The 60,948-nt window shown below is 44.0% G+C and overlaps 1 protein-coding gene across 6 annotated transcripts; it reads right to left on the bottom strand.

The window, feature by feature from the left end:
- Positions 1–3,126: 3,126 nt before the first annotated feature.
- Positions 3,127–47,440, bottom strand: ZBTB40 (zinc finger and BTB domain containing 40). Of its 6 annotated transcripts, none has more exons than XM_033922560.1 (18): positions 47,373–47,440; positions 43,574–44,686; positions 37,559–37,689; positions 36,028–36,220; positions 33,104–33,246; positions 31,267–31,459; positions 28,387–28,523; positions 26,066–26,264; positions 25,433–25,566; positions 23,944–24,112; positions 21,645–22,115; positions 19,610–19,816; positions 17,768–17,932; positions 16,958–17,172; positions 15,030–15,189; positions 9,982–10,068; positions 6,625–6,851; positions 3,127–4,690 (listed from the first exon to the last, which is right to left on the bottom strand). In XM_033922560.1, exons 2-18 carry the CDS (start codon positions 44,634–44,636, stop codon positions 4,496–4,498), a joined length of 4,089 nt encoding a protein of 1,362 aa, XP_033778451.1. In that variant the 5' UTR covers positions 44,637–44,686; positions 47,373–47,440; the 3' UTR covers positions 3,127–4,495. The 6 variants fall into 6 exon arrangements, 5 of the variants coding, with proteins under 5 accessions (XP_033778451.1, XP_033778452.1, XP_033778453.1 ...); XM_033922561.1 differs by lacking the exon at positions 47,373–47,440 and adding an exon at positions 45,212–45,744; XM_033922563.1 differs by lacking the exon at positions 3,127–4,690 and adding an exon at positions 9,069–9,190 and having other exon boundaries at positions 6,728–6,851.
- Between the last annotated feature and the right edge of the window lie 13,508 nt (positions 47,441–60,948).

The raw sequence follows: 60,948 nt of genomic DNA, 5'->3' as shown, positions 1-60,948 counted from the left end.
ACCCCTTATAGAAGCTATATCCATCTGCATCAGTGGTCTCAAACTCGTGGCCCGCCAGGCACTATTTTGAGGCCCTCGGTATAATAAAGAATGATTCTTTATGGAAAACGTGTGCCTTAAGTGTCCGACGGTTGCTGTAACCTCACGCAAGCGCTTTCCTGCGTCTGTACGCGAATTGTGAGGTGGAGTGGGGAGGACAATCGCGTGCAGATGCAGGAAAGCGCTTGCATGAGGTTACAGCAGTGAGGCGGGCAACGTTCCAGAACGTAAGGTAGCCATTGGAGGCAGTGCGGCTTGTGCGCGTGTCCGGTGCTGGAGGAGGTGAGAGCTGAAGGCGGTTGTGGATGCAACCGCTGGACACTTAAGGCACAAGTTTTCCATAAAGAATCATTCTTTATAATACCGAGGGCCTCAAAATAGTAGGTCCAAAATCTTGTCTCTTGCAGTTGATACTTTGTTAGGTTTTCACTTTCTGCTGTGTATAGCTGAAATGATCAGAAGCAATTAAGGAAAGATTTATAAACTATATTACAACTATATGACAACTTTGCATGAGGTAAAACTCGTTAATAGTTACTAAAATGAGTTTTACCTCATGCAAAGTTGTCATTTCTTTAATAAGACATGAACTATTTTGTTCTGAGGCCCTCCAAGTACCGATAAATCAAAAATGTGGCCTTGCAAAGGGTTTGAGTTTGTGACCGCTGATCTACATCTATCTTTACTTAATTTGCATTTTCCTTTTCTGCTTTCCATTTTCGAGTTTCTTAGACCAGTGTTCTTCAATCTTTTTACACCTATGGACCGGTGGAAATAAAATACAGTAATTATTTTGTGGACCGGCAAACTACTAAGACTGAAATTTTTTTTAAAAAACCATCGCCGCCCCGTCCCCGCGAGCTCGGTCCCACAAACCATCTGATCCCATCCGCACAAGCCTCAAATAGTTATGATTTTATATTGAACATATTTTATTAAAGTATAAAAAGAAATAATATTCTATACAATTGTCATTTTATAAATACAAATAATACAGGGCAAAGATCAACAAAACCCCTGTCTCCCCTCCCCTTCACATATATTCCTTCTACTATCAAGAAAACTGAATAGGCCAAATTATTGCAGAATGCTACACAGAAATATCATGCTAACAAAATACTGCAGTCACACATGACAGGAATAGTGTTAGGGGAGTGGAACTAGGGAAACTGCCCCCTGGTCAGAGAGAGCCCTAAGCCAGCTGGAAGCTAAAGAAGCACTGCCTGGGCTTTGCACTCCCCAGTTATGTCTAACATCAGCTCTAGCAAGATACATATTTCAAATCTGATATATTCTAATCACAAGATAGAAATAAAATTATTTTTTTCTACCTTTTGTCGTCTCTGGTTTCTGCTTTCATTGTCTTTTCACTCTATTCCATCCTGCATCTGCCCTGTCTCTTCCATCCAGCATCTACCCCTTCCATCCACTGTCTGTCTTTCCCTGCCATCTCTCCTCCTGCCCCCCTCCCCAATTTGTTCTGGCATCCATCATTTTCCTTCTGTTCCCCTCATGGCCTGCCATCTCTCTCCTTCCCTCCCCCTGTGGTTTTTAGCATCTCTGTCTTCTCATTTCCTCCACTCCATTCTCTCCTCTCTCTTCCCTTTCCTTTTCTTCTCTGGTCTTCCTTCTCTATTTTCTGCCTCCATCTAAATTAAATTCTTTCTTACTATTTAGTCCTGTTTCCCTCTTTTCACTGTGTCTTCCCACAGCTTGTCACCCCTTTCCCTCACCCCTCCATTATCTTACTAACTCTATTTTCTTCCCCCTTTATTTATCTCCTCCTTCCATCCAGTATGTGTTCTTTCCCCACTTCCATTCAGCATCTGCTCTCCCCTTCCAACTGACATCCATCTGCCTTCTGCTTTCTCTCCCTTCCCACTTCCATCATCTGTCCCCTTCTCTCTCTCTCCTCCCCCCCCACTTCCATCATCTGCCCCCCTTCTCCTCACCTTTGCGGATCACTTTCTTTCCCCTGAGGGTGGCTCATGTCAGAGGGGAAGCTTTGGCTGAGCAGAACTGCTTGCAAGGAACAGTGGAACTTACTTGACGTTGATGCCGGGGCCCATCGCCGTTTGAAGAAAAAAAAAGTGGAAAAAAGGGGCCTGCAAAGGTGAGAGGAAGGGAGACCTCCAGGACAGCTGCTCTTTGCCCTTCTTCAGCAGTCCAAAAGTCTTTAGGCTAGCGGCAGCTCTGTGTGCTTTTAACTTCAGCACAGAGCTGCCCCTAAGTAGTAGTTTAGCCGCGGTTTCATTAGGCAGCCTCGGGGTCTTTGCTAGGCCGGCTCACATTGCAAAGGCCCAGAGGCCCAGAGGCTGCCTCATGAAACCGCGGCTAAACTACTGCTTAGGGGCAGCTCTGTGCTGAAGTTAAAAGCACACAGAGCTGCCGCTGCTGGTCTGGAGGTGCGGAGACAAAGGCAGGAAGCATAGGTGGCAGGAGTCCTGGCGAAGGCAGGAGTCCCAGCACAGCGACGGCAACAGGAAGTTGCAAGTCAGCTGACGCCGGCACCTTTCGTTGCGGCGGGGACCCAAATCCTTCACGGACCAGCAAGATTTTTTTGCGGACCGGTACCGGTTGAAGAACAGTGTCTTAGACAATATCCTTGAGTGTATTACTTTTAGCTATTTATTATTTACATTGTATTTAATATGTTATGGCTCAATAGACTCTTGACAAAGGTATTGATTCCGAAACACTGTCAGTGTCGAGTCTTCGCAATGCTACTACCAATAAAGCTTACTTTGAACTGTCTACCCATGACTTTTAAAAGAAGATGAATGGGGTGAGGGGTTATACATGGTACAATGTCACAGATCAAGACACCCCAAGAGCAGAAGAGAAACATAATTCCTTTCACAGGACTGTGTAATCAAATGAGATAAAGAAACAGAAGCTTCCAAAGTGCTAGTAAACCTACCGGGTTTCAAGAGTCCAAGGAGGCCCAAATACGAGAAAACAAACTTATGCAAAGCTGTAGGGATTGGAAGAAACAGCACAGACCGCGACCCAGGGCAGAAGATGCTTTACATCAGATTATTCAGAGACAGAAATGTTCCATATATAAAAGAAAGGTTTAAGGACTTCTTCACTCAAGAAAACCAGTTTAATGAAAAATGTCCCTACAGCGGGAAGCACTGTGCAAAATATTACACCTCTGGGATGGCTGCACATATTCTCTGAATGCCCGATTCGTTAACAGACTTAAAACCTCATCCTCATACATTCAGGGGTCTGCTTTGTGACAGACAGTGGTGAGGGTGGGTAGTACTTTCTATCCTCGGACGTAATACAAAGCTTCAAACAGAAGGTGTACTCCCAATTCCCTTTGAAACGCACTGTGGGTAGGTTTCTTTTTTTAGGGAAAAACACACTGGAAACTTGAAAATACAACCTAGACGTGCTACTTTCAGCCCTAGCCTCAATGCCCTTGGAAACACACCATTGAAACTAGAGGGGGGAAAACTGGCAGCAGTGTGTGCACTTATAAATTATTGTGGGGTGGGGGCACTTTTTTTTTTTTTTTAAATAACCTGTTTGCATGTGTGTGTAACCTTCAAATTCATCCTTTGAATAAGTACACAGTGGTAATGTATCTGGAAGGCTGCATGGAATCATTTCACTAAATGACATTGCACAGTGGGCCTTGCACTGCCTACCTGGTATCGCAGCTTTGCAGAGACTCTACACTAAGACAACCAAGCTAGCTCCGCTCTATCTGGACAGGCTGATCCAGGCTTGGTTTTGCTCCATTGCATGCTGGGGCTTGTAGTCCTGCACTTTGATAGAATGAGGCAAAGTCAAAATTAGCTTTGCTTTTTCCTCATTAAGATGAGTGGATTGCTTTATTGTCATCTCCACAGGGGCACCAGGACTTTAATTGGTTTAAGTGCATATTAGAGAGCAGAAGGCTTCACTGTCCAGCACTCGTGACATCTGAACCTCATAAGGTTTCACCAGCAATTAGCATAAGATGGTTAAAATTATTATTATTATTTTTTAAACCTTGCACTTTCTTTGGAGGAACAGGGTTAGATTAACCAGGAATCCTGCCTTATTCTTAATAAAGCACACTCAGAGTCAGTCTGGCTGCTCTGTAGAACTAGCTAGAAAGAGCAGCAACGTTGGAGCCTTTGCAACTTCAACCATGAGGTCCCCCGATAGGAAGTAATTAACAGCTGGCTGCAGTAGTATCCATTATATATCACATAGTAATATCATACCATTCAATGCATAAAGCATGGTACAGAAGCCACTGTTTCCCTGTTGCTCTGGCTTTACTCTCTCTCTCTCTCTCTCTGAAGTAGAGTGGCAGTGACTGACAGTAACAATGTTCAAGGTTACTGGAGGCTCCTGGACTCTGCCTTCACATGGGCCATGCATTCTTCTCAGGGCCCAGCAGGGGCACTCTTTCATTCCTCCGACACGAGTTGCAGATCCTTTCTGATGACTCTCTTCACTTTGTTTCTCCGCAAATGAAGGTGACCGTACCATCTAGCAAGTCCTCCACGCTGACTGCCACAAGCTCTGAGCTGGCCTGGTTAACTTGGGAGCCTGGCAGTGCCACGATCACCTGAGAACCAGCTAGATGAGTTTCTTCCAGGGCAATCACTTGCTCGGTCGTGGCTCCGTGCTCGGGCATCTGTATAGCCTACGAAAGGGACAGAAGCCCACAGTCAGCCAGGAATCACATCTACAGAGCCCCCACATAAAACACTGCATTTTACAATAAACCTGATACAAGAGGGGGGAGAAAGTCAAGGTATTTTAATCTCTCTTAATAAGAGGTGGAAAACCTCCATGACTGAACGGCAAAGTTTATCTAAGGCAGGGTTTCAGGAAATCCACAATTAATATACATGAGATACCATTATTATATGCAAATTAGAGAATGACACGGGGAAAAAAAATCTGTCCCCGTCACCGCTCCGTCCCCGGCTCACTGTCCCCTTCACCGCCATTCCCTTCACCGCCCCGTCACCGTCATTGCAAGGGAGGACAAGTCAATTGATTTATTTTATGATCTGTTTTTACTACAAGGCAGAGGCACTGAAACAGATTCTCAGTGCAGTAGTAGTAGTGGCAGGACTCTCTTCTGTCTTCATGGTGTTTCACAGTACTGAGGCTTATATGGATTCTGCGGGAACGGTGAGATTGTGATGTCATAATGCCTCATTCCACCAATGCCTAAGCTCCGTCCTCATCCGCACAAGCCTCAAACACCTTACAATCATAAGTAGCAACATTGTAGAGCTGAGATTGTGATGTCATAATGCCTCATTCCACCAATGCCTAAGCTCCGTCCTCATCCGCACAAGCCTCAAACACCTTACAATCATAAGTAGCAACATTGTAGAGCTGAGATTGTGATGTCATAATGCCTCATTCCACCAATGCCTAAGCTCCTTCCTCATCTGCACAAGGCTCAAACACTTTAAAATCATAAGTGTTCGAGGCTTGGGCTGTTAAGGCAGAGCTTACAGGAATGGGGCACTGGCAGGGACAAAACTCACGGGGACGGAGAAATTGAGTTCCTGTGGGGACGGGGACAAATTTGTCCCCATGTCATTCTCTACTCTGGGGAAAGGAACCTTAGCCACCTTTAACTTGGCCCTGATGCTCAAAAGCTCTTCAGGCAAGTATGACTGGTTAAAGCATTCTTACTAGCACGGAAATACTCCTCCCAAAGTTCAAAAGGGTTCTCCATGGCTGCTACCGATAGATAACCCTATTCAAATGGATTACGAGCAGCTTATTGTTATTCTAATGAGCTTTCCTTGTGATGCACAAATGGCGCCCCTTCCCCGCCTCCTCCTGCCGCACATAACCCCCGCTTCCCTTCCCCCGTAACTCTGTAACATTCCTGGCGCAAGAAGCAACCCCCAAACTGCTGTCGTGCCAGCATCGGCTCTTCCTCTGATGTCACTTACTAGGCGCGGGTCCAGGTCCACGCTGGAGCGACAGCAGCTTGGGGGTTGCTGCTCATGCCAGGAATGTTACAGAGGTACGGGGGAAGGAGGGTGGGGAGGAGGACGGGGGCCTGTGATGGCGCCTGGGGCGGACCACACCCCCTCAATACTCTACTGGCTCCTACCCCCATTTCCGAGGACATCTGCACATCTAAGGACAAAGAGAATGGACTCCCAAGACCTCAGTACGAGGTCCTGATCCTCGTGAATCCTGGTTTCCCACAGTCGGGACTCTTTGACCCACCTGGCAACAGCCTCTTATGATATTAAGTCAAGCCACCTTGCATAGAGCAGTGTGTCGACTTTGGGGCTGTGGCTGAGGGGCACCCAGAAATGCATGGATGCCGATGCGATGATGTCACGTGCATGCACGCGTCATCGCGCGGATGTCCTCCAGCCACAACCCTGAGCCTCATATTACCACCGGTGGATGGTGCTGGATAAGGAGAGGCACCGGCTGACTGACCTCAGGACATGCCTCGCTGTAAGCAGTCAGCCGGCGCCTCACCTCCTTGCCGGCATCTCGCGGCACACCGTTTGCAATACACTTTCCTAGGGCTTATGAAGCAAAGCTGTGGTCTTCCATTTGCCCAGCTGTTGAGTGAAGCTGGCATACCTGCTCTGGCAGTGCTGCAACACCCTGTGTTTCTGTAAAGACCACCTCCGGGTGATCGCCCTCATAGTGTTTTTCCAGCAGTGCCTGTGTCGTGAAGAGCTCCCCACAGATCTGGCAGCCGAAGGTGCTCTCTGTCTGGCTAAAGTGCTCTGTGGCCACGTGGTGCTGCAAAGCTCCTGGAAAGCGGAAGGAGTCTGTGCAGTACAGACAGCGGAACGGCTGGGAACCTGTGGACAGAGCAGAGAAGACTCAGCCAGGGCAGCTCCGGGGCAGAAGAAATACCAGGAAACCTCCATCTTTTTGTTGTTTGGTTTTGACCAAGTAGTTCTCCTGTCTGTTTTCTTTTTTTTTTTATAAATCTTTATTCATTTTAAATCTTTCAACAAGTGTACAATAAAATCCTCATTTAATATACAACATCACTTGAAGCTCTACATTTTTCTCAAGAAAAAGATTATATCCCACCCCACCCACCCAAAAATTATATTCAAATATAATATATATCATATAATAATTTAGATCATTATTCAGAACCACCGAAGGGATTCTGGTGTCATGACAAACCTTTAGAGCTCCCTCCTCCACTCAGGAATTTTGATCCTATTTTCAGAGGTCCACTCTCCCTCCCACTTTTCCTAGTCTGTGGACTGCAGCAATGTTCCTGAGGCCAGGGGCTATGTAGCAGGGTTCCTTCTAGAACTCCAAAATGAGCCCTAAATCAGGTCAGTTGGTGTTGCTCGTAATGACCACAACCCTCTCTGCCCAGGAGCTGTGAACCTCACCCTCTACAGTAGTGGTTCTTAAACCTGTCCTGGGAGACCTCCCCCAGCCAGTCGGGTTTTCAAGATATCACTAATGAATATGCATGAGGCAGATTTGCATGCCTGTCACTTCTGGCTGGGGGTCCCCCAGGACAGGTTTAAGAACCATTGCTGCAGAGGGTGGGGTTCACAGCTCCTGGGCAGAGAGGGTCACAGTCGTTAAGAGCAACACCTACATATAATAACTTTGCAAAGATATGGGGGCCATTGGAAAAATATTGTGATGAATAGGCATCAATTCTTTTCTTTTCTTTCTTAGTTCTATTTAGCACACTCAAGGGGGAGGGTGGATTTGGTGTGTAATTCAATAAGATATGTTATAATATGTTGTATAAAATAGTATATTTTATTTTGTTGAGAATGTGATGAAGGGTGGGTGGGTAGGGATCTTACACTATTAGTTTTTATGTGTTAGATATTACAGTGCTATATTGGAATTACTTTATGATATATTTTTGTGCACTTGTTGATTTGATTTAAAAATGAATAAAGATTTATTTAAAAAAAAAAAAAAAAAAGAGCAACTGACCTGATTTAGGGCTCATTTTGGAGTTCTAGAAGGAGCCCTGCTACTTAGCCCCTGGCCTCAGGAACACTGAACCAATGCGGATACTTTCAATGTAACAGTTGCATATACTGGGAGGTGAACAAGGTAATTATCCCCAATGGTGATCAGTTTTTTTTTACCTTTGTGGTTACTCAGATTGCGATACAAGTCAGGTGGTATACGGCATGTGGAAAATGGTACATTGGAGAAACTAAGAGAAAAATTAAAGATCGTATAGCGCAACATTTAAGTAGTTTACGGTTAGGAAAAACTGACCTACCATTGGACAGAAAAAACCCATGAGGTGGAAGATTTAAAGTTTGTGGTTCTAATTAGAGTGCAAATGTCTATGCGAGGTAACGTCTCAGAAGTGTTATTAAGAAATTAGCAAAAATTGATTCACCTTTGGGGCACGATCGCACCCGGTGGTCTTAATAAGATGCAAATAATCCAGAATACTGCGGTTAGGCTCATTTGTGGACTGAGATCACATATTGTTATCGTGAATTGCATTGGTTACCTGTGGAGGCACAAATTCTTTTTAAATTGGGGTTCTCTATTATAAGGTATTAATGGCTTTGGTTCCGTCCTACCTAACTTGAGTTGGTTTGTTATTCTTCTACGCATCACTTGCGTATTGCCAAAGCCTTTTTTGTTCTTCCTCCATCTAAGGGCTGTAGGTACAAAAGATATCATGATAAAACCCTCTCTTTCCAAATGGCTTTATGGGACAAGGATTTCAAGCGGTTTCAGCATCAGCCATTTCTTACCTTCATTACAGGAAACAACTTAAGACTTTCTTGTTTATTCAATTTCTTAGCTCGTAATATTAACATATTCTTCACGTTGATTTATGTAAACCGGTAATTCTTATGTTATGTTATGTAATAAGGAGGTGGAGTGGAATTTGTTATAATGAACAACAGATGAGGGATAACATTTAAAAGGATAGTGAGGGCATTATGGCTGTCTTGATCCTGTTGTGATCTTTTCTTTTTTATAATTTATATTCTGCATATCCTACAATTACAAATTATTCAGGTATTCAAGCATTTTTCCCACTCTATCTAATGTACCTGGGGCAATGGGGATTAAGTGCGGGATTCAAACCCACCACCTCAGTGTGCCGAGGCTGAAGCTCTAACTGCTGCACGAAATCTTGTATGGAGTTCCTGATTTGGTTGTAACACTCTTGAGGCTGCACAAGATTAAAATGAAAGGTTGATGATAATACGATAAGCTTGCTATACTGATAAGTGAAATGAATGTTTCAGTAGGTAATGGGAGCCTTTACCAGTCAGAGCTCCTGAAGACATTAGATAGCGAAACACAGTTCTGTGTCGGATATGATTCATGGAAATAGCTCCACACCATGTGGAGTGAAGTTTGACACGGAAAATTCCTTACAATACTGGAGAGACAAGAACTTTGAGACCAAACTAGTTTTTAGCTGGTAAGGGGTGAAGGTTGTCACAACAAACATTTATAAGGTTTTTTAAAGTTGTTGGGAAGGAAAGGGCTCTCAGTGTCATATTGTACTTAAAGTGTACATATTGATTGCACAAAATGTTATGAGAAATAAATTATTTGATAAGTGTTTCTATCAGCTGATGGCTTCTGTATAGTTGATGGATATTCATTAGGGATATCTTGAAAACCCGACTGGCTGGGGGTCTCCCAGGACAGGTTTAAGAACCATTGCTCTACAGCATTCCCTAAGCCCAGCCAACGTAGGGTGCAAAAGGCCTGATTCAGTCATCGAACTAGGATCCTTCTCCATGGCAGTGCAACTAACACTCAGCCAGCGGCCTGACCCAGAAAGACCATGCATTCAGGGCCTACCGCATACGCACCCAATGCCAGACGTTGAACACCCTAGAGTGATGAGATCACGCACAGTCAAGAGCTGGTGCTGAGGCATCCCCCAGAGCACCGATAGTCATGCCCACACCCGGCGTACTGGTATTTAGATGGATGCACAGGTCTCACCTGAGTGCTTGCATTTCACGTGCATCTGCAGAGCAGTTGGCGAGGAGAAGAACTGATTACACTTTTCACACTCGTGGAGTTTCACATCTGTCATGGAGAAGAGAGGTTAAGGAACAGCAAAACTCCGAGCAGGCATCATCAAAACGGGACCCAGAGCAGCGCGGTGGCTGGCAAATTCAATATCTTTCCTTTCCCTTCCAGTCTTCTAGATCTGCTCCTCTAGGTAAAACCATTTACTTACCTGTAGCCTGTGTTCTCCATGGACAGCAGGAAACAACTCCTCACAATATGGGTAATATCGTGGACTCCGTCTTAAGATTTCTAGAAGCTTCTAAGTAGGCTCAGCGCACTTGGGCACCAGTTCTAGCATGCCACTTGTATGCAGATCAGCTTCAGTCCATTATTAAAGCTTATAATACAGTAGAATAGAGCTCCATCAGTAGGTGGGGAAGGTATGGGAGGTCTTGTACCCTACTGTTCACAGAGAACACCTGCTTTAGGAAAGCAACTTTTTTTTTTTTTCAAAAGGACGAGTAGGGCAGCAAGTTCTCGTAAGACTCCCTGGCTACAGGCTGCCTTCAACAGAAATATGAAGAAAAGGGTAAAAATAGAACATAAGAACATAAGAATTGCCGCTGCTGGGTCAAACCAGTGGTCCATCATGCCCGGCAGTCCACTCACGCAGCGGCCCTCCGGTCAAAGACCAGCGCCCTAACTGAGTCTAGCCCTACCTGCAACAAGGAACTGCAACAAGAAGTCATCAACATCATTTTGGGGGCAACAAATTAAATGTTTGTTTTTTTTCCCCAATCAAGAATGATAATAATAATAATCAATTTATATATTGCAGGGCCATAAAGTTCTATGCGGTTTACAAAAAATTTTAAAAATTACAATTAAGAGAATAGCCAAATAATTAAAAATAATACTATAATGATCTAGATCAGGGGTATCAAACAAAGTCCCTCCTCGAGGGCCACAATCCAGTCGGGTTTTCAGGATTTCCCCAATGAATATGCATGAGGTCTATTTGCATGCACTGCTTTCATTGTATGCTAATAGATCTCATGCATATTCATTGGGGAAATCCTGAAAACCCGACTGGATTGCGGCCCTCGAGCAGGGACTTTGACACCCCTGATCTAGATGGTTCATTGCAATATCCTTGCCAGTAAGCTGCCTAAGTGTTTCATGAACAAATATGTCTTTAAATGTCTCCTAAATTCCACATAGGAATCAGAAAGCATAATCAGATGTTCCAGGTCCTGCTTGATATGACAGAAGATATTGATAATGTTTTTTAAAATTTACACTCTCTAACAGGCAGAAAACCAAAATTCAAATGCAAATTTCTCCTGTGTTTATTTGTTGCAAAAGAAAAAAGCTCAATTATATATTTGGCAGATAAACCAAACAGAGCCTTGAAACTTCACCCGCGCCTCCATTGGCAACCAATGCAGTATCCGATAAGAGAGTGTTATATGATCATATTTCGTCAACTCAAAATCAGCCTGACCGCTGCGTTTTGAACCATGCAAAGTCGCTGCATATTCCTCTGGGATATTGCCAAATAGGCTTTAATCAAGCTGACTAAGTCTAAGGGACTGCACCAGAATTCTAAATGATGAGACATCAAAATATGCCCGGATGGATTGAAGTTTCCAGTTTTCTTTCTAACCAAAGAATCCACCTATGAGGGCTGAAACTGAATTTTAATCCTCCCAGATTCTGAATGGACTGACTAGCTAAACCTACCGTCATGCCAAGAGTTCCTTTCTAAACAGTAGTGGTCTTTGAACGTGCGAACAATGTCAGTGTTGCTTAAGTGAAGGAAGCCAATTAGAAAGTGTGGGTTCACCAACGGTGGCCCCTATCCTGCTTGGATCAAAAGAAGTCAGAAGTCGAGTGGACTTCGCAAAGGCTGTTTCAAATAGGCGGCCAAAGCTCTGTTGTAATCCAGAAATTGTGCGAGAAAAAATATTGGCAGGAAAGACAGAACTCTGATACCATTTGGATGAGCACACAGGGCCATCCTGTTCTTCTAAAACTTTGCATAAGGTGGACCCAGTTACTAGAGTCTGCGGCTCACTAACTCTGTGAGGTGACGTGAGAGTCACCAAAAACAAGTCCTTCCAATAATCAGCTGGATTAATACAACACTAGGGTCTCATCACATCCCATCAGTCCACTTTGGAAAAAGATGCTTCTTTACAAACTCCTCCCAATCAGTGTCAATGACAGTTGTGGCCAAACTGGGCTGGGGAGCCCGTCTCACACGCAGTGGGCATGGTTCTCCCAGGAGAAGCTTCATCAAATAAATGGCTTTCAAAGGTCAGCTGACTAGCAAAACTGTCAGTCTGAATTATGGCAGTTTGCTTGAGGATGGGCTAGGGAAGGGTTCGATGGCTGGGATGGTTTAGATGGGCTGGAGTGAGCTTGGATGGAGACTTCACTAGATGGAACCTAAGCACAGGACAGGGCAGAGCTTTGGGTTCTGGTCTAGCCATAGCTAAGAAGAAGGAAAATTTAAATTAAGTCAGTAATTTAAAGAGAGAATAAGGTTGGGCAGACTGGATGGACCATTCGGGTCTTTATCTGCCATCATCTACTTTGTTACTATGTAAGAAGTCATGGAGGGCTTCAGTAGCAGCGGATGGCTGATACACAGCTTCCCAAAGCATCCCCAATTTGTTTGCACTTTATTGTGGCCCCCTTCAGACCCCTGAGGAAGACGGATTAATCAAAACACGGACCGTGTCGGGTTCATTGTTCCCTTATTCCAGGGGTAGGCAAGTCATCGAGAGCCGGAGCCAGGTCAGGTTTTCATGATCTCCACAATGAATATGCATGAGATAGATTTGCATCTCAAGGAGGCAGTATGTGCAAATCCATCTCGCACATATTTATGGTGGAGATCCTGAAAACCTGACCTGGCTCCGGCTCTCGAGGACCGGAATAGCCTACTCCTGCCTTATTACAAAGGTGGATCAAAATAAAGGCTTGGCATCAAGTGCATCGTTCCCGCAGCTTTTTTCCTTGGTTCTCTAATGGTCAGAGCTGCAACCTCAGCACCCTGCAACCTTCAGCACGGCTCCTTGTGACCTGGGCAAGTCACTTAACCCTCCAATGCTCCAGGTACGTTAGGTAGATTGTGATCCCGCAGGGAGAGAGAGAAAAATGACTGAGTACCTGAATGTAAAAACCAACTCCGGTCCTCGAGGGCCGGAATCCAGTCGGGTTTTCAGGATTTCCCCAATGAATATGCATGAGATCTATTTGCACGCACTGCTTTCAATGCATATTCATTGAGGAGATCCTGAAAACCCAACTGAATTCCGGCCCTCGAGGACCAGAGTTGCCCACCCCTCCATTGATAGGCAGTATATAAGTAATCCATAAACTTGGAAGAAATCTATCAACAATTCTCGATAGCCCCCCTCCTCCTTCAGGGACCCTTCATTTGATTGTAAAGCTCAACTTAGTTTGTCTGCTAGGCAATTGTCTGGATCTGAGTGTCCAGTGGCATAGCAAGGGTAGGAGATGCCCCCCTCCACCCTCCACTCCCCCTGCTCCTTCCCATCACACCCCCTCGGTACCTCTTTAAATCCTCGCCAGTGTGAGCAACTTCTCCAGTCTGGCTCCCCTCTGAAATCACTTCCTGGTCACGGAGCCAGGAAGTGATGTAAGAGGGAAAGCTGGGAGGCGGAGAGGTGCTGGCAAACCCAAGATGGCGCCTGGGGCAGTCGGCCCCCCCCATACTATGCCACTGTGTCATCCCTTAAGAGAAGGCCCGGCTCCTCATCCAGACAGTCTCCCAACACAGGAGGTAGGATCCCGTTCCTCCCTGCTTGTTGATATAGTATTTGGCTTCGCTAGCTGACATTTCAAAAGACATGCATGCGAAATAGGCTCCCCAGCCCAGTTTGGCCACATCTGTCATTGACACTGCTTGACTGGGAGGAATTTGAAATGAGACACTTTTGACCAGACTGGACTGATTCATCCATCAAGACAGTTCCCAGAGGCTTTCCAGAGTGGTCCATTGAGCCTCTCTCAAATTGAGGGGTGCCAGGAATGTTAAAGGTACCATGCAAATGTTAAGTATTCAGGAATAAGATATGTCTTTTTTTAATGCCAGAAAAAGCTATGAGCTTTCCTGGCTTTGAAGGAAATGGCAGCTGGGAAGGAAAGGAAAAAGGGACTTTAGCTGTGAAGCTTATTCCCTAATTCCTCAGTGAAATTTCTAGATTTGTGTCGTTCTTCACTCCATAATATCTTCCTCCTCAATATTGTGGTCTAAGAAAGATGTAAGCTCTTTTGCTTTATCAGTTACATTTACTGAGTTTCTTGTAAGAATGTTTTCCATCTGCTTTGCATGAACAAGGGATCTCTTGTAAAATTATATTCAAATGGCAATAAATATAAAATAAAATAATTTAAAAAAATAAGATGGCGGCAGCTGATCTCTAGAACCCACTGACCCATGCTGAGAAGACTTGCTACCCTGCTTATCCTCAGAAAGCGTGCCCCTCACTCTCCTATGCACCTGCTTCCCGTATAACGCTCTCCTGCGCAACAATTCTCCTCATGCAAAAAGCTTCACTCTCCTTTGTTTAATGCAGTGGTTCTCAACCCTGTCCACTTGGGTTTTCAAAATATCCCTAATGAATATGCATAAGACATATTTGCATGCCTGTCTCCTCCATTATATGCTAATCTCTCTCATGCATATTCAATAGAGATATCCTGAAAACCCAACTGGCTGGGGGTCCCCTAGGAAAGGGTTAAGAACCACTGGTTTAATGTTTAAAGATTTTTATATACCACCTATTACAATCTTCTGAGGTTACAAAATACACACAAGAAAAATACTTCTCACCTGCCTGATCTGTGTTAACCTCCCAGCACTTCTGCTCTCCTCTCTACCACGCAAAGGATCTCTGGCCCTTTCCCTTGCTCTGCACTCCTGTTCCAGATTTTCTAGAATTCTGCTGTGAAACTATGCCGTGGTCCTCCCCACCCTTTTTGTACCCACCTCCTGCTCCTACCTGCATGCTCCGCCTTGACGTGTTTCTGAAGGGCGGTGGTGCTGGAGAAGACCTGCTCACAAGAGCCGCACTGAAGGGAGAACTTGGAGGAGCGATGATTCTGAGCAGCAAATACGTCGGGGTGGTGCGTGCGGTTATGATACCATAAACCTGACAATTGCTGTAAAGAAGCAGATAAAATCTCAGCTGGGAGGGCAGGGGGGGGGGAAAGGAGGATGGCGATAAAAGAAAAGCAGCTCTTACACTTTGCACCATTCTCCTGGCTAGAATCAACTCTTCCTCGATTGTCCTGCCTTTCCTTATAGTTATCTAGGAAGACTGACTTCCCTCTCCCATTTTACAAAACTGCACAGGAGGTTTTGAGCGCCGGCCAGCACGATGAACGCTCCGTGCTGCTCCGACCCTCATAGGAACACCACGACTGTCGGAGCAGGGCAGAGCATTCGGCACCCCAGCGGGCATTAAAAACCTCTTGCGTGGTTTTGTAAAGGGAGTGGGGGGGTTAGTCCTAAAGCCAAGATATACAATGCATTCTGGTTAAACAATTTTTTCCTATGTAAAATCTATATAATTGGAATTAATATTTAAAAGCCATTTTGTGACTAAATTAAGCAAATTAACTTGATATATTCAGTGGTGCTGTGTGGGTTACATGCAAGAAAGGTAAATCTCAGACTATCGGCTTAAATTTAACCCCACAAAATTTATAGTCAAATTAAGCAAAACAATTTGCAGGGATGGAGAGGTTGATCCCACAGATTTAGGTGATTGTGTGCTACCTGGTTAAATTTGGAAAATATTATTCCAGGACCCCTGACTCAGTCCCTCTTTAAGTCTGGATAAATTTGAGTGGGGAGTAAGTTGACCCCCAAAGATTCAGCCAGATAGAGGGCCAATATTTTGAAAAGCCACCCCCCTCCCCCCCACCCGAGGGAGGTAGTGGAGAGGAAAACGGTAACAGAGTTCAAACAAGGATCTCTAATCAGAAAATAAGGGTATATATTAAAGGAACGAAGGCCAGTACTGGGCAGACTTGCACGGTCTGTGTCCCATATATGGCCATTCAATTGAGGACGGGCTGGGGTGGTTTAGATGGGCTGGAGTGAGCGTTGACGGAGCCTCCAGTAGACAGAACCTAAGCACACTATCGGGCAGGGCTCTGGGTTTCTGGCCTAAGAAAAAGGACCATTTAAACTAAAGAATTAATTTATGGAGCATGTGTGGTTGGGCAGACTGGATGGACCTCTCGGGTCTTTATCTGCCGCCATTTACTATGTTACTAAAAACGATGATCTCGGAGAGATCAGAGAGGCGAGAACTAGAAGGCCTTGAACATGCGCAGATGCTCAAGGCTCAGCCCAAGCACGAGGGAGGATCTTCGGGCACTGGCATGTCTTGTGCGTTGGTGCTGGTGCCAGTGCCAGCTCGGGGTAAGAGATTGTGTTTGGGTGGGTGGGTGATGCCAGATCGTTGCAGGGGGGGGCAATGTGAGCGGGGGAGATGCCGGATCGCTGGGGGGGGGGGCTTGCAAATTGAGACAACACTCAGTTTGCGAGGCACGATTTGCGGGAATGTTTTGCTCGTCTTGCAAAACACTCGCAAACTGAGGTTTGACTCTATATGTTTTTTTCATAAAGATTCCTGTCCTTGTACATTTCCATCTGCAGTTTCTTTCTTGTTTTTGGTGTTAACTTAAACTGGTGCCAGAGATCACAAAGAGCATCAGTGGAAGAAGCACGATTTGGACCCTGGTTCTCAGCTCCCTGGTTCTAATCAGTAAGTGCAGTTCAGTACGCAATGCAGCATTCAGACAGTGCAGGTCCGAGACTCACCCTCAGCCCTATCGCCTCCTGAGTTTGAACAGCTCCTCAGACTCCTCAACCGTCTACAGCTACCCACCACCCCACGTCGTATGCTCTTATGCTTACCTGATAGGCCTTGTCACAGATCTCGCAATTGTAGGGCTTGCCTCCCACGTGTGTGACCATGTGACGCTCCAGCAGCGAGGGTGCACTGAAGATCTTGGCGCAGGTAGGACAGGGGTGATATTCTCGGGAGTGCACCTCCTGAATATGCTGGCGATGTTCATCCAGGCTGGGAAAACTCATCCGGCATTTCTGACAATCATAAGGGTCTTCAATGTCTGATGATAGGCGGGGAAGGGGTGGGGGGTGGGATGGAAGAACAGGAAGGCAGGGATGCGCAGATCCACAGAGATAGAAAGCAGAGGGTAACAAAATAGACATCAGAGAAAAAGAGGAAAAAGGAGAGACACAGTCATACAATTTTATGCCCAGGAAGAATGGAGAGCATGAGAGCATCCAGTCATTCACTCCCTGTGGGAGGGTGATTGGGTGCCTGGAGTAGAGAATGACACAGGGTCAAATTTTTCCCCGTCCCTGCAGGAACTCATTTTCCCGTCCCCATGAGTTCTTTTCCTGTCACTGCCCCATTCCTGCAAGCTCCGCCCTCATCTGCACAAGCCTCAGACACTTTAACATCATAAGTAGCAACATTCTAGAGCTCAGAGTGTGATGTCATAATGCCTCATTCCACCAATGCCTAAGCTCCGTCCTCATCTGCACAAGCGTCAAACATTTTTAAATCATAAGTGTTCGAGGCTTGTGCGGTTAAGGCAGAGCTTACAGGAATGGGGCAGGGTCAGCAACAAAACTCATGGGGATGGGGGGAAATTTGTTCCTGTGTCATTTTCTAGCTTGGAGAATGAGAGAACTCACTGTGGAAAGTACGCAGATGTATGGAGAGCCCATTGGCCTGACTGAATCCTTTCCCACATTCCCGGCAGACATAGGGCTTGTCTCCTGTGTGAGTCCTCACGTGCCGTGTGAGTTCAATGGACTGGGCAAACACCGCATCGCAGTACTGGCATACATACATCTTCCCTGGAAAGAGAAATCCATGACATTTCTTCCATTAAAAGGCTGTTTCTTGTGAATCACTACAATGCTACATAGCTATTACAGAGGGTATAAGAACGGACATTTTTCACATGAGCAAGCTCAGAGAGGGTGCTGTGTTTCTTGGCAAGGAACCCAAAATACTCCTCCTCACAGAGCCCCACCACCAGCTCTTCCTTAGGAACCTCACATCGGTTCTCCGATATGCAATGCTTTACCAATCACTGAGATTCTCCAATAGTAGCTGAAAAAGCCACCTTAGTTTAATATCAGTGAAGTATGAAAAATAATAGGTGAAATGCCAACTACGGAACTGAACTTTAACAAGAGTGATAGCAACAAGAGCTGGCCGTGCCGAGGAAATGTTACTTTTCCTCCAAGGTTTAGTAGCTTAATATAAAAAAATTAATAAAAAATAATAAAAAAATTAAAAAAATTAATAAAAAAATTAATAAAAAATAATAAAAAAATTAATAAAAAAAAATTAAACACGTCCCAAAAAGGGAGATGGGGAAAGCGCACAACTTGTTCTGCTGCTAGCCATCGGAATCATAGTTATAGTCATCCATTATAGGTCAGCTAGATATATATATTTCTAGCAAACACATTTGGGAGAAGGGAAGAACACATGAACTCCGAGACTAGCTTTTGCTTGGACTATAAAGAGGGGCGGTGGGGTGGGGGTGGGAGGGAGTTCAGAAGCAGCCTGGCAAGGAATGCACTTTTGTTCTATGGGCCACAGGAAGGGCCTTAAACAACCTGGGACAATCAGAGCCTCAGGCCCCTCTCCAGTGCATCCCAGGATGCACCAGGGAGGGGAAGACCCACCATTTTGAAGAGGCAGCATTGTAAGTAAGGTAAAGGGGAGAAGTGGGGGTCGTCAGAAGCGTGAGGGGGTGTCGGGGGGTTGCGTGGTGGTAAAAGGGAGTGGGCATCTCACCTGCTGCGGGGAGGGGAGGGGGGTTTGTAGTATTGGGTGATTGTGCGATGCAGCAGGAGAGAGTGGGCATCTCTCCTGCTGATCTTCAATTTGGGGGTTTTTTCCCCATTATTATTATTTCAATTTGCGCAGCTGTCAAATCTTACTTTCCTGACAGTACATGAGCCAATCAGCACTCAGGAACTGATCAGAAAGTAAGGCAACGAAAGCTCAGACCTTTTGATAAATTTTGGCTGCAAATGTGGCAGAGCAAGGTTAGAGAATCACTCGGCGATTATAGAGAATCATTTGAAGTGATCATATGAATATTAATGACCTCATTGCACTACACTTGCAACAATGGAAATAAGGAGAACAGTGAGACATCTGGGTTTTACTTCCACTCCAAGCAATGGAAATTATGAGAACGGAGCGAATCATCTGCGTTTTACATCCACTGAAATCAATGGAAGTTAAACCCGGATGCCTCAATCCATCCTTTGCCTGGAGCCATGTAGCATTCTTATATTCTAGAGCTTTATAAGATGCAAAATAGATGCTTTTCATACGATTCCCAGTCATCTGTGCAGACTCTTCAACTGTGCTGGTCTTAAAGGCAGGAAATAGGGGCCTGACAGAGCTTACCTTAACTTTAATTAGGTAATGGGCTCTTTCAAGAGAGTTTGATAATGAGATGGGGGAGGTCAGAGGCCTCTTTCTTTGCAAGCTTGCGTCCCACGCACCTTCAGAATGTTTCTTCTTGGTGTGGTAGGCGAGCGCCGCAGCCTGCGTGAAGGTCATGTGACAGTGCTTGCATACGTAAGGCCTCTCCCCCGTGTGCAGGCGCTGGTGGTTCTTCAGGGTGGAGTTAGCGGCAAACTTGGCACCACAGTCGGAGCAGGAGAAGGGCTTCTCGTCAAAGTGCTCCGTCCGCTTGTGATACTGCATCCCTGAAAGCAGGTCACCAGCGGGTACGTCACCCCAAAACAGATAAAGAGAAAAGCAGAACACCTAAAGTTACTATTTCTTGAGTTTTAATAACCCCCAATGGATAAAGGAATCCCAATTTATACCATGCATCTCAATGAGAGAGACAGAGAAATGCACACACACTAGACCAGGGGTGGGCAACCTTGGTCCTCAACCCAGTCAGGCTTTCAGGATTTCCCCAATGAATACGCATGAGATCTATTTATTCATTCAGTTTTCTATACCATTCTCCCAAGGGAGCTCAGAACGGTTTACATTCATTTATTCAGGTACTCAAGCATTTTTCCCTGTCTGTCCCGGTGGGCTCACAATCTCTAATGTAGGGACTTGCTCAAGGTCACAAGGAGCAGCGTGGGTTTGAACCCACAACCTCAGGGTGCTGAGGCTGTCGCTCTAACCACTGTGCCACACTCTCCACTTTTATGAAAATTTATACGATGGAATTGGGTAGGTTTAATCAGAAAATATTAGAGCAGTGTTTCTCAACTCGATCTTGGAGCACCCCCTTGCCAGTCAGGTTTTCAGGATATCCACAGTTAATATGCCTGAAAGAAATTTGCATATAATGAAGACAGTATATGCAAATCCAATGTGGATATCCTGGAAACCTGTCTGGCAAGGAGGTACTCCAGGACCGAGTTGAGAAACACTGTATTATAGCATTAGAGTCCAATCTGCTCCGCAAGGCATTTTATATAGATGGTTATACAGTGGTACCTTGGATTACGAGCATAATCCGTTCCATGAGCATGCTCGTAATCCAAAATGCTCGCTTATCAAAGCGAGTTTCCCCATAGGAAATAATGGAAACTTGCTTTGATACGGCATCCGTTGAAAATCAGGGGAGGGAAACTACGAGGTGACACCAGGAAATTCTTTTTCACTGAAAGAGTGGTTGATCGCTGGAATAGTCTTCCACTACAGGTGATTGAGGCCAGCAGCGTGCCTGATTTTAAGGCCAAATGGGATCGGCACATGGGATCTATTCACAGGGCAAAGGTAGGGGAGGGACATTAGGGTGGGCAGACTAGATGGGCCTTGGGCCCTTATCTGCCGTCTATTTCTATGTTTCTATATGTTTCTATGTTTCCACCCCCCCACCCCACCCCCGAGGCCAGGGCGCCGATTCTCGGCGAGAGGGAGAATTAGAAGGGCTTGAGCATGCGCAGATGCATGCTCAAAGCCGGCAGAGACTGGGAAGAAGAAGATCTTCAAGCGGCACCGGCACTTGTGGGCTGCGTGCCGGTGCCAAAGGGGGCGGTGAGTTAAAGTTGGTCGGGCGGGGGGTTTCGGTTCTCACGGGGGGGGGGGGGCCGATTCGAGCGGGAGGGGGCTCTTTGTGAGCGGGGGGGGAGCAATGCTGGTTATCGGGGGGTGCTCGCAAATCGAGTCAACACTCGGTTTGTGAGACACGTTTTGCGAGAATGTTTTGCTCGTCTTGCAAAACACTCGCAAACCGGGTTACTCGCAAACCGAGGTTTGACTGTATATGTCTAAAAGTATAATGTCTCTCATTAAATTACAAAGAATTGACTAGTGCATCCAAATATTCATTTTGCTATTATAATGCTTTCTTGTTTTGTTAACATTAGAAGAGACTGAAAACAAAAAAGTGTGATAAGCATGTGTGCATTTTTATAGGGCTGTTCTGGTATGGATGATACTAGGATAATTATCATAGGAAGTAGGGTGCAAAGCTGAAAAGTTTGCCTGAGGTCATCTAATACCCTTGCACCGGCCCTGCACCCCCATTTCAATCTCCCCCTCTCCAAAGTGGTGCAACGTTACCTGACGGATGGGCAAACTCCTTGCCACAGATATCACAGGTGACCAGTAGCCTGCGTTTCTTCCCTCTGGCGCTGCTGCCCGAGTAGCCGTGGACTTGCTGTTGGTGTTTCTCCAGCTCCTTCTTGGACGGTTTCAGCTCGTTGCAGTCCACACACTCTAGGGAGGTCTCCCGAGCCATCCTGCAGCGCTTCACATGCACTTCCAGTCGGCAACGAAAGTGAAAGCTCTTGCCGCAGGACTTACAGATGTAGCTCTTCCTGGGGGGCACGGAGGTAGCCTTCTCTTGCTTTTGCTGAGGCATTTTCGTTTGTTTCTCATTCGATGCTTCCGCTTCCACCATCTGCTCTTCCTCCTTTGCTGGTGGCTCCGGTTTACAGCTTTCTCCTTTCTCCAGAGACTCAACCTGCAACTTGTTATTCACCTTCCATTGTCTAATACCTTTCACCTCCCCGGTTCCCTCAGTAAGAATTCCTGGCAAAGGAAAAAAAAAAATCATTGGAAATACGAGGTCAAGGTGGAACAGAAAACATGAAGACAAAGCTCTTCTAGACTTGTACACAAAATCAGATAGATACACTTACACCAATTGGGAAAGTGGAATTTGCTTCTGGAGACAAGTGTCATGAATATATCCAATCCCGCATAAAGCTGAGGCACCTCTAATTAAAAAATTGGAGAGGTGGGGGAAAATGGGAAAGAGACTTGGCCTCCTGAATGTGGCACCCCCCCATAAAATAATTGGAGAGGTGAGGGAAAATGGGGGAAGAGACTTGGCCTCCTGAATGTGGCACCCCCAATAAAAAAATTTGAGAGGTGGGAGAAAATGGGGGGAAGAGACTTGGCCTCCTGAATGTGGCACCCCCAATAAAAAATATTGGAGAGGTGGGGGAAAATGAGGGAAGAGACTTGGCCTCCTGAATGTGGCACCCCTGAAGTTGGACGGACCCCCGAAAGGGTCCCCCAAGCTCTGTCTGGCAACAAAAACAGGGACAATGAGGCCACTAATCAGATCCGACAGTTTGGCCACCGTTTGGTGCACCGATTGTGGAGATAAGTTATTAATTTCATTATCTATCTTAATCATTGCTCCACACAGAACCTGTAGATATTCCAGGGGAGGTTTTTTATGCCAAATAGATTTTGCCCCACCACCTTAAACCACTGTTGTGGAGTGGGAGGGTTTGTTTCCGAGGCTTGAGTTTATTAACTTTGGCCTGTGTTTGTCTTGTTTCTGTCCATGTGAAAGTGTTGTATATTATTACTTGTGGATTTTCACTATATCTGTGTTATTTGGACTATCTGGTCTGCCTAACCATGTCATCCATTATCCTTTAAAGATCCAACACCTCCTCTGAGAGGCCATTCCACGCATACACCACCCTTTCCGTGAAAAACTATTTTCTGAGGTTACTTCTGATTCTATCCCCTTTCACCTTCATCCTATGTCTTCTCATTCCATAGTTTCTTTTAAATTGAAAGAGACTTGCCATATTTGCAATTTATGCCATGTCTCTATCATATCTCCCCTCTCCCGCCTTTTCTTCAAAGTATACATATTGAGATCTTTAAGCCTATCCTCATATATTTTATGACGAAGACCACCGACCAATTTATTAGCCTTCTTCTGGATCAACTTACTTGTATATAAACAAATACTCTTTATAGAAGAAAATGGGGCTATGATAAACCATTAGATTTCAATAAAAGTATTAGAATATTACCATCAAATGAGAAGTTCAAGGACAAGGATCATAATATGAAGAAGAATCAAAAGGAATGTGGGAAAGGACGTTCACCGAGAGGAAGGTGGACATCTCCTGCAGAGATTACACCGCCAAAACAGTGACATAATTTAAGCTAGAGAATGACACGGGGACAAATTTTTCTCCATCCCCGCGGGAACTATTTTCCCATCCCATCCCAGCCCCATTCCTGCAAGCTCCGTCCTCATCTACACAAGCCTCAGACACTTTAAAATCACAAGTAGCAACATTCTAGAGCTCAGATTGTGATGTCATAATGCCTCATTCCACCAATGCCTAAGCTCCGTCCTCATCTGCACAAGCCTCAAACACTTTAAATCATAAGTGTTCGAGGCTTGTATGGCTAAGGCAGAGCTTACAGAAATGGGGCAAGGACAGCGACAAAACTCAAGGGGACAGGGAAATTTGTCCCCGTGTCATTCTCTAATTCAAGCGTGTGCACATTGGACAAACACAAAGATCTTAGCTGCAAGATAATGGAGTCAAGAGACCCTCATACAATACAAAAGGCATTCTTTGGATGCAACTGATCTTACCTATTTGCTCCAGCTCTTGCATTACAGGCCACAGACTAGGGAAGGAGTCATGGACATAGCACAATAGCTGACAGAATGCCACAGAAGAGACAGACCTCTCCAGGGCAGCACTCAGAACCTTCTCCGCAGATATTCCATCATCAGCCTTCTGAGTGGAAACACTTATAAGCTAAAAGAAAGGGAAAAACATCTGTAGAGGAAAGGTAGGAGGTACCACTGCAGCAGAATTCAAGCATTGCTGGGACAGACACAAAGAGACCTTAGCGGAAGGGGAAGGGTCAAATGATGAGCACAGATCAGGTAGAATCTTTGACAGCATGAGAGACAGATACATATAAGTGGGCCCGATTGGTCCATATCTGAGAATTGCTAAGTTTCTATGCAACACAGAAGAGAGAGCTGGCTGGTCCCCACTAGGAACACGATAGGGTGAACCCAGTAGATACACCCAGATTTGCAGAGGATATGATAAAGGACAGATAACTTAGAATTACATACATCCCGATAATTCAAGATGAACATAGAACACGATCCAAGGTATTATGTGAGCAAATAAGTAGGATTTAATACGAACGTAGTACACGATACTAGTAATATAGTATCTCAGAAAACGCTCACTCTGTATTGTAATACCTTTACAGAACCTAAGCATAGCCTCTGCCGAGTCAGACCATAGGTCCATCGTGCCCAGCAGTCCGTTCCCATGGCGGCCCCCCAGGTCAATGACCTGTAAGTGATCCTTTACTAAGACATTTTATCCTGTATAGTACCCCTCTAATTATATCCTTCAATCCCCTTTTCCTTCAGTAACTCGTCCAACCCCTTTTTGAAACCCAAAATTGTACTCTGCTCTACCACCTCTTCTGGAAGCGAATTCCAGGTGTCCACCACCCTCTGAGTGAAGAACTTCCTAGCATTTGTTCTGAATCTGTCTCCCTTCAATTTTTTTGAGTGCCCTCTTGTTCTTGTTGCCCCCGCCAGTCTGAAGAATCTGTCCCTCTCTACCTTCTCTATACCCTTCATGATCTTGTAAGTTTCTATCATGTCTCTCTAAGTCTCCGCTTTTCCAGAGAAAAGAGCCCCAGCTTCTCCAGCCTCTCAGCATATGAAAGGTTTTCCATGCCCTTATTTAATACCATTACAAAAGCTCATGTAAACCGCTCTGAATTGACTCCCCAGTCATTAGTGGTGGTACAGAAGCTTTCAATAAACACTAAGCCTTGGTCAATGAGAGCTCTACCATTGCTAATGATGAACAAAAATGGATTAGTTGCTGGGAATACCAGCGAACCATGTTGTATTACAGCTGTGCTAGATGAGACGTTTTCAGTGAACGATGTACATCACTTGGTAGGTAAAGTCTAAGCAAAAGACCATGCCCCAAAAACCAGTGAGCCAGGATACTCTGCAAGAAATAAACATTCAAGCATTCTTGGTCGTTTTAACTGGTTATTATCTCTCCCAGGAGATGTCTCATTTTGTACAGTACCTCTTTCACAATCTTCGTCAGTCCCTCCTCGGCCTGTAACACACATTCCAATGAAGGGCTCTCACTCACGGCCCTCGCAATCAGCTCACTGTGTCGCAGCAGTATTTCTCTGGCAACGCATTCTCTATTGGCCGCTATAAAAATGAAAGATAAAGGAATCGGTTTTGCACAGTTAAATAGCAGGCTTAGCAGTAGGAACGCCAGGGTTCAAATCTCACTGATGCTTCTCCTGATCTTGGGCAAATCACGCAAGCCTCCATCACCTTTTGTACATACCGAGAGGCCTCTGGGGATAGGGAAATACTTACTGCACCTGAATGGAACTTGACCTTATGCTAGTGCTGAAAAAAGTGTGAGCTAAGTTCAAATTGTTGGAGAGAGGAAGCTGGACTTGATGGATCTTAGTCTGACTTATCTTATTCTCTTATCACAAGCATTAGCATCTCCTAAAATTTCAGTTCACAAGTAGTCAGTATGCCTGCTGTACTGCAAAACACAAGGAATGGAGGAAGGGTCCCCTGAAATCTCAGCTGTCATTAGAAGAAAAGGAAACCCCCCAAAGCATAAAGAAGTGGCACCTGACTGATACAGGAGCCTGGCTCTGTGCACAATTTATGCAAGCAGCAGTGTTACCTGTCTGAAAGAAGAGGTCAGCGCCTGGCTCTTTACGGATTTCTTCCATGAGCAGGTTAAGGTGAAATTCCTCCTTCTGTATAGCCAGTAGCATCTGCCACACAGCCAAGGCAGGCAGAAGCAGCTCATCCAGTACTGCCGAAACCAAGAAACTGAAGGCACCTCCACTGCCATCCTTCTGCATTATGCCTTCCATCACCTGCACAGAACGTGAATCCAGGATAGTGACTGATGAGAGAGAGGGGCAAGCAGACAAGACAAAACCCAAAGCCAGATAAAGAGGAACCATTAAAGAGAGCAGGGGAGACAAGTGAGAGAGAGGCAGGGACAATCGCCAGAGAAAGAAGTCACTTGCCCAGGGTCACAAAGAGCAGCGTGGGTTTGAACCCACAACCTCTGGGTGCTGAGGCTGTAGCTTTAACCACTGCACCACTCTAGAAATCAAAATGTAGTAAAAGTGAGCCAAGTCTAGGACAATCAAGCCATTGTGACATCACTGCTGAGGTTGGCTCTTATTGGTGGAATGAGGCATTATGACATCACAATCTCAGCTCTGGTTATCAGAGGCTGAAACTTTTCACACTATTTATTGATTCAGGTACTCAAGCATTTTCTCCTGTCTGTCCTGGTGGGCTCACAATCTATCTAACGTACCTGGGGCAAGGGGGGATTAAGTGACTTGCCCAGGGTCACAAGGAGCAGCGTGGGTTTGAACCCACAACCTCAGGGTGCTGAGGCTGGAGCTTTAACCAATGCGCCACACTCTCCCCTTCCAATCCTCTAGCTTCCCAACCTTTCTGTGGCTGTGACCCCATGTTTGTGACCAAATAAAATTGTGTGACCCCCTCCTGGAAGTGCAGAATGACGATCCACCTAAGTCATGACCCCAAAGACAGGCTTTGTGACCCCATCTGGGGTCCCCAACCCACCGTTTGGGAAACTATGGTCTTGCTCAAGCTTTTAGGGTAGGGTAGTTATTAACCGCATTGTAAATTTTTTTTTCACTTTATGTGTTTTTCCTTTTTGTAATCAACTCCATATGATCTTTGGCTGAAAGTAACAGACTGTAAGACTCTGTATTCAATTAAATTCAGTCCCCGAGGGCCACAAACGGACTACATTTTCAAGATGTTTTATTTAAAAATGTAATAAACTCAAGTGAAAATTTCAAGTTTACTCAAAAAATCTCTTAAATGTCCAAACCATAAAGAACAAACTGATACAATATATTCCAATTACTCAGACCTGATACACCATCCCAGTAAGGGCATGAAAGAAATTTGGGCAATGTCCAGGGTGTATGAGGTCTGAGGAATTGGAATATACAGGGTATCCACAAAGTCTTGCTACAATTTCAAAAAATGACTAAAAAGGCAATTGATGAGATAAGTTAATCAAATTTGGTCTATGGACTCAGTCGCTATCAAAGTTTGTAATCGCATTGCATTTGGGTATTTCAGGCACTCTGTTGATGAAAGAGCGGCTGCTGAATAAACCCCTAAATAAATGGCTACGCCTCAAGAAAAGGCATAATGTGTTCCGTGGTTTATTGAAACAAAATCAGATGCGCAGACTCAGCAAAAACTACAAGACTAAGGGCTCCTTTTACTAAGCCGCGTTAGGGCTTTAACGCGCGGAATAGAGCGTGCTAGACCTTAATGCCAGCATTGAGCTGGCGTTAGTTCTAGCCGCGTAGTGCAGGTTTAGTGCGTGCTACAATCCTGCGTGCTACAATCCTGCGTGCGCTAAAAACAATCCTGCGTGCTACAATCCTGCGTGCGCTAAAAAGTAAAAGGAGCCCCAAGTGTGGAAAACATCCACTGTCACGTCTGTCAATTCGTGCATGGCACAAGAAATTTAGGGAGACAGGGACAGTATTGGATAAAGAAAGGCGTGGACGACAGAGAATATCGGAGGAAAACGTCAATCGTGAAAAACGATCCTTTGCTCATTCTCCTTCAAAATCCACCCGTATAGAGGTGCATTAAATGAGGCAAAAAAAACCCTTCAATATCTACTCTTCACTTTGTAATAATTTCCACAGATTTGTCTAGTCATTTGTTTTTTTTTTTAATAAAATCTTGAAATTGTAACGAGACTTTGTGGACATCCTGTATTGTATACGTTTGCTTTTTTTGGTTTGGTTATTTAAAAATGTGCTATACCTCTCTTCCAACTACATCATAGCAATTTCCATCATTAGGAGCCAAGATACATTTGCATGCAAATCTTTTATATGCAAAGTAATCACCGATATCCTGAAAATCTGGCCTACTTAGACAATTCTGCATGCATTCCCTCTCTGTATGAACGACTCTCACCTCTCTTTCCCTGGGAGACAAATTCTGTACTGCAGAGATCCCCTTGAGTAGCTGTTTAGGGTCTGTGAGGATCTCCGCGAGGTTTTCGTGATACTGCCTTAACAGCTCTGCTCCGTAGTCCTCCGGGTTGTGCTGGGCTGGGCATGCAGAGAGATTCCGAGAAAGAAAAAAAATACCAGCATTTATATAAGCAAATCCTCTTGCGCACACTGGATCGCGGGATTCTTGACAATGATAGCACTTCCAATCAGTAGAGGATTTGGGCAACTTCTAAAGTGGGAAAACAGGAAGTAAACATTAGAGAATGACTTAACTTAAAGCAAGCTGCTATCCAGTTACTGGGGACCAGGCAAGCGGGTCAATGTCAAACACTCTTCTGGGGTAAAGAGGGACAAATTTTCTCGTATTTTGATAGAATCAAGATACCTGAAAGCCAGGGAATTTAAGCCCAGTCATACTTTGTACGCTTTGGTAAAGCTGGCATTACAGCAAAGAAACTAATGTTTTATTTTTTTACCCCCATGACCATTTTTCTAGTTATTTAGCTCTCATAAAAGATAGTGGCTGTTATTAGAGTTCTCCATTTACCACTGTGAGGAAGGACTAAAGAGGTGAGGGCTCTTCAGCCTGGAGAACAGACAGCCGAGCGGAGCTGTGATAAAGAGATCTAGAAAATCAGGAATGCAGTAGAGTGGGATAAACAAATATTGATTGTTTACTCTTTGAAAGAAGAATATGCCATGAAGCTAATGTTTAAAAAGGAGATACAGCAACTTTCAAACTGAGATGAGAGAAAAGTCGACAGTTGCCCAGGAGCAGATGGTTCGGTGTGGAATATTTTTGAAGGATACAATTGAAACAGGATATTTAGGGAGTCCCAATAGACAGGTTTCAATAATGGTGAAAGAAAGCCAGGAGTGCTTAAGAGGAAGGCAGAGTAAAGGACTCAAATTATCCTTGTCATCTTCTCAGCAGCTTGTAGATACAAGGAAAAACCACAATTTGAAGTGTCTGTGTACAAATGCTAGAAGCCTAAAAAATAAAATATGAGAGTTACGAGTATAGAGCACTGAATGATGAGATAGATATAAGAGGCATCTCAGAGACCTGGTGGAAGGAGGACAATCAATGGGACACTGTGTTACTCGGGTGCAAATTATATCACAAGGATAAAGTAGATCAAATTGGGAGGGGGGGGAATTGAATCAAACAAAATAAGCATTCTGCATGACATAGATAGCAGCGTGGAATCCATATGGATAGAAATTCCATGTGTGAAGGGAAGGAATATATGGGTAGGGTTATACTACCGTCCCCGGGACAGAATGAGCAGACAGATGAGGAAATGTTTTCGGAGATTAGGAAAGATGGGCAGAATTGGGCAACAGTATAATAATGGGTAATTTTAATTACCAATATTATATTCAAAACATACCCTCTTCTGCTGTGGAAGGAACCCTTATTAAAGCACTTTATATTTGATTTTAATTACCACAACATTGACTGGAGATATGTTACATCAGGGAGTGCTAGGGAGGTCAAATTCCTAGACATCATAAGTGATTGCTTCTTGGAGTAACTGGTCCAGGAACTGACAAGAGGAGAAGTTATTTTAGATTTCGTCCTTAGTAGAAAGCGAGGCATAGTACGGGAGGTAACTCTGTTAGGAAACAGCGATCATAACGTGATCAAATTTGAGCTGATATCTGGAGTAACATCGCAAGAAATCAACTATAGTGGCATTTAATTTTCGAAAGGGCGACTATGATAAAATGAGGAAAATGGTTAAAAAGAAGCTAAAAGAATCCCGTGGAAAAGGTTAGGACTGTAAACCAGGCATGGATGTTATTCAAAACTACCATAGCAGATGTATTCCAGGTATTAAAGGTAGAAAGAAGAGAAAACAAGAGCCGTCGCTTTAAAGTGTGAACCACTAAAAACCACCGGTTAACAATTAAGCACAATTAAAAGCTTCCTTTCAGACCAGAACTGCCTCAGGATGTTGGGTTCTTTAACTAACAAAACAGCAGACCCAAAACTGTAGTCTTTGCCTAAAGCTGAGGCTCCTCTAATCAAAATTTGAGGTGGTGGGGGGAAATGGGAGAGACCGAGTGTGGCACCCCCGAGGTCGGACGAACCCCCGAAAGGGTTCCCCAAGCTCTGTCCGGACAAACAAAAAAGGGACAATAAAGGCCACTCATCAGATCCAACAGGCCTAACTAACCAGAGGAAAGACTGCCCAGGCTTTCCACCTCCACCTGCTGGAGACTGAGAACAGACTGATTGTAGATGGGACAGCACAGCCCACTTGTACTACTGCCAAAAGTCAATGTGCTCTCAGTCTCCACCTGCTGGCAGAGGAGCGTACACCCATCCGCTCTGTGCCGGTCTGGAGGGACGATAAAGATACTAGGCTTACTGGACATTTGGTTGGACCCAGTACGGCAGTTCTTATGCACATCACAGAAACAGCCCAGGCAACAGTTTAAGCTTTCCCTAGGCAGCAATGTGTCAAAGTTCTGTTCCACATCTGGTAGGTCCAGATGTGAGAGGGTAGCTCAGCTTCTGCCTGTTCAATCATTAGCCTGCTTGCTTATTCCAGTTTGTATCAAAGCGATGTGGAGAACCGGACTGAGGGTACAGTTCAGATTCTGCAGTGCCAAGAAGCCAAGATGAAGAGGGAACACGTCCAAAAACACACAGTCTGGATGGAGAAAGGACCTGTGCTCATACATCACACTTACAGTAGAGATTTTCAGTATAAGAGCTACATAATTTCCCTCCATTAATCCACTTCACAAATAAACCTACCAGCCCACAGCAATACAAGCTCTCTTACGGAGTGAACATGTCCCTCAAGACTGCTTTCTAGTCTCATACCTGCAAGATGGAAGCTTTTCCCCTGTGGCTCCAGGGCGTCCAGTAGCAGATGCAGGGCAGGAAAGGCCTCCCTCACAGCCCGCAGAAGTTTCAGCAAGCACTCGGCATTCAGTGACTTGTCCTGCACCACCTTGCTCAGCAGCTTCTCCATGGCCTTGTGATGGGACCTCCCTTCGCAACAATCCAGAATCACCTGGCGAGGCAACAGTGACAGAGAGGTCAGGAACAAGTGAGCACGATGCCCATCCAGAAGCACTAGGTTTTTGGAAGGAGTTGGTGTTGGGTTGGATATGGGAATTTGGGTGTGCATCTATCCAAAGTGGATGAATCAGAAATGGGCAGACCAGTGAGTCATTTAGGTCTTTATTATCAGATTTGGTAGCAGCCATCTTGGTATTAAAAAACCCAAAAAACAAGAAGAGTGTACACTCAGTGCTGTTGTCCAGATAGTCACTGGTGGTGTTGAATAGATATAGAAACAGCTCACCTCTGATAGCTGTGAGGGTAATTTTATCAAAGATTGTCCAGAGAAGGGCGACTAAGATGGTTAAGGGGCTGGAGGAGTTGCCGTATGTTGAAAGATTAGAGAAACTGGGCCTTTTCTCCCTCGAACAGAGGAGATTGAGAGGGGACATGATCGAAACATTCAAGGTACTGAAGGGAATAGACTTTGTAGATAAGGACAGGTTGTTCACCCTCTCCAAGGTAGGGAGAACGAGAGAGCACTCTCTAAAATTGAAAGGGGATAGATTCTGTACGAACGTAAGGAAGTTTTTTTTCACCCAGAGAGTGGAAGAGAACTAGAATGCTCTTCTGGAGTCTGTCATAGGGGAAAACACCCTCCAGGGATTCAAGACAAAGTTGGACAAGTTCCTGCTCAACCGGAACGTACGTAGGTGAGGCTGGACTCATTTAGAGCACAGGTCTTTGACCTAAGGGCCATCGCGTGAGCAGACTGCCGGGCACGATGGACCACTAGTCTGACCCAGCAGCGGCAATTCTTATGTTCTTATGTAAAGACCAAGTACTATATATAATCAAATAAATGAGATTTTGGGTCCCAAAAATAGGGGTTTTGGTTTATATTTGAGCCTTCTTTCAATGATGGTGCTTTTTTCCTGGATACGTCCAAAAAATAGGTTTGATATCGGCACTCGGACAACCTGTCTTTTAGGTGGTCCAAGTGCCAACTTGGGCGGGTTGTTTAGACGTGTTTAAGTTAGGCTTTTCACTCAACTCCCTGCATGAGTGGCTAGTATTTACAGCAGGCCTTTTCATGGAATTCCCTCCCTGAAGATTGCCTGTTCTTTAAAAAATGTTAAACCTGAAGCAAGCAAGGCAAAGAAAGAGCTATGCAGCCAGGTTTTATTGGACTGTAAAGCATCTTAGTTTCATGGGTTTACATTTTAGGCCCCCCCCCCTTTTATGAAGGCATTCTATGAGCGTCGGACCTTTTACCGCCGTAGCCAACAATAAAAAGGCCTAACGCGGCTTCATATAAGGGAGGGGTTAATCACGTGTTCGTATATGAAACTTTAAAATGATCATTTTGGTTGGAAATCTTTGAAGTTGCTTTTATTTACTAATATTGTTCTAAGATTTATTAGTTTAAAAATCATCATGCATTAAAAAACGTTAAAACATTTGGTATGTGTGTTTTACAATGCCTTGAGCGCTTTGGTGAGACGGCATATCAGAAATGAACTAACACATCCACCCACCCTAAAGATTTCTGACAGAGCTGGAATCTGGTCTATTGATATCCAAAGAGATTTGACAAACATTCTGCTCTCGGCCCTCCAGAGATGAGAAAAGGAAACAGAAAAATTGTGTTTACTTGCTTCTGTTGGTTGGTTAGGAAGCCCTCCTCTGCTGTGTCCAGGCATTCGATGATTGGGCTCAGCTCCGTGATACTCTGTACCAGCTCCTCCTTGTGCTCCAGTAGAAGTTGAAACAAGCTTTGTTCATCTGCTCCAGGCCCTGCAAAACAAGCCATTACTAACATCTTCAAGGCAATGCTACGGTCAAACAATACCACCATTGTCACAATGATGCAGGAAGTTGTCTGCTTAGGCTAAAGCAGCGTCATGAAAGATTAATTAAAAAAAAAAAAAAAAAATTCCCTTTGTAAGTATACTCTAGATCAGTGGTTCCCAACCCTGTCCTGATGGACCACCAGACCAATCGGGTTTTCAGGCTAGCCCTAATGACTATGCATGAGAGAGATTTGCATATAATGGAAGTGACAGGCATGCAAATCTGCTCCATGCATATTCATTAGGGCTAGCCTGAAAACCTGATTGGCCTGGTGGTCCTCCACTGGTGGGAACCACTGATCTAGATGACATGTACGTCGCGTACGCAAGAGTCTGTCAATGTTATGAGCGTCTGTGTGCGTAAGGATACAACCGCCCAGACAAGCCTCATTCTTTGACGTGATTGGTCCTTGAAAACTAAAGGCAAGTCATTATTTTTTTTTTTTGCAGTAGTTATCCTAACTTGAGCAACAAAGCAATCCAGGCTCATCTTTGTGAACTTGGATTTTCCTCTCTGACAGAAATTAAATTGAAAAAAAAAAAAGAGAATGACTGCAGATGGTGGATGATGAAATGCGTGTTTGCTTGTCAACTACCAAGCCGTGTTTTCACTGAAAAACACGCACATCCATCGCATTGATTAGAAATTCTATCTTCTTTAATAATAATAACTTTATTCTTTTATACTGCCAATTACCCCACATAGCTTAAAGAACTTTAAATAAATAACTCTCAAATTTAATTTGTTGTTGGTTTTGTAATTTTATCACTTCAATTATAATGTGCCACAAAAAAAACATTTGCTCTATTTAATGTGCTGGGGCTAAAAAATCATTTGAGTGACACTGGACTTAAAAAGCAATCTTGCCGAGATCTTAGCATTCAAAGCCGAATGGTACCAGGTGGAGGGGAAAGATTTTGACACAGGGTAGGGACGTAAAAGAGAACTGAAAGGGAGTCAAGGCAACACAGAATGAAGGACGGAATAACGTTTTGAATTTTTTCTTTTCCAAATCCTCCACTGCCCCAGGTACATTACCATAACATACCATATTGCTTCTTATACCCCGCAAATGTCAACTGGGAATCTTTGTGGCTTAGCAAGACAGACATTATGAATTATAGCAAGACTATAATGACAACAGATGCGTTTTTAGCACCTTCCTAAACTGAAGATAGGAGGTGGTCTGACGTAAGCAGGTTGGGAGTCAGTTCCAAATTTTGCAGCCTTCAAACTCGAAGGTGTATTCGAGGAGTGATTTCCTCCAATTTGACGTGGAGAGAGAAGAGGTAATTTATAGCGTTGAGTCATTCTCGGGTTATAGAAGGAGTGTGAAACTTGCATGGCCGAAGTTAGCCCAGTCGTGTTTTCTTTATATATAGTCCCTGTGAACCATATTTGCAATTTTAAATTGAATTCTATACTTGACTGGAAGCCAGTGTAGTTTTCAAATAAACACAAAAAGACTGTGGAAAGATGTTCTTAACGGTGGTCTAATGTCCACTCGCAGGATTAAACAAATCCACACAAAGAAACAATATGATAAATCCAAACTCATCCAGTGCAGTTTTATCACAGTAACTTAGTAAATGACGGCAGATAAAGACTCGAATGGTCCATCCAGTCTATCCAACCATACATGCTCCATAAATTAATTATTTAGTTTAAATGGTCCTTTTTCTTAAATATTTCTAAGCCAGTAGTGTGCTTAGGTTCCATCTACTGGAGTCTCCGTCAAAGCTCACTCCAGCCCATCTTACCTATCCCAGCCATTAGCAGCAGCGGACTGGCCCTCTCAAATCGGGCCTTACGGAAAAATCAGTCTAGCCGCTGTGTTCTGAAGTAGCTACAACCTCTGAAGCCCTTTCTTTGTGATGTTGCAATAATCTAAATATGGAAGTAGAACTCCCTCAGTAACTGTCCAAAAACTAGCCGGGCTCAGGACCGATCTTATCATCCTCAATGCCTCAATCTGAAGAACCGTGAGGTCATCTGCTCCCCTATGCTGAGACTGCAATCTAGAATTACTGCTAATACTTTTGACGTTTTATTAATCATGAGCGTCTCACCTGAGGATAGGATTAACTCTGAGTAAGGTATTGAGTTGTGATCATCTGCTTGTTTAATTTAAGGAAGTTCCACTTAGATAGATTGTGGGTAGAGAATGACACGGGGACAAATTTGTCCCCATCCACGCAGGTGCTGGTGATCTGGATTGGCCACGGTTAGAAACAGGTTACTAGGTTAGATGAAGCCTTTGGTCTGACCCAAGGGTAGGCAATTCCGGTCCTCGAGAGCCACAGGCAGGTCAGGTTTTCAGGATATCCACCATGAATATGCATGAGATGGATTTGCATGCACTGCCTCCTTGAGATGCAAATCTATCTCATGCATATTTATTGTGGATATCCTGAAAACCTGACCTGCCTGTGGCTCTCGAGGACCGGAATTACCTACCCATGGTCTGACTCATAGGACAACTCTTATATATATTTTTTTTTTGCCTAAGTGTCTCATTTGCTTCTTACAGAGAGTATTTTATACTTCCATCCAGAGGCTGATGTTCTGGGCAGCCAAAGGCACCAGTAGCTCTCTGTCCTTATTAAATAGTCAGCTGTGGAGCTCATCCAATCATCATGTGACACAGACATAAGGTCAGAAATGTCAAATGTGCTACTGGGAGATGAAGGTGAAGAAGGCCAAGAGCCTCTCCTGACTTCTTACCTGCTGGCAATGGGACTGTGCTGCTTTGGGGTTCTCGTTCTAGCAGTGTGGTTTCTATCTCCCGGTGAGTATTCTTGACCAGCTCCAGCACTGACAAAACTGTCTGAGCCTCAAGCTCCTGCCCGGCCTTCACTCGCTCCACGAGCCTTTGAAATAATGTCTGTGGCTCTCCTGAGCAACACTGGACGACCAACTGAGGAAAAGAAACAGAAGCAGAGCGTAAGAAAACACCTGTCAAACTCTTCGCATCTGCCCACTCGTCCTGGCTGTCGCTACCTGATCTGCAGTGCCGCTTGTGCTTTTCCACCACTAAGAGTCCCCTGTGCTTACCCCGAGCTTCCTTTAGAATATCAAAGAGAAACAGGAGAGAGGGTGAAACACAAACTCCAGGGTGGCAGCTGCTTTCACTCTCTCTACCCTGGTGACTTGCAAAACTAAGAAACAGAGTTGTTGCAGCCGAGACCACATGTCTGGGCTTTCAAAAGAATTAGCCAGGCCTTGTTGGCTCGATCCAGCTGCTCTGGAGCCATATTGAGGCCCCTACCCACCTCTGCTTTCCTAACTGCTGACTGTCTTCAACCAGCGATGCCTAATTTGAGGGTCATTAGATGATGCCAAGATACTACTATGGAATACCTGTACGTTAGTGGAGGGTACAAATTGCATAGGGAAAAAAATTATTAATATTTTTTTTCAATAAATCATCTGTGATCACCAGTAATAATTTACAGAGCTGCGAGAATACTGGTAATGTTTCAGCTATGACCCCTAGAACAGAACTGGCCACTGCCAATTCCAGACTTTGTTCCTTTTATCTAGCTGCCCCCTATGCCTGGAATAAATTACCTGAGTTTGTCCGTCAAGCCCCTTCCCTTGTTTAAAAGCAGACTGAAAACCCACCTTTTTGATATAGCTTTCAATCCTTAACCCTACTCCTCTGCCCTCCAACCCAGCCAGCTGATTAACTGTATCCAAGACATCCCATTTGCCTGTTAAGATTGTAAGCTCTTTGGAGCAGGGACTGTCCACTTTGTGACTCTGTACAGCGCTGCGTGTGTCTGGTAGCGCTATAGAAATAATTCATAGTAGTAGTGTGAAGAGTTTCAGTCTTTGGGAAGCAGAGCTGAGATTGTGATGTCATAAAGCCTCATTCCACCAATAAGAGCCAACCTCATCAGTGATGTCACAATGGCTCAATTGTCCTGTACTCCCGTCTGCCCTCCAACCCAGCCAGCAGATTAACCCTTCCCCTTAACTGTATCCATGACATCCTGTTTGTCTGTCTTGCCTGTTTAGATTGTAAGCTCTTTAGAGCAGGGACTGTTTTCTTTATGACTCTGTACAGCGCTGCATGCGTCTGGTAGCGCTATAGAAATAATTAGTAGTAGTAGAAAAGTCTTTGTAAGGCTGTGACAATTCCTAGGAGCCATCCCATCCCCAGGGGCATCAGGTGAAAGAAATCTGCCTGGGTTGTGTAAAGGAATGGCACTATCTACCTTTGTTGCTGCAAATGTCAAGTGATACCACTCACCTCTTTCTGTGCCTCCGGGATCTCCTTGTTGTTGGACACTTTCTCCAAGAGAGTCGGCGTCTCTGACAGAGCTTTTGAGAAGATGCCTTCATGGCGCTCTAAGAAGTCCAGCACGCTCTCGGACTCTGCGGCTGAGAAAGGAACAGAAAGAGGTGTGATGTACAATGCCACGGCCCATCAAAACCCTGCAGCAAAACAGGATTTAGAAATATGCCAAAAATATAACACTTCCTCCTCCCTTCAAGAGTTACGCAATGCCAGTGCCCGCTGCAGCCTTCGCTTCCCTCACTTAGATCTTCTGGGCTACTCAAAGTAAACCTTCAGAGTAAAGAGACTCCAAGGAAAGATTACGGACATTGAAATACTTGAAAGGTATTAACATACAAATCTTTTCCAGTAGAGCAGGAGGGTAGACTTAGGAGAAATGTCAGGAAGTACCATATTTGCGGGCGTGTAGGACGCAGCGAGGTATAAGAAAAAAATAATTCTCTACATTTTTACACGAATTTCCATAACGATTTACTCTACTAATTTTATAGTTATTTATGTCTACAAAAAATGTAACTAGGGAACACTGTAGTTAGGTACCTTTTAATCTTCATCCTCAAAACCCAGAAACATGACGCGCGTGGACAGTGCATACTTCAAACAAATCTGGCTTCAAACAAATCTGGGGACTAGTGCCTTCATACCTGCAACCACACTTCATACTACACAACCCCACACGACCAACCAGAAACAAAAACATCTTTACTTACCCAAAGATCACAGGCTGCAAATACAAATCCTTTTTAGACAAGACCTTCATGTTCCAAGCAAACAGACAACAACCCTGGCTGGGAAACTACATTAATAGAGCCGGCCAGACCTACGGCGCATTCTGAAAATCAATTAAAACCGCCCTATTTAACCAATTCATCTCCTAAACAGAAGCCCCTCTCTCACACAGATTTTTTTTCTCCCTCTGCCAATCTTAGATGAAATCCGCTGCCCTTTACCTACTTCTCATGTAACCTTTCACTTCTTGTACTCTGTAATTTGGGATTTTTTCCCTTTGCCAACTTCGATGTATTCCACTGCCCTTTACCTATTTCTTATGTAACTTTTCACTTCTTGCATTCTAATTTGCTGACTGTCCAGCCTTCTTCAATGTGAACCACCTGGAAGTCTTTCGATTATGGCGGTATAGAAAAATAAAGTTATTATTATTACTTGTGAGACCTCGCAGCATCCAAGAGAGAGCAGGAACAGCGTGACGGCATATTAATATAAACCAGAAGTTTTACACTGACTGAAATTTCAACCCATAATTTTCATTACCGGCACACAAGACGCACGCCATATTTAAACCACGGGGTGCAAGGGGATATCTACCGATGGATCAAACACTGGCTAGCGGGCAGGAAACAGAGGGTTGGAGTCAAGGGTCAATACTCAGATTGGCAATGGGTCACGAGCGGAGTTCCGCAGGGGTCGGTGCTGGGACCTCTACTATTCAATATATTTATTAACGATCTGGAGACGGGGACAAAATGTGAGGTTATCAAATTTGCTGATGACACCAAACTCTGCAGCAGGGTTAGAAACACGGAAGACTGCGAAGACCTACAAAGGGACCTAACGAGACTGGAAGACTGGGCAAAAAAGTGGCAAATGAGTTTTAACGTAGAGAAATGCAAGGTCATGCATGTAGGGAAAAAGAACCCGATGTTCAACTACAAAATGGGGGGAACACTGCTAGGGGTGAGTAACCTGGAAAGGGACCTGGGGGTGATGGTCGACTCATCACTGAAACCATCGGTGCAATGTGCGACAGCCTCAAAGAAAGCAAACAGAATGCTGGGCATCATCAAAAAGGGTATCACGACCCGGACGAAGGAAGTCATCATGCCGCTGTATCGCGCAATGGTGCGCCCGCACCTGGAGTACTGTGTTCAATACTGGTCGCCGTACCTCAAGAAGGACATGGCGGTACTCGAGGGAGTGCAGAGGAGGGCGACTAAGCTGATAAAAGGTATGGAAAATTTTCCATACGCTGACAGGTTAAAAATGCTGGGGATGTTCTCCCTGGAGAAAAGGAGACTTAGAGGGGACATGATAGAAACCTTCAAAATCTTAAGGACATAGAGAGAGTAAATAAGGACAGATTCTTCAAACTGAGAGGAGCCACAAGCACTAGGGGTCACTCGGAGAAATTGAAAGGGGACAGGTTTAGAACAAATGCTAGAAAATTCTTTTTTACACAGAGGGTGGTAGACACATGGAACGCGCTTCCGGAGGAAGTGATAGGCCAGAACTCTGTACAAGGATTCAAGAAGGGTTTGGATAGGTTCCTGGAGGATAAGGGAATAGAGGGGTACAGATAGAACTTGAGGTAGGTTATAGAAGTGGTCAGAAACCACTTCACAGGTCGCAGACCTGATGGGCCGCCGCGGGAGCGGACCGCTGGGCGAGATGGACCTCGGTCTGACCCAGTGGAGGCAACTTCTTATGTTCTTATGTTCTTATGTAAAGTGTATTATGAGGGGAACAAAATTGTCCTATACAACGGTAAATACGGTTCTTTTTCATAGAGAGGGTGGTAGATAAGTGGAATGCCCTCCCACAGGAGGTGGCTGAGTCAAAAATAGTGATGGAATTCAAAACCACGTGGGATAAACACAAAGGATCCTTATCAAAGGATACAATCAAAATTAATAGCAACGCCAGAATTGGAAAGTAAGGCCAGAGCTAGGTGGACTTTGACAGTCTGTGTCCCAAATATGGAAAAATGGATTTGGATGGGATGGAGTGGACTTTGAGGTAACTTCAGGGATTGGAAAATAAAACCAGCTCCAGGCAAGATTTCTAAGGTCCGAGGATAGATCAAGAACAAATGTGTGTTTCTTGCGTCACATTCATATTACAAGCTATGAGTATCTCTCAGAGGAGGAGGGGATTAGCCTAAAGCCTAAGCTTGGGTTTTATTCCAGTTAATTAAATAGCTGCAGTTTGATTTCCTGGTAGACGGTGTGTTTCCTGCTTGTCAGCTGATCCCGGCTTGGGCCGAACCCTGGGTCCCTGCTCGAGTCATGCGTAGTTTACTGGTAGGTGAAAGGTGTTTCAAAGATTTTGGTGAGGTTTTAGCATGAATGAAAGGGAATTTATGTGAATTATTTTGTATTGTAGGTGAAGTTGTGATGTTGGTGAGCCTTGCAAACACAGCTCCTGAAGACACCAGGTGGCAAAACAAAGTCTTGTGTTGAGCTGAATGCTTTACGAATTGAAGAACAGGATCATCGTGAGGACAGAGAGGCCTGCTGATTGTGTTTAAGAAACTGTGATTCTCATGTGCAACTCTCAGTTTGAAGCCTCTCTGACCAGATGATGATGGACTAATGAACTCATGAACTAACCAAGATCCAGTTTTGGATCAAAGTAATCACAATGATTGTAGTATGTGTGTGATGGGGATTAGGTTCACTGACTAAATTATTCTGATATTTATTAATAAATTAAATATTGGTAAGTTGTAAAAGTAGTGTAATGAAATGAACTGTGGGAGATAAGATTAAAATTGAATTGATTCAGATAATACTTGTTTGTACTAAATATTTAATAGCTGGTTTTAAGAATCTGAGTAATTCAAAGGAGGAGGGGAGAGAAAAAGTCAGCTTGCAACATTGCTGGATTGTTATTTTAATTAAATATTGATAATGAACGTGACCATGTTGCAACCCAAATTATAAAACCGCTCTTCCATGGTTGTGCCAAATTTAACGGGTTGGTATCATGGCAAATTGCTGACTGCCCTATCTGTGATGCCATTAGTTGATGGAGTGGCACTTGGGGCTCTGGCTGCTTTATTGGGCAGACTGGATGCTATCGGTAAATATTTCCTCACAAAACGGATGGTGGTATCGAGACAGGAACCGTTTGCATAATAAAACTGGTCCACGAGGACTCTCTAGAGCAGTGGTTCCAATCCTGTCCTGGGAGAGCCTTAATGAACATGCATGTGAGAGATTTGCATACAATGGAGGCGACAGGCATGAAAATCTGCCCCGTGCATATTCATTAGGGCTGTCCCCAAAACCTCCAGGACAGAGTTGGGATAAATCCAAGTCATTTTTAATCCACATATATTTCTATTTATTAAAATTTATAAACTGCCTCTTTCCAGGGCAATATACTTATGAATATACAGAACATAATTAAAACAAAGACCACAAAACAACAAAACACAATTTATATATATATATATATATATATATATATATATATATATATACTGCACTACCTTAGGAGTTCTATGCAAAGTGACAATAAAAACAAATGACCTCAAAATTACAACAATTTCTTAAATTATTGAAAACCTCTTTAATAATAATAATAATAACAGCTTATATACCGCAATACCGTGAAGTTCTATGCGGTTTACAAAGATTAAGCAAAGGTACAAATTGATTGACTTTAAGAGGGGAGGAAGAAAGAGGGTTAATAGGACAGGAAATCCATTTTTGAGGAGAGAGTGATCAATAGAACAAGTTAATTTATTTCCTGAACTGCTGGTAAGAGACAGAGCTCACTAACCCCCTTTTACAAAACTACATTTTTAACGCTGGCTGTGGCGGTAACAGTTCATAATTTCTTAATGTTATATTTTATATATAATGAAGTGTTTTATGGTGTAAATTCGCTGCATTTTTACAGTTCTTACCTTATTGTAAACCGCACTGAACTGTGAGGTATTGCGGTATATAAATACATTTATTATTATTATTATTAGGACGCCAGTGTGGAATTCTCAGACGGCTGCCAAGACCGGCGTCCTATACAGAATCTGCCCCAGAATGCCCAAAACACCAAACTGTGATAAAAGGTTCTATTTTTATTGAGAACACATGACCTGAGCCAAGTTCCTTTCTACTATATATGAACAATTTGAATAAGAACACAAACATTAACAAGGAAGGCGTAATTTCCTCCTCTCTCTTTTCTTTAACAATGTTATGTTTGTGTTGTGTGCGCAAAACACAGGGGAAACAAATCCACAGAAAACAGAATAATAAAAAGCAAGTGGAATTGTCCAATAAGGAAAGGTGCAACAAATAAAAATGTCTCTCAACTCATCTGGACAATCAGGTAATCCTTTATTCTTCCAAAAATACTCGACCCGATCTGATCGTTTTACAGCAAGCATTTAGACGACGATTTTTTACAGCAAGCTTTCAGCCGACAGCCGACAGCGTTTTGATATATAAAGCATTTTAGAGTGGTCCATACACGTGGTTATTTATACCCAAAGATCCTCAAGACTCCTGACGCAGGCCGTAGGGCCGAAACATGTACATGTCGGGTCGAGTATTTTTGGAAGAATAAAGGATTACCTGATTGTCCAGATGAGTTGAGAGACATTTTTATTTGTTGCACCTTTCCTTATTGGACAATTCCACTTGCTTTTTATTATTATGTTTGTGTTGCGTTTCATTTTGCTTGGAGTGCATGATGTCCCCTTGCTTATCTTCCCATTCTGGGACTATGGAAAAATCCTTTGGACATCAGATTCGTATTGCTTCCACAATATTCTCCAGCTCCAAATTCAGCATTTGCAGCACGTTAAGAAACAATAGATCTTTGCTCTCATGTGTTCCTCACCAAAACTTAAATAAATAAAAACAGAACAGAACATGTCTCACCTGGCAACAAACACAAGACGGAACAGTGAGTGGTCACACCATATGGCGAGAAGATTATAAACTTGCCATTTTTTATACTGTAAGACAGGGCTGCCCAAGTCCGGTCCTCGAGATCTACTGGCAGGCCAGGTTTTCTGGATATCCGCAATGAATATGCATGAGAGAGATTTGCCTGAACTGCCTTCTTGGTATGCAAATCTCTCTCATGCATGTTTATTGTGGATATCCAGAAAACCTGGCCTGCCAGTAGATCTCGAGAGCCGGACTTGGGCAGCCCTGCTGTAAGACATACTTCCCACATTACATTAAAGAAGAAAGCAGAGTGGCAGTCTCATACCTGGCTCTGTAATCCTCCTCTTCTTTTCAGGAGGCTGTGGTTCCTCGTCTTCCTGCTTAGTCGTGGAGATCTGCAATGTCTCACCACACGAATCCTCCTTAGGGGATCCAGAGGTGGATAGAACTTCCACTTTGACATCTTCCTTCTGTGCAGCTTCCTGATACGGACCCACATCCTGCTCTGCAGACACAGAAGCTGCCATCACCGATTCCACCTGGGTATCTGTTATGGTCACTGGTTCTGGCAGGATGTTTCCAGTCCTAGACTGTGCCACTAATGTTTCTGGTTCTGCCGGAGCTTCTGCCATTTCTGATCCCACTGGAGCACTCACTATCCCAGACTCAGCTATCATCACCGAGCCCCCTGGAGCATCGTTCATCCTTGGGGTAGCTGCAGTCCTGGATTCTGCCACTTTTCCAGATACAGCTGTCCCAAAACCCATCTGGGCCCCAGCTGTTCCCGATTCTGTTCCTGTTCCTGACTGTATCAGAGCACCTGGTACCTTTAGCTCTGCCACAGCATTCGCTATTTCAGACCCTCCCAGAGCAGCCCCAGTTTCTGTGACCACAGGAGCTGGGGGAATGGTAAGCTTTATGGACGCTTGAGGTTTGCTAGCCTTCTCGGTCTGTAGCAAAACAGGTACCTCTTTCTTAGGCGATTCCAGCACAGGAGCAGGAACTTCTTGCCGCACATTTCCCTGAGCAGAGCGGCTCATTAGATCTGTCAGCAAGTTCTTGCAACTGACAGCCACGTCAAACATCTGCAGACTGTCAGCAACAGAGATGATTTTAGTAAAGTTATGTTTGCCAGGCGGTAGCTTGCCAGTATAGACCATTTCAAGCAGAAGAGCAAACTCCTCTGGAGTTAGCATTGAAGCGTCAATGGAGATGGTGTCCGTCGTCTCCAATAAAGATTTAAAGAGCAGACTGGAAGCGGCCAATACAACTTTATGTGCTCGGAAGTGTACCACACCCACATAGATGGTGCAGTCAGAGAACCACTGCTCTTTGCATAAGTTATGCAACTGCTGTAACAGTTGTTTGCTGTAGTTTGGAAGCTCCATGGCTGTTGGGGGCACGTAGCCTGCACCTTTCTCACACTTCTGATAATTAGCTAGAGGGAAGGAAATCAAGAAAGAAATTAAATTAAATCGTGGCTTAAACCAAAGCTATGGAATAACAACTAGCAAAAGACATTTCTCCAGCTCAAACTAAACAGATACAAAATTTAAAAAATGGTGAAATGTGCATCCAGTTCCACCATGAAACAATGAAAGAAGAATGCATCCATCACAACATGGCAGAAATTCTCCACTCCCAGAGGAAGGATTGTATGAAACCATTTCCAGGGACCGAACCACTTAATCTTCCTTTACTCCATAACCATTGCTGCCCTGCACGGTATGACCGTAGCAGATCCAAGTACTTTTGAAGTCCAGTCTAAAATTTATTCTCATGTACCGATCACACCAAAAGAGGTCAGAATGTTCTCTTCCTTGCACCACTCAGTTACATAAGAACGGCCATACTATCAGGTCACACCAGAGGTCCATCATGACCAGACTCTCGTTTCTAACAATGACCAATCCAGGTCTTAAGTACCTGGTAGGATCCAAAAAACAGGTTTCATTCTTCTTACCTCTAAAGAGACGCAGAGGATTTCTCCAAGTCTGCCTTTAATGGCTTATAGATTTTAACTCCAGAAATTTGAGCATTCGTTGTTTAAATCCAGATATGCTGGCTCCCTTTACCACATACTCAAAAAGCAATGAAAGTCCCTGCGTTTAACAAACGCAAACTACCAGAGAAAGGCTAAAGAGCCCACTTTTTTGAAGTTGCTTTTAACTCCTAACCCCCCACTTGTTTGTACTGTGCCAATCCCCCTACCTGTCCTGTTTGATTTGCAAGCTCTACTGAGCAGGGACTGTCTTTTGAATGTTTAATGTAAAGTTATAAGTAGTAGTAGTGGAGATGTTATACTGTATCTTAGGTCCAGGGGGATTATACGGTGTTCAGGATACAGATTTTGCTGTGTCTCGATTTGGGGGATTATTACATTATGGAGCGCTAACATGCCCCAGAAGGAGTTCAATGTGATTTAAAATTTAGAAGCGCCTGACCATGTCCAGCATTTACATTATTTCAATAGGGTTCATACAGGCAGATGATTTTGGTATAGGCTTTGAAGAGAAGGCACGCTAAACCACCGGCCGCGCTAGCCGCTACTGCCACCTCTTGAGCAGGTGGTAGTTTTTGGCCAGCGGCTTGATAAAAGGAGCCCTTAGTCTTTTCTGTCACGGCCCCTCAAATCTGGAATTCGCTCCCAATCAATATAAGGGAAGAAAAATTACTTAGTAAGTTTAAAAGTCTGCTGAAAAGCTGGCTTTTTAAGGACGCTTTTAACTGAGTTATCTGAATTTTATATATTCAGGATATTCTTTAGTGGACTAATAGTACTATTAAGTGAAAATTGAGATTGTAACCTTTTCCCCCATCCTATTGTTTCTTTACCTATGCCCTTTTATTTGTTTATTAATTGAATTTAATCCTTTTTTTTTTTTTCTTTTTTTACCTTTTGTGTTTGGTTGGTCAAAAGTTGTATTAACTGGTTTATTCAATGTGTTTTTCTTTTTTACCCCAATTTTATTGTTATTTGTAAATCGCATTGGATTATGATTTTGCGATCAAATCAAATTTTTAAATAAACCTGAAAATCTGCTATTTACATAATATATTTGGGAGTCAGACCAAGGTTCTATTTGGTCTGACTCCCAAATATATAAATGAACTTTTACAACTAATAGACATAAAAGAAGCTCACATTTGATTTTTGCTTTCCCGCCTGTTAAAGGATGCAAACTGAAAAAATATTATCAGCATCTTCTTTCATATCAAGCAGCAGCATAGATCAGTTGCTCATTTTTACTGAAATTTATGGGGAATTTAGAAAACATCTAAAAACACATTTATTTCTGAAGTACTTAGGTAGTTAATTTGTAAAAAATTTATATTATGTAATTAGCAGATTTTAGCCTTTTAATTTCCTTTGTTTTTATTGTATTTCAAATGTAGAGTATTTTAAATTGTGTAAACTGCATAGAACTTCACGTTTTTGGTTTTGTTTGTACCACCTATAAATACGAGAGAATGAATGTGGAATGTTTGGAGCCCATTGAATATATTTGTTACCTCGCAATAAGGGTCATGTATCTCTCCTTTCCTTAGATTTCCTTACATATGCAGGGTAGGGAGGGGAAGTGTATTTTGAGGATTTAAATTACTTAATTATAATATTGTAATCACATCATATTTCTTATTGTATTAATAATTGGGAGGATGAGAGAAAATGATTGTTTTATGTATTACTTGTGTAGTTAATAGTGCGTTTTATGCAGTATTTTATGTTCAATTAATTGTATTGCACTGTCAAAGTTTGAAAATTAATAAAGATTAAAAAAATATTTCCTTTCTTTTTATTGTACTTCAAATGTATTTAAATAGTGTAAAGCCCATAGAACTTCAGGGTTTTGCAGTAGATCAATAAACTGTTCTTATTGACGTATTTATGTGGCTTATTTGGGCTGGGCTGGAACCAGGAGCTCCCCTGTCTGTGCAAAGTCCATGGTAAGCTCTTGGGAGCAGGGACCGCCTAGTGCGCGTCTCAGCGCTGCAGAAACGACCGAGTCACGACCCTTCGCTCTCTGCAGGGGGCGCAGCTCGGAATAGGGCCCCTTGGGCGGGAGTCGGCGTCTCGTCGACCCCACCGAGACCCTCGAAGGCTCCGGCACACGCTGACCTACCTGCCGCCGCTCACTTCCGGGCTCCAGGCCACTCGGCGACGTCAGCAGCGCCCGGTTGGCTGCCGCTCGGCCAATGGGGAGCGGCGGCCGGCGCAGACGCGGCCTCAGAGGCCAGGAGGAGAGCGAGGCGCTCCCCCTGCCGTCCGGGAGGAGTCCGCGCAGCCTCGGATTTCTCAAGGCGGACGTTTGGCAAATTCAGGCACGGATCACACATCTGCACAAGCCTGGATTTAGGGTGTGGGATGGGGACAAATTTGCCCCATTGCTCCTAATCTGTAATTTCATCAGGGATGTTTGTAAGTTAGAGAAACATAAAACATGATGGCCCATCCACTGTCTCCTCCCTATTGGCTAAGGGTCTTTGCACTTGCATTGTGATGTCATAGAACTTTCTGATTCTAGAAGCACGATGGCAGATACAGTCCAAATGGGCCACTTGTGTCATGCCCCACCCCAAGACAGCCTCCGTGCATGCATGGATGCGATGCAGTGGCACACGTGTTGTCACTGCATTGCGTTTGTGCATGCACTGATGCCCCTTCCCAATGCCATTTTGAGGGAAGTTTTTCAAAACCTAGACAAAGAGCCGGGTTTTGAAAAGCTGTCCGTACCCCCGGACATGTCCTCGAAAAGGAGGACATGCCAAGGGAAATCCAGACATCTGGTAACCTTATGTAGTGGTCAGTGCTAGAATTCAAAAGCACTGCTGAAAATAAATGGAGAGCTCTGCACAAGCGATTTATCCCCTCCCTCCATCCTTTTACAAAACTGCACTAGCGTTTTTAGTGCTGTTCGCAGTGGTAACTGCTCCGATGCTCATGGAATTCTTATGAGCGTCAGAGCTGTTACCGCCACAGCCGGCGCTACAAACCACACTACGGTTTTGTAAAAGGGGCTGTTAACTAGCAGGAGCCTCTCCTAGCTGATGAAATCACTTTGAGTATCTGACGCTAGAGTTTCCCTCCAAACCCTTGGGTATCTAGTCTCCCCGGCTACCATGAGATGGATAATGACTACCGTAGATGTGGACTCACGCTGATTCCAGGGCACAGGTGTCCCTGTAGGGCTCAACAGCAGGCTTTAGTGACATGGGCTTTGTATGACTCAGCAGTGGCGTACCTAGGGGGGGGGGGGGGGGGGGGGGGGGGCGGGCCGCCCCGGGTACCAGCCCTAAGGGGGTGTTCCCGGCCTTGCCGTTCAGTCCCCCGCCACCCCCGAAGGACCGCTCGCCCCCCTGGCCTCCCCGCACCACCTATGAACAGCCGCAGCAGGATCGCGAAGTCAGCGTCAGCATCCCTGCGCTGCTTCCTACGACGCGATCCCGCCCCTCCTCTGACGTCAGAGGAGGGGCGGGACCGTGGCGCAGGAAGCAGCAGGGATCGCTGACGCTGACTTCGCGATCCTGCTGCGGCTGTTCATAGGTGGTGCGGGGAGGCCAGGGGGGCGAGCGGTCCTTCGGGGGTGGCGGGGGACTGAACGGCAAGGCCGGGAACACCCCCTTAGGGCTGGTACCCGACGCTGACTTCGCGATCCTGCTGCGGCTGTTCATAGGTGGTGCGGGGAGGCCAGGGGGGCGAGCGGTCCTTCGGGGTGGGTCGGGGCATCAGGCCTTCAGGGTGGGGCGGGCGGGCAGGCAAGCAGGCTTTCAAGGGGGAGGGGGGTGACAGGCAGGCAGGCAGGCCTTCAAGGGGGGACAGGCCTTCGGGGGGGGGGCAGACATTCAAGGGGGGTGCAGACATTCAATATGGAAGGCCTTCAAGGGGGGCAGGCAGGCCTTCATGGGGGTGCAGACCTTCGGGGGGGGGTGTAGGCCTTTGGGGGGGGTGCAGACCTTCAAGGGGGTGCAGGCCTTCAAGGGGGGAAAGGCAGGCAGGCCTTCAAGGGGGGGACAGGCCTACAAGGGGGGGGACAGGCCTACAAGGGGGGGGACAGGCCTACAAGGGGGGGGGACAGGCCTTCAAGGGGGGGTGCAGGCCTTCAAGGGGGAGACAGGCCTTCAAGGGGGGGAAAGGCAGGCAGGCAGGCCTTAAAGGGGGGACAGGCCTACAAGGGGGTGGGACAGGCCTTCAAGGGGGGGACAGGCCTTCGGGGGGGTGCAGACCTTCAAGGGAGTGCAGGCCTTCGGGGGGGGGTGCAATCCTTCAGGGGTGGGGTTTAGGCCTTCAGAGGGGGACAGACCTTCGGGTGGGAGGTAAAGTCCTTCGGGGGGTGCAGGTCTTCAGGGGTGGGGTGTAGCCCTTCGGAGGGGGGACAGACCTTCGGGGGAGGGGGGTCCTGGTGTAAAAGTACACAGAGGGAGAGAGGGAAGGGGGGGTTCAAAGATACATGCATATGCCAGACTTTGGGGGTTAGAAATAATGGGTCTAAAAACAGAGGAGTGGGAGAGAGATGGTGCATAATGGGATTTAGGGAGGGAAGGAACAGAAAGGGAGAGAACTTGGAAACAGGGGATGGTGTGGAGGGGGGATAGAGATACTGGATAGGAGGATAGTTGGGAACAGAAAGTGAGAGATGGTGGATCCTGGGGTGGTGGGGAGTTGAGAAAAGGTGAATCTGTGGATGGAGACAAAAAAAAGGAAAGATGCCAGATCTCCGGGAGAGGGAAGGGAAACGGAAGGGGAGAACAGAGATGGCAGACGGATGGTTAGCACGGAGAAAGGAGACCCTGGCAAGCAAGACAACAAGAGCCTGGGACCAACAAGATTTGAATATTGATCAGAGAACAAAAGGTAGAAAAAATAATTTTATTTTCTGTTTTGTGATTACAATATGTTAGATTTGAAAAGTGTACATGAGACAGCTTGAAATGGGAACTTTTCTATTTTTGTGAATGGCAAGGCTGAGTTCAGTTAAAATATATGCTTTATAAGAAAATATAATAATGTGTTTTATAAAGTTTATAAGCATTGCTGGCATACTCGGTGAGGTGTTCCTAGTGTTGGTGGTGGTGGTAGCATGTCAGTGTGTTGAGAGGAAGAGGTAGTCTGGGAAATTCTGCTGAGCAAACTCTGGGCCCATTTCCACCCCCAGTTAGTCCACTCCACTCAACTGGTTCACACACTGAGTGGGTCTTTGGGTGTTATTTCTGGGTAGTTGTTTTAGAATCTCTTCCAGTGGTTTGTCAGTATCTCCTTCTGGTCCAAGGAAGGAAACTTTGTCAACCTTAGCATTGACCTTCAGAATATGTTTGTAACAGCGCTGCTTGTGTGGCATTAGGCTATGTAGTGATCGAAAGAAAAAAACAGACCTTTGCACATTTTTGCACTATATGGTGGGTGTATGAGGAGATTCATTTCCTGCACAGTTAAGTCCATTTTTTCTACTGAATAATAGTATAGGTACAATGAAAGTAAATAGCAAAAATGTTTGAGTAGATAATTAAGGAAATCTTTTTCATATTGCTTGCTTATGGACTGGGAAAAAAGACTGTTCAAGCAAATGTCTCCAGAACTGCTTTAATGGAAAAATGTGATTTTTTTTTTTTTAAGTACTTTGTGAAATTTATTGTTGTTGTGAAATTTATTGTTATACTTTGTTTAAACTTAAAAAGCGGTGTCATTAACAGTGAATCTAATCGAAAAATCGATTCAACAGGGTGAATCGGATCGAATGAAATATTTTTCTCTGAATCGGGCAGCACTATTGGCTACCATGAGAATGGGCTACTGGGCATGATGGACCATTGGTGTGACCCAGTTAGGCTATTCTTATGTTATGTTCTCATCTGTAGTGGCCTTTGTTTTCACTTCTTATTTTAATGTATTTTTTTCCTGGGAACTTATCAGTGTTTTTTTTATAATGGGAACAAAAATGGAAGAGAATTAATGTGTGTGGAATGGGGGGGGGGGTAACTAATTTCTTCAGCTAAATAATTCAATCCACTTCAAACAGACATAGGAGAACTCACGCACCATTCACACACCCTCCAACCAAAAACGTCAAAAGAAAAAAACTGTTCGACAACCTCCTAGCCATTCGAGCTGCAACACTTGACCCCCAACTCTACAACCTATTGACCTCGACCACAAACTACAAAACCTTAAAAAAAGAAATAAAAACCCTTCTATTAAAAAAACACATAAAACCAAACTAACATAATCAGAACTGTCCCAAGCATCACCTGCAACTACTCCATATGTACTTCTGATGTCATGACAATTCAGACATAATTTATGTTATGTTATGTTTGGAATAATGGTTACATAAATGAGGTTCAATAAAAGAAAATTTTCTGTGGGAGCATTTGTTGGAACTTCTGTTATCCTGATTTCTTCTATCTGTGGGCTTTCTTTAGCTAACCTACTTATCTGGGGCTTTCCACTTCTGCAGCTGCCCTTTTCACGGTCCACTTTGCGCTTGCACTCTCTGGGGAGGGGGGGTTGGGTCTGGGCTTGGTGGGGTAGGTGTGTCTGGTAGTTTTGTCTGGGTGGTGGCTGGGTGTTTCTTGGGTGCTTGTTGTGCGGATTGGTGTGTCTGGTGAGCGGTCTGGGTGTTGTTGCTTGTGGGGGTTTTTTTCATTATAAAATATGGCTGAGGGTCTAGTCCGGCTTATTATTCTTGTGGGTTCTGGGGTGGGATTTGTTTGCTTGCCCCAAGTTTTGGCCTTTTGTTGTGTATTGCTATGCCTCTCATTGGCAATTTTCTCTTGGGAGAGGCTTGTTCATGCTTGTTGTTGCTGTTACTCTCATTCTGTGTTCTTTTTGATAATGTATAAGTTTCTGTACAGACCATGGTTGCTTGTCTGGACCTTTTGCCGTTCTCAATAAAAATACTTTGGAAAAAAAAAAAAAAAAAGAAAATTTTCACTGCCTGTTTCTATTCTGACCATTTATTCCATTTCATGGTTATTGCAAAAAAAAAAAAAAAAAAAATTTTACATGAGGGGGGGGGGGGGGGGTGTCAAAAAATGATGGGCCCCGGGTGCCACATACCCTAGGTACGCCACTGTGACTCAGCTCTATTTTCTGATGTCATACTTTGCTCTTTCCATCCTGATCTGAGGAGGGGAGTGTCTGCTCCAGAAAGCTCTCGAGTACTCAACTCTATTAACACCCAGTACAATAAAACAGAAATGTTCACCTTTAATCTGTCAGCTTGGGAAATGCTATTCACTTATGCCGATGATATCTTTATATTGATTGAGATTGATCCAAAATAAATCTTTGCATTTCCAAGCTTCAAGCCTGGGCTTTATCTGTCCGGATGAAGCTTAATACAACTAAAATTAAGCTTTTGTGGTTAGGTCCAAGATTGGACTGTCTTCCTCCTCCTGTAGCTCTGGTATCTGGGTTCTCCTTACCCATTGAGTTCTCTGCTAAGATATTGGGAGTCCTTTTTGATTCCTCTCTTTCCTTCAAGGACCAAATAAATTCCTTGGTCAAGAAATGCTTCTTTAGCTTGCAAATGCTGAGGAAGGTTAGACATCTTTTTCATCACCGTCATTTTTCTATTTTAGTTCAATCAATTATATTATCTCGTCTTGATTACTGTATCGCTATCTACCTCAGCATTACAAAAATTTGTCTTCATCAATTACAATTAATTCAAAATACTGCTGCAAAGCAGATCTTTGGAAAACGTAAATTTGACCCTTTGCTTCAGAGTCTTCATTGGCTCCCGGTTTATTTTAGAATTCAATTTAAATGCGCTTGTATTTCTTTTAAAATTCTAATCCTCTTATTCCTTTATTTTGGAACGTTTACCGATTCTCCTTTGCAAGAGGTATCCAACCATTTAAACTCTCCCTTCCTTCTAAAAAAGGGATTAAAGGAGTCAAGATCTTCAGTCAATCTTTGGTCTTTAAACTCTCTCAACTCTGGAATGATCTCCCCTTTTTTTTAAGGAGTTCCAGTTCATTTCAATTTTTCTTTAAATCTTTAAAAACTACTCTGTTTGCCAAACATTTTGAAAATTAATTCTTTTGAAATTTTGCTATTATCTTCTATTTATCATTTGTAAATCATTCCCTGTTTATTTAATTGCTGTAAACCGAGTCGAGCCTTCTCAGAATGATGACTTGTTATACAAAGTTAAGCTTTAGTTTCCCTTTATTTTTGTGCTTTCAGATGGAGGGCCAACAGGATAGCACATAGGAGGTTAGAAGGGGAGACCGTACCTTCCTGCTGTCGTAGTCCCATGTTTCTTACTGGATTCTCATGTGCCATGATCCTTTTGTACACTAGAGGTCGATGTTGGCATGTTTTCTTGGCTGAGACTGAGGGCAAATATCCAGCAGGGCACAAATTGTACCAGCAGGGACTCCTCAGAAATATACATGTGCACCGAACCTATGAGAAAATGTACAGAGAAGTACTGAACATATGTACAGCAAACGGGGGGAATTAGCATGTGTGGCCGGCCATCCTGCTTCAAAGTTTTAGACATTTGCTAATGCAATCAGTGACTTCCAAATCCTGTTTTGGCACGCACATCCTTTCTCCATTGATCTAGTTTTCAGGCTTTACAAAATGAATATGCATAGAATCAATTTGCTTAGGCATAATCTAAGAACTGGTTTGAGAAATGGAGCAGTTTGGGGGCTGGAATAGTGAGCACCAGCTTTGCAAGGTGAGATTACATCAGATGAGAAAAGCAAGACCGCTGTAACACCGGAACTCAAGCAACCAGCAAAAAAAGATTTAAAAATCTAAGAAATACTGTAATACTTTATTTATTTCAATTATGTATTTAAAATTATTTATAACCCACTTATCCACAAATCTAAGCGAGGAACAAAATCACATGAAATAATACAGACAAATTCAAAACAGGGTAAAAAAGAACAGCCACAACTCACACCAAAAAAGTGCTCAAATAATACCGTTTTCACCCCCTTTCACCCCGTTTTCACCCCCTTTCAGATTGGCGCAGAAACAAACGTAAAGCATTCTAAAGCGCCGGGCCCTGGACAGAAAACATAGACTTGCGATTCACCGCCGCTAAACATGGAACCCCTAAACTCAAGCTATCTGAGGACCGTAACTCGCGCAAAGGACAACGCCACTGCAGAAGAGAGCAAACACTTGATGGGCTATTAAGTTGAAGGACCTTAAACATCACACAAAGAACCTTAAATTCGACCCGCATGCCAATTGGCAGCCAGTGACGCTCACGAACTGTCGGAGTAATAGGATCGAATTTTGAAGCGTGAACGCCGCATTTTGTTTGCAAAACATATTTTGGCAAACCTAAATAAATAAATAAGCTGAAAATAAAATCCATTTCTGGCAGAAATTTAAGTGTAAACTTGGCACACAACACTTTGAGTACACTCACATGTTCAATAGTTTGTCTTGAAGAGTTTTAGGATGGCATAGTATGGGGAATTCTATGAGCGTCTGAGCTGTTACCGTGGTGGTCGGCGCTAAAAACGCTAGTGCAGCTTTGTAAAGGAGGGGGTATATGTTTTTTTTGAGATGTGGAAACCATCCTCAATGCGCTGTTTCAGCATAAAGTACTACAGACACAGGTTTTTTTCATTGTTTGTATTGTTTTATGTAGATTTTATTCTGTATGTTTTTTGTTGCCCGCTTATTTATAAGTGATGATATTCTCTGCTTTAATCTTTATTTCTTTCCTGATTCCTAACATTCCTGCTTGCTGTTTTGGCCACCTCCATCACAGAGCATAAGATTTCAATCCTTTTCCTTGCTGGCGACCCCTAATGTGAATCTTTCCAGGATATTCCGGAATCTTGCTATTCTTTGGGATTCTGTATGGAATCTAGTTACTCTTTGAGATTCTGGAATGTTGCTACTCTTTGGGATTCTGCATGGAATCTAGTTACTCTTTGAGATTCTGGATTGTTGCTACTCTTTGGGATTCTGCATGGAATCTTGCTACTCTTTGGGATTCCGGAATCATGCTACTCTTTGGGATTCTGCATGGAATCTAGTTACTCTTTGAGATTCTGGATTGTTGCTACTCTTTGGGATTCTGCATGGAATCTTGCTACTCTTTGGGATTCCGGAATCATGCTACTCTTTGGGATTCTGCATGGAATCTTGCTACTCTTTGGGATTCCGGAATCATGCTACTTTTTGGGATTCTGCCTGAAATCTAGTTACTCTTTGAGATTCTGGAATGTTGCTACTCTTTGGGATTATGTAGAATCCCAAAGAATAGCAAAATCTCAGAGTAGCAAGATTCCAGAATCCCAAAGAGTAGCAACATTCCATGTAGAATCCCAAAGTGTAACAAGATTCTAGAATCCCAAAGAGTAGCAACATTCCAGAATCTCAAAGAGTAGCTAGATTCCATACAGAATCCCTTGAAATCCAAGCTGAAGATCCTGTAATAAATCTAGTTGGCTAGTCTGAAATCCAGGATTGGCTTGAAATCTCCTCCTTGGATTTGGGTAATTTGGCAGGTCTATACTTGCGCGATAGTTTGTACTGTATACAGTTAAAACCTATGCATGTTCATTGTATATGAGGGGTATGGAACTCTTCTTGTATGAGGAAAGACTAGAAAGGTTAGGGCTCTTCAACTTGGAAAAGAGACGGCTGAGGGGAGATAGGATTGAAGTCTACAAAATCCTGAATGGAGTAGAACGGGGACAAGTGGATCGATTTTTCACTCCGTCACGCGATAAAGTTACAGGGAAATACTTTTAGAACCAATAGGAGGAAATATTTTTTCACTCAGAGAATAGTTAAGCTCTGGAACGCGTTGCCAGAGGATATGGTAAGAGCGGTTAACGAAGCTGTTTTTAAGAAGGATTTGGACAAGTTCCTGGAGGAAAAGCCCATAGTCGGTTATTGAGAAAGACATGGGGGAAGCCACTGCTTGCTCTGGATTGGTAGCTACTAATGACTGAGAAGCCAATTCAGAGCGGTTTACTTGGGCTTCTGCAAAGGTGTTACACTGCATGAGCTCCTGTAGAGATTTTACCATACAGAGTTTCAAAAGAGCTTCTGTGGGGCTTTAGACTGAACTACACGGAGCTCTGTGGTGGGTGTTACAATACAGAGTTATTAATATCATCATGATTATGCCATAATCATCCTACTTATGTTACTGGCACTTTGATCATCCTGCTTATATGCACATGTTTATACCAAATCAATCAGCCTACGTATATACAGATATAAACTAGGTTTACTATTGCAGTTAAATTCACTATCTTTATACACCTCATCAGTGATGTCACAACGGCTTGATTATCCTATTCTTGGCTCACATAAGAATTGCCACAATGGTCTATCTAACCCAGTATCAAGTACCTGGCAGAAACCTAAAGAATATTTTTTCCTATGATTTGGTTTGATTTATTGTATTTGGCATTCCGCCTTTAGTAAACAAAGATACATCAAAGCAAATCACAATGCAAATAATTAAACATGCAATAAAACAGAATAATAAAATAGTCAACTGTTATGTCTACGTTTTATTGAAAACAGCCCAGAACATAGTGATATGTGGTATATAAAATTTTTTCCAATAAATACCAACTCTAACTTTACCCTCATGGCAGCAGTGCTGGAACTTTCCATCCCAAAGGTCTTTCTACTTAAAAATGTAAAGAATTGCAAAACTCACAAACAACATTTACTCAGCCACAAACAACATCCTTAAATGTGTTGTTAATTATCTCGCTATGTGTTCAAATCTCCTTATGATTTGGCTTCCTTTGTGCACGCAAAGTTTGACATTTTTCATAGTTTCTTGATGCTTTTGCTGCAGACGATTTTCCATTTTTTTTCACTCTGCAATTTGTGGTACTACAAGGCATCGTGGTCTCCGATGTGCTTGATGGTATTTTACCTGCTGAAATGAAACATGCCGAAGGCACAAAGTGGAACACTGGTTTCTGGTAGTCCAGGAAGTATGTAAGGAATTGTTTCTTGCATAAAATCACAAATAATAAGAACAAAGTTTTATCAGGCCAAAGATGTTACAATGAAACCATATATTCGATGCTCACAGTCCGTGTTTCGGCAGTGCTCAGCCTTCTTCAGGGGTCCTTAAAACAGAATAAAAATGAATAATTGAATTGTGTACATGTGTGCTGTATCAATTCTAGGTTAGAAATATGTGGATGAATGGGTGTTACTAAGGGGTCCTTTTATCAAGGCGCGGTAGGGTTTTAACGTACGGAATACCTCATTCCAGCCCCAGCCCAGCCCTGCCCCAGCTCCACCCTCATCTCCTTTTCTTCCCAGAGCTCAAGGCCATGTCTGGAAAGCCTCTGAGCATGCGCAGGAACCTCTGAAAAATCTTATTGTAAGCCGCAATGAATCATTTGTAGCAGTTTGCAGGATATAAGGAATTGTAAGGTATGGTAAGCCTTGGCCACTGAATATCAGCCCTTTATTTTTATCCAATCCAATCTTTCCTATTATATATTGTGTCATCCCCACTACAGTGGAGTTTGACGCAGTTTACAATGAGATTTAAATCTGCCATATAAAGGCTATTTTAACAATACACTAAACAGAAAAGTCTAAATTTTTAATGAAAAATTTGATAAGAGATACAATTTCTTAACTCAAGCGGTAAGTCATTCCAAAAAGACGTCAAGAGAAATGAAATAGAACAAGAAACAGAGTCTTAGATTGAAAGCCTTTAAAAGATGGAAAAGCTAATGCATAAGGACAAACAGATCTCCAGCTACTTTGTCTCGGCGCATGACATGTTGAAGGGATGGATTAATAGACCTAATTGGAATTAAGGTTAAAGGTCTCTGCAGAGGGCAAACTTATGAAAGGGGAATATCTGGTTGGAGTCTTTAAAAAAACAAGATGCCAACTCTGGCACTGGGGTGGCCTCAAAATTCCCTTTATTTGTTATAGGAGCGATTTAGATACTTGAAAATCATTTCTCGCTCTTCTTCCCTCTGTCTGTCTGTCTCCTCCCCTCTCCTGTCTGTTATTCAGGTTTCATCCCCCCCACCCCCCCACGTCTGTTTTTGATTGCATTTTATGGGCTATTTCTGATACGAGTATGTGGACCTGTAAGGGGGGGGGGGGCACCTGACAGCTACTATTCCCATAACTCAAGCATTGCTCAGTTCCCGGAGGGGGCTGGAGGACAGACACATTCCAGGATCAGTGTTTAGGAAGAGCATACCACATCCACCAGCCAAAATAAAAAGAGAATGGAGTGATGCACAGCACTCATCTGGGAATGATTGGGAACCCGCAGTCTTTTTGCTGAGCACCCAGTAGGGCTGGATGGCAGCTTGTAAGCCTCATGCCAGGGAAAGGAAGCAGCTGTTTGCAGACAAGGCACCCTCCAGTTAGGGATTTCCCCGGACAAGTCCTCCTTTTGAGGACATGTCCAAGGGTCCCGGACGGCTTTTCAAAACCCAGCACTTTGTCCGGGATTTGAAAAGCTTCCTCCCAAATTGTGTCAGGCAAGAGGGCATGCCCGGATGCCATGTCATGATGTCATCGCAGCGCATCCTGCCCGACCAGAGCAAGCCACGGGGGCAGGGCTAGGGCGTAATGGGGACGGGATGGGCAGGCCTAAGGGTGGGTCTAGGGGTCCAGATTTTATAAGAACATAAGAATTGCCACCAGTGGTCCATCGTGCCCAGCAGTCCGTCCCTGTGGTGGCCCGTGGGTCAAAGACCAGCGCTCTAACTGAGACCAGCCCTACCTGCGTTCATTCTGGTTCAGCAGGAACTTGTCTAACTTTGTCTTGAATCCCTGGAAGGTGTTTTCCCCTATTTGAATCCCTTGAGGGTGTTTTCCCTTATAACGCCTCCGGAAGAGCGTTCCGGTTTTCCACCACTCTCTTACGTTTGCACGGAATCGATCCCCTTTTAACTCAGGCGACCCTACCTCCAGTTCACCCTCAGAGTAAAGAGTAATCCACATCTCACCCAGCTCCACCTTCACAGGCTTATCTAGGTCTGGACTTTCCTGGAGACAATGGAACAAGTCCAGAGATGCAACGGGACAGAACCAGAACTGGATTAGAGACGGCTGAGGGGTTTAAAACCCTGAATAAGGTGGAACCAGTAAAAGGGAATCAATTATGTACTCTTTCTAAAAGTACAATCATTAGAGGAGACCCTCCAGTAGGATGAGAAATTCTTATGCTACTGATTATACTTTGTATTAATAATAATAATAACAATAAATTTATTCTTTTATACCGCCATTACCCAAGAGTTCTAGGCGGTTTACACCATAAGAAACTGAACAATCAGCAAAGCACATACATATCATAGGATAAAACCAGGATTAAAAGTTAGAAAAGTAATTACAATGTTAAAAAGACCTAATTATGTGATAAATTTATCAAACAAAGCAGACTTTACTAATTTTCAAAAAGAACAGTAAGACATGGCTTGATGAAGACATTCTCCGAGCCAACATTTTAGTTTGCCTGCCTGAAATGCTAAGGTCCTTTCAAAAAAGGTCTTATATCTGACACCATTTGGCTTAGGATAAGTAAATAAGCTGGAACTTCTTCTAATCCTTGATGGTCTATAAAATTCAAAGTGAGGGGACAAATAAATTGGAGACTCTCCTGAAATCAGCTTAAAACAAATACAAGAAAACTTAAATAGTATTCTTGCTTCCAACGCCAGCCAATGCAATAATCGATAATATGGACTAATGTGGCCGTTCTTCTTCAAACCAAATATCAAACGAATGGCAGTATTCTGGATTATTTTACGTATGAATTTTATAACCTGCTTAGGTTTTAGGCGGGCTGTACGTTTTTCAAATAAATAAATAAATACATGTGTGCTTGCAACCTTTGCCCGCAACTCCACCCCTTCATGCCCCTACCAGCACCGTGCATGCCATCACGCATGTTTTTACGCTGGTCGGAATTGCATAATCAGCAGCATAGGCACGAAAAGGACTGCATTAAATGACCCCCTTAGGGCACTTACTATGAAGCAAAAGCCGAGTGTCAGTCTCTACTTGTCGGAGGGAGGGTAAAGAGGGGCTGGAACTGGTGTGATATATGAACTACTAATATCTTGCTGTCATTCCTTCACAGAAGGCCAAAAATAATTTGGATGAATCAGGTCCTGTCTGAGCATCTGCGGGTGTGCGGTCTGCGATTACATAGAATACACTTTTCTTTGTGCAAGCGGCAATCCCAAAAAGTGTTTTATACAGCCCAGAGTTGCTTTTCATTCTTAACAGCTTTTAAGAGAACGTTTGCTTTTCAGAATAAGTACAAGGAAATGTGCTGGTCCAAATAACACAGATATAGTGAAAATCCACGAGTAATATACAACACTTTCACATGGACAGAAACAAGACAAGCACAGGCCAAAGTTAATAAACTCAAGCCTCGGAAACAAACCCTCCCACTCCACAACAGTGGTTTAAGGTGGTGGGGCAAAAACCTAATTGGCATAAAAAACCTCCCCTGGAATATCTACAGGCTCTGTGCGGAGCAATGATTAAGAATTAGGGTTACCATATGGCTCCTGAAAACAGAAACAGATTGAGACCTCCGGGTTTTCAATAGAAGTAAAACCCCGATTCTCTATCTGTCTTAGAGAGTTGCGCGGGGACAGAAATCCCACCCATCCCTGCCCGTCCCTGCCAGGATCCTCTCCGTCCCCATCCATCCCCGCCAGGATCCTCTCCGTCCCCACCCG

Source organism: Geotrypetes seraphini, chromosome 15 (assembly GCF_902459505.1).
Source record: "Geotrypetes seraphini chromosome 15, aGeoSer1.1, whole genome shotgun sequence".
Lineage (NCBI taxonomy): Eukaryota > Metazoa > Chordata > Amphibia > Gymnophiona > Dermophiidae > Geotrypetes > Geotrypetes seraphini.
The sequence above is the reverse complement of the archived record's forward strand: the minus strand, read 5'-3'. Positions and strand labels throughout refer to the sequence as shown.

Excerpts from the sequence above, each read along its gene's own strand:
- ZBTB40 (XM_033922560.1), bottom strand. The coding sequence starts at position 44,636 with ATGGAGCTTCCAAACTACAGCAAACAACTGTTACAGCAGTTGCATAAC. Across the intron at positions 36,221-37,558 it reads TCCCGGAGGCACAGAAAGAG|TTGGTCGTCCAGTGTTGCTC; the intron begins GTGAGTGGTATC and ends TCTTTTCCTCAG. Across the intron at positions 17,173-17,767 it reads ACATCTGCGTACTTTCCACA|ACATTGAAGACCCTTATGAT; the intron begins GTGAGTTCTCTC and ends GCCTATCATCAG.